Source organism: Heliconius melpomene, chromosome 7, assembly GCF_056956725.1.
Source record: "Heliconius melpomene rosina isolate 202511_hmr_F chromosome 7, ASM5695672v1, whole genome shotgun sequence".
Taxonomy (NCBI): Eukaryota; Metazoa; Arthropoda; class Insecta; order Lepidoptera; family Nymphalidae; genus Heliconius; species Heliconius melpomene.
The window spans coordinates 11,433,049-11,505,137 of record NC_140395.1 but is presented as its reverse complement, the minus strand read 5'-3'; the positions used below and the strand labels follow the sequence as shown (position 1 = coordinate 11,505,137).

Genomic DNA, 72,089 nt, shown 5'->3' with positions numbered 1-72,089 from the left:
AATTTTTTTTCAAGGGGAAACCGTGGCATTGTCGACTTATTGTTTTCTGGCTATGCTATTCATAAGTTTTGAGATTACATAGATCGATATACATGTAATATTACTTCTGACCTGGCGCACAAGCGTGTGCCTAAAAACGCGAAGATTGCAGGTTCGATTAACACTAGGAAGGATTAATTGTTTAAAAATATTTTCATTTTCTTCACTCTAGTAACAAGTCAAAACGGCGTTCAGCTCCGCCGCTCTACACGCAATGCCTTGAAAATTTCAGCGGATCAAATTTCATCCATATTCGTATAATAAGATATAACTCATGCTATACTACAAGTATGTAGTAGGTTCAAATACAATATTAAAAGAAAAACATATTGTTATGTAATGAAATAAAACTTATCGTTTCATTAGAATTATCTTAATGTCACATATCACACGCCTCCCAAACATTAGCGAGGCAGGCAGTGTATCTAATCATAAGTGACATTTAAAAAGATAACTTTATATATAAAAAAAATATGAGACCAGGCGTGGTATAGAGGCACAAAATGTGAATGTAAAGTTATAGGTTCGATTCCCACTCGAGAAAATGATAAATTTAATATTTTCATTTTCTTCGCTCTGGTGTCGAGGCAAAGCGCAGTGTCTCCAGAATTCGACAAAAAATGGGGGAACGGAGTGTTTACTAGGTTCACTCGGCCTACCCTGTTATGGGAGAGATATAGAAAAGCCTAAAGAATCTATATAAACATTTGAATATATAGTAGTTTGATTTATTAACAGCCCAATTGTAAAAAACATCCGCACGTGTTACATAGTCTATTTTTTATTCAAGTCCACGCAATAGTTACCGTGGGATAACTGAATTACTTCACCAGGTGTTGTCCCATATATACAACGAGAGCAGGCCGCAGTTTTTATATACATTCAAAATATATTTACAATTTGTATATGACTGGTTTGAGGACCAGGGAACCAGTCCAGGGACCAGACCGGGTCTTAACACAAGGCTCCTTCTGCCTACCCTGCTAGATGCAGAAAAGCCTGAAGCTTATTTTTATTTGATTTCTATTTGACACGTTTAAAACTATATATTAAGATACGATAATTAGTTTTGAATAAAAATGGACCAACTCGCATTAAGTAGGTCACCGTGTCACCAGAGCGTAAATATGTCGATTATGTCATTTAGTGCAAACTTCGATGACTACTAAACATCTATTGCTTACTCATATTTGATGAATGTGATATCAAAATTGAATAAAATTAAATTTTAATACATATTTTATATTATTAATATGTATTTAGATGATTAGGCTGTAGAGTTTGTTTCGTTAGACGCATGTACCTCCAAAACTACTGGTTTGAATTGGGCCAATATTTTTGTGTTGAGACTCCATTTTTCAAGGAAGGTTATTTTTCTTCTTCTTATTCCTGGCATTAATCTCAGCTATTTACCAGGGTCTGCCTTTCTACTCAACCTACTCCACTTTGCACGGTCTTTTGCGTCCTCGGTGTTTAGACCATATTAAGGTTTAAGGTTATTATATCACGTTAATCGTTTCAATCTGACCTACTGTACCTTCTGATAGAGTTTTCTCTACTTAGAATATATGATATGCCATACATAGCTCTTAATTATCTCATTTGACTAGATCTAGAACTAGATAATTAGAATAAAGCATAAGTATTGTTTAATTAATAAAATCGATGCAATTCTGTAATATAAATTATGAAATTTAAAGGATTAAAATTAAAGAAATACTTAAAGAATAATACAAACTAAGCTTCTTACAGAGATGTGACAAGATAAATGTTAGTTAGATGTCCATTTTCACAAGCTTTTATTTAATTTGACCCACTTCACAGCGTCCGGTTGAGCTGAAATATGGATTATAACTTTAGTTTTGATGAAAATGAATCATAAAATCAATATTATTTTCAATCTAACATGGCCGCCGCAACGAAATGGCGTATATGCATAACCTATGTAATACAGATAATAAGGAAAATATATCTAGAGACTGGAAATGGAGCCGGAAGATGGCTAAAGAGACTTCTGTTTTTTTAATTACTAAGGAAAATAGACAAGTCGTGCTTGGGCTCATTTGATTTGTATTAGTGAGTACTAATGAGAATGAGAAGATTAAGAAAAAACGAAAAAGTCAAAATTTACCTATTAATTCTAAAAACCTTTATAACATAATAGAAAACGCATAGCGCATTTAAAAAAAATAGAAAATGAAAAGGAAATAAACTTAAAAATTCCGCGCAAACTGGGGATAGGTTCCCTCTGTTACATGAGGCATACCGCGGAAAACTGAAAAAAAGTACACATACTACCAGAAGCAAATTGCAGACAAAAACTTTTATAATAAAAAAATCATGTTTTGTGAATACAGTGTGGCATGGAGCGCTCCTTGCTAAACTTCCATCCTATGGGCTTTCCGAGAATTTATGCAGGTGGATCGCCAGCTTTCTCACTGGGCGCAGCATCAAGGTCGCTGTCGACGGTTTTTGCTCCAATCAAATGCCCGTGAACGCAGGCGTTCCCCAAGGCTGCGTGCTGTCCCCCACGCTGTTTCTTCTGCATATCAATGATATGCTGGAGGATTCTAGCATTCATTGCTATGCAGATGATAGCATGGTGGACGCTGTTTACTCCGGCCGCGCAAGTCTTTCTCGGGAAAACGCTAAACAGTGCCGAAATAAACTTGTGTCTTCTGTTGAGGCATCCCTCGAGAATGTCTCTTCATGGGGTGAAAAGAATCTGGTCCAATTTAACCCCCTGAAGACACAAGTTTGCGCGTTAACCACAAAAAAAATTCACAAAAACCCTTTTATCGTATCGCCAGTCTTTCAGAACTCTCTTTCACTCCCCTTTCAGCCGCGATATGCTGATACTGGGATCAGCATATTTGGCCTTAATGTTTCGAGTGACTGCCAGTATCGCGATCATCTGGAAAGCAAGGCCAAGTTGGCCTCGAAGAAACTGGGGGTCATCAATAGAGCGAGACGGTACTTCACGCCAAAACACCGATTGACCCTATATAGGGCCCAGGTTCGGCCACACATGGAGTACTGTTTTCATCTCTGGGCTGGTGCACCCCAGTATCAGCTTGACCCATTTGATCGCATACAACGTGGAGCTGTTCGAATCATTAAGGACCCAGTAAACTGTGAAAGGCTTGACACTTTGGCTCTGCGTAGAGACGTCTCCTCGCTGTGCGTTCTCTATCGCATTTATCATGGTGAGTGTTCTGAAGAACTGTTTGACTTATTATCTGCCGCCGAATTTTCTAACCGCACAGCACGTCACAAACTTAAATATCATCCACACCATTTGGATACGTGGCACTCCACTACTGTGCGGTTTCGTAGAAATTTCCTTCCACGCGCCATCGAACTGTGGAACGGTCTACCCGCGGCAGTGTTTCCAGGTTGGTACCTTTAAAACTAGAAGTGCCGAAGATTGAGACCCCCCTTGAACCGCCGTCGTGACAAATTTGTCCCATTCTACTTATTACGTTGATTGTTGGTATAATACAAAAAAAAATATTATTAAAATAATTCGTAAAATATGTAGACCATGTTTAATAATCAATTCTTATTCTTTAACAAACATAAAAGTACCAAAAAATAAAACACAAAGAAAGAATCAAATATTTCTAATACGTTCTAAGGTCGTGACAACTAACTGAATAACTTTTACAAAATTATAAGTTATTGAAATTAGTTAATATTATTAGTAGGCCGAGTAATGCATTAATATATTCTTCATCAGTGATACATCACAGACGATTTATAACATTGCGTGGTAATGGCTCCAGAATTTGGCGGAAAATCCTAGCAGAGTGCATAGCACTAGGTTCCCAGGTTCCCTCTACCTACCCTACAATTGCCCACATTTGGTATCAAGTATTTTTCTGAAATTCAAGCCTAGCTTAGTCATCCTTTCATGTGATACCTCACTTGGACTAGCGGAAAAATTTAGTATTGACACCAATTTTACCCCACTTTTCAGGCTATTATTTTGTAAGATTTATACATAAATGTATAGTTTTCAGATTTTTTCCTGTACTAGTACTATATGTAGATGCTAGCTGAAAAATTTCATAGTTCTAAGTTAACTGAAAGTACCTTATTAATTTGATTCCTTTTATAGTGTCGAAATACATGTTTTTTACTACATAAATGGTCATATCTTTTTTTAAGGGCGCTTTTTCAGGAAATCAAGGGACTGTAGATCGTCATATAGTTGATATTCATATACTCATATGAATATCAACTCGATTTCTCCAAGCATTCCTGAGATAAAGGCACAGACAGACGGATGGACAAAAAAATGATCTTATAAGGGTTTTTTTTTCCTTAAAAGCTACAGAACCCTAAAAAATTAGGCATTGACTGCTAAACCAATTTTTTTCCGCCCTCGCATCGCCCTTTCACTTCTATCTCGTCCCCGAGGCATGAAAATATGTCAAATATACCCTCTAATATACCCTCTAATAATAAAAAAAATATGGCGGGACAAAAATGACCCAGCGGCAGTTCTAGGTAAATCTCATTTTTTTTCAAAAAGTATGACTGCTATAAAATTATTTATATTTTTAATTTAATAAAGGTGTAAAATTGGTAATAGTAAAAAAAAATCATCTACATAAATTAACAAATAAAAAAGTTATATGGGTCATTCTAGCCAAAATACGAAATTCATGTCCTTTTTGATTTTTTCTAAGAAGTTGCGAAATTTTAGCAATTATTATTATTTTGTTATTAAGTATGCGATAGTGGGTACATAATACCTATAAGACTTTTTAGTAAACTAGATATCTAATATTTTTTTTGCCTATGTTAACATCAGAAAATCAGTCCCTCACTATGTCCCAAACTCCAGATTCAAATACTCTATGATCGCTAAATTTATACATTTCGCTAAATTTTATGTCAGACTTTTACTGATCGCTTAATATAAAGTGGTTTTCTTAAAATATTCATAATTACAAAAAAATAAATAAAGGTAATTGAAACTTATGCTTTTGTTTTACTTTGTCCCAAAAAAAATAATAATTCCCTCACACTTGTGTTCGCAGCCAATTTTTGAACGTGTTATTTGTATTACCTGAACGCACCCATTTATTTTTGACAGTTGGCAATACTGCCAACAATTCATTGTGGCAAGTTCATTTTGTGCGTGCAAGCATTTTCTATAAAAAAACGGTTTCGTTCATAATTTACAAAGTTACATTTTTGGCCGTCATTACATCACATCTTATAAAAATAAGGTAATCACCTTTAACTAATTAACTAATAATAACGTTGACATTGCTTTTAGGAACTTATAATGTGACCGCAAAATTCAATACGAAAGAAAGGTTATGTTGTGTGTTTTTGGCGGTTATGTTTGATTTCGTCATTCCCTCACCATCATTACCTCATATTTATTTGTAGTGAGGGGATGATGATAGAGATGAGGGAATGATTATTTTAACCGTGTCCTTTGTAGGCTTTTTGTGTTCTAGCTTCATTAACACTAACTGATCTCTTTTTTCCCATTTTAGGGCTTTATTAACATAATAATGGCAAAAAAAAAATTTACTGACGCACAATTAAAATTGAGAAAGAAAGAGTATGATCGGAAACGTAGAGAAAAACTGAAGAGTGATCCTATCAATTTAGAAAGACTTCGCGAAAAAGAAAGACTGAAATATGCTAAGAAAAAAGAAAAAGGACAGGTTAAACCTGTATCTGAAATGAGTTCAAGGGAAAAAAGACTTAAGGGAAAGATTTGGAAAAAAATAGTCAAACCTATAGGGATAAAAAAGGTGTGCTGTGTAAGAGTTTGGCAACAGTATTATATATAACGCCACCTCCAAGCCCAGGACCTTCTTTCGAAAACATTCATCAAAATAGGGAGGAGCAACAAAGATCGCTGGTAACCACTCAAAGGAAAATGCAACTAAGACGACGAAGAGCAACGCTTTATTCTAAAATATCCAAATTACAAAAAGCACTTAACGACGAAAAAAGGAAGGGTGAGAAGTTTCGCAAGAGGTATCAAAGATTAGCTAAAAAGTTTCAGACTTCTCCTGAAGCTAAAATTTCAGAACTATTGCAAAATGTAAAAGTGCCTATAACCGTGAAGAAGAAACTTGTTTTTTTCGGAAGTTATTACTAGACAGCTTACGGACCATTACGAAGATCAAAATAAACATAGTGATAAGAGGAATTTTTTAGAAGTAATGAATAGGAGCAGTAAAATTCAAACCCAGAGTGAATCGGATAGTAAGCGGTGTTCAAAAGATATCCCTGATGAGAATGCTAAAGGAACATGTCCAGATTATAATATAGGAGACTATGTTATTATTAAATGGGACGATGACAGTTACCCTGGACAAATTACTTCAGTTTTCGAAGAAGGGACTTTAGTAAAATTCATGACTAGAGGCTCTATAGCTTGGAAATGGCCGACATTAACAGATGAACAGCTGTATAATTGGAATGATGTATTACAGAAGATTCAGCCTCCAACATTAATAAAAAGAGAATGCTACTTCATAAGAGAAATGGACAAGGCTGATTAGCTGAGTTCATTAATGAAAGATTCCTGATATTTCTCATGTTGTTGAAACGGATATAGTTTATAATGAATAGAAGGTTTTCATTGTTTTGGCAAGTTGCCCTTTTTATTTAATATCAAGAATGATACTTTTTCGTTCACTTTATTAGCTTGTAAGTAATTTTAAATAGATATCTAGTGTGATTCGCAATATTTGAAAAGCTGTGATTTCAAGAGAAAAGTCAATAATTTAAGTACAAAAATTGGTATTATTATATTTGTAAGAAGAATTAATAAGTAAATGTTACTTTATCTTTGTTATTTAAAGTATAATACGAAATTTCTAATGTAATTAAACATGTCTTTTATTGCTGAATTGTCAAAAATATATTAACACTCATTTCCTCACCTAACACATCATTCCCTCATTTTCATTTTTTTTAATTCCCCTTTTTATCCCACGAAAACTCACTTATTTTGGGGACCACTATATCATTGATAATTAGTTACACCAGTACTATAAAATTCTTATAAAAGAATGGTTAAATATTGAAAAAAATTTTCATAAATTTTTGAAACCCTAATTTCGTATTTTCGCTAGAATGACCCATATACAATTAACCTTGCGTTTGGGTCAAAAATGGGACGGCGGCGCTTCTAGTGTTAAAAAGCGCGTCTTTCTCCACCTCAAAGGCCGGCAACCGGCACCTGTAGCTTCTCTGGTGATGCACGGGATCGTGGGCGGCGGTGATCACCATCAGGTGACCCTAACGCTCGTTTGCCTTGTCCTTTTACCATAAAAAAAAAAAAAAAACAATATTTAAACATCAAAGTAAAAGTTCTGTGTTAATAGTGTGCGGACAAACATTTACGTTCACAGTTCATGCTAGGGAGACAGATTTCATAGTTATGCAGTCGACCTCGCTTGGCAGTACTTATATCTGTTTAGAATAAACATGATAATTTACCATCTTTACCTTACACCAGCTGGATTCCGAACTCTAAAAGGAGAAGGCGAGACGAGCTGGACCATTACAAGCCTGACTGGTGCTTAATAATAAAATAGACCGGAGTGGAAGAAGTGGAGGGAGACCTTTGCCCAACAATGGGACAGTACAGGCTAGGGAAAAAAAATATAATTTACACTTGATAGAATATCAGTTAATATACTAATTCTTATACTTATACTTTACTTTGTATATAAATAGAAATATTTTACTTATATAGAAAAGAATATACCTGACATAGAAATATCTTAATTTGTTATTTTTTGTAGTAATATTTAAATTTGGTGAATGAATACTACACATAGATAATACAGCATTCTTGCTTATAATAATTGGTCTACAAAAAATGTAGGAAAAGATAAGATATGAAAGATAAGTAATCTTTCATATCTTATCTTTTCCTACATTTTTTGTGGATAAATCATTATATATGACAAAGCAGTATTGTCTAGCATATAAAAAACTCTTCCGTTACTGAGTCACTGACGGTTATCGCATAGTGGTAACAACGCGGTGTAGAATGCTGAAATTTGTCATATAGGTTCCTAGGACAGTTCTTCTACGGGTTCTAAGATATAATTTTGGGATAAATAGTAGTCTATATAATGCTCCATAACTTTTTCTATCTTTAAGCAAAATCCCATAAAAATCGGTTCAGCTGTTCTGGAAATCAGGCCGAACAAAGAAACAACATTACATAAAACTGTTTGCGTGTGTTTTCATATAGTGCAATATGCACTTGAAAACACAAATTTGGAAATCACAGAAACCCCAATTTTATTTAGTTGATATACAACTTGAAAGTTCATATGACTAATATATTATTGCAAGATATACCTAATCTTATCTTATCTACCTAATATTATAACTGCGAAAGTTTGCGAAGATTGATGGATATTTGTTTTACTTACACGCAAAAAAATACTAAACTAAACGGATTTTGATGAAACTTTACAGTAATATAGCTTATACATACACAATAAGATACTTTTACAAGTAATAAATCATAAGATTTTATCTAAAATAACGTCCTAATTTATAATCAAATTGGGTAGGCTTAGCGCGTCACAATGCACCATGACTCACATGTCAAGAGTACTGATGTACACTGCAATATATCCGTGACACCCCCCAGCCCCCCCACGCTTGCAACGGTTAGATAACCGCGTATAATAAACGTCTAAACCCGCTGATATGAGAAATTGCATGAGCTACCAGCGTGGACCGGCCCCAGGATATATGGAGGTGAACAAACTGATTAAACTTGAAAAATACTTGGGAAAACAACATCTACCTGATGATGTAGATGTAGAGTCCAATGACAGTCTGGGTTTGGAAATTTCAATCACCTGTTCAAAGTGCGTTATTAATATAATGATAAATAGCTTTAATTGTTATTTTATCGGTTATTAAATATTTACTTGAAATTGAATTAATTATATTTGTTTTTGTTCTTGTTTCACTTTATCTGTAGTTGCTGTAGATTTATCTATATATAAATATATTTATAATGGTAATTAGTCTGTCTGTATATTTTTTTGGTTTTATCAATGCTTTTATTCAAAGATATAATAAATGTAATATACTTGTTCTATAAAAACATTTAATAATAAATACAAATAAAGTAATACCACTATATTTTGTACAAAGAGAGAAGTGTTTCAATAAACTTTCAATAGAAAACTTAATATTTATATCTGTACACTAGAGCCGCTCGGTTATTGAGAGGAAAACATTGCAATACTAGAGCCTGTAATACATACGAATGTATCGAGTGCACACGGTATGCTTACAGTATAGAACTATTTCAATTTATTGGCAGAAAAAGTTTTTTTTTCTGTAAACTTTTATTCAATATTTTCCTTTGTATTTCCAATATTGTACATTTTTGAAATTCCCCAAAGAGTTATTATTACACAGTCGACACATGTCTAACAGAGCTTAGAGCTTATATTTTTTTTTATTTTGACAACAATTTTGTTAGTTGATTTATATTTAACTTGGCTGTAATTTAAAAGATTGAATTGGTTAACGTACAGAACGTAAAGAAACATATAATTCATTTAAAGTCCAAATAAAAATCTAGCTTGACAGTGCCTCAAGAATTCGGCGCAAATGAGGCGCAATGGAGATCCATTTCTGTGCTTGTGTGTGTCGTCTGTGTCCTCTTGATATTAGGTTACCAGGTTCTTTATGTCTACTCTGCTATGTGCGAGATACACCATGAAGCTAAAAATATATAGGCAAGTGTATTCACTAGTTATTACTAGAACTTACTTTTATTTACAAACTGTATTAAACTCCAAACGATTTAGATTACGATATGCATATAGTAATACTACTATTTGTATGACGTAGTTTAAATCTTTTATAGATATTATGTATTATAGATACTAAAAATAATCAACCAACTTTCCCTACATAGACTTAAATAATATTAAATTAATATTCGTATAGTTCAATCGGGCGAAGGCTCGTTTTACACTAAATAAATCATAATTTAAATGTTTTCGGATTTTATTTGATTTTGCTCGCAAAATTGGTTGTATCTAATAGAAAAATGTTATATTTTTCATATCTGTTTAAGTAGGTAGTGGGTACATGCACATGGCAAACAGTTTTTCCCCTCTTACATCATGATCCCTCAGGAATTCCGGAATAAATAGTAGCCTATAAGTCTCCCCTCTGTCTTTCAGTGGAATACCCATGAAAATAGGTCAGCTCTTAGAGAGAGTAGCCTAAAAAACAAAAAGACAGATAGACAAAAAAAATTTTTTAAATTGCTTGTTTGTAATTTAGTATCCCGTAAATAACTATATGCATTTGAAAAAAGACAATTATTTTGAAATCATAGACATACATGTTAATTTTATTTATATTATAAACTTTAAAAATAAAAATATTTTTTAAAAAAATCCACATTCATTTACATTAGGATTTAAAATATTAATGTAAATATTTACAGCAAGAGCATATTATTGTTTTTAATTATTTTACTTAACTACATTTATCATAATACACATAAAAATTATTTGTAAACAAGTAATTAATTTATTTGTCACACTTAATTATTGTTTCCTGAGTGCAAACACCTCGAGCTTGTTAAGAAACTAATTATAGCAACGAATGGTTCTTATTATAATTATTGTTGTTCTTGAAATATATAATATTGCTAACAGTCCCGACGCGGCTTCGCCCGCTTGAACTATACGAATATTAATTGAATATTATGTACGGAAAATTTATTAATTTTTCGTGGCGTGGGGGCACAGGCGTTCGAATATAACTCGCATTTATAGTCTTCCGTTCTCCACTTTCGAGAGCGAGGGATTGAAAATATTAACTATTTAATCTCCCCCTGAATGGACATCGAACTCACAATCAACACGATTATGACCATAACCACAGCCACAATCTATATGAGAATCTTCATAAGAAGGTGTCAAATAAAAATAAATTATTTGCCTTACTTACCTATACTACGTGACTTACTTGTAGGAAGTTATTTTGCAAAGCAATATTTCAATGCTGCATTATATTACTATACTCTTGCTAAATTTATAACATTTTGCATTTATACAAACCAGCAATTCCGTTACAAACCTATCTCAGTATGAAATATAATACCTTTATTACACAACATTAATGATCTTTGAAATATTTTGGTCGATATGTGAAAGCCAATTTGAAATTTATTATTGTTATAACTTCAACAGTTTATTACTAGTTAAATGTGTAATATAATATATATAAATAGGTGGTGGTGACGCAGTGGTTCAAGGGTCTGATTATAGCCCAATGGTTGCGGGTTCGATCTCGACTCGGGAGAACGAATTACTCTGACACCAAGGCCCGTTGTTGAGTTCCGCCACTCAACACGCAGTGCCTCGAAACCTCCGGCGGATGGTTGGAAACGGGTTGGAAGGTTTTCTCTACCTACTTTGCTATATTAAATACAAAAAAAGAATAAAAGATGAATTTCAGGTCCAGGTGCTCTTTAGAATGTCTTAAATTCGAACTATCATATGAATATTACAAGTTTTATAGAAAAAGATAAATTTATTTTAAGTATGGATGACTTACAATATGAATAACTTGGAATACTTAAAGAAATAAACAAAATATCTAATACTAAGAAAAACTTAAATTGTAACCGGAACTTTCAATAAGTATCGATGTTGTAAATGTCGATAATTTTAAATAGTTCGATTATAAACATCCGAAAGAACATTCTCCAATAACAAGACAGTAAAATAATAATATCAAAGAAGACGAGAGATACTCACGATCTACCAAAGGTCATGTGCCAAAAACACTATATTATCAATAGTAATTATAAACATGTGTAAATCAAATTATGATAATATGTTGTTTGGCCTTTCCCCACTTGTTCGTGTATTGATTACATTGATAAAATTGTTGAGGATAATATTCAAATTTGAAACTTGTATATACTTATTTAGTTAAAAATTATAAGCTTAAAAATTCCATTATCTGTATAGCTAAATACTTAAATTATATATCGTTAATTATTATTCGTAGAGCTAGATTTTATAAAAATCATCGCTCTCATCCCAGAGACATGGCCTTGTCTTATCATTTACATAATTTGAGGTCAATAATTTTACTGATAAGACGATAGTAGAAGCAAGGAACAAACGGCCCCGTAGTCTACAAATGAATCTCTAAAAACAACTCATTATCTTAATTCTATTAATAACAAATCGTTTATGGAGACGGCGTAAGGCCGACTTCATACGATTCGATATGCTTTTATTTTTTTGTTTTTTTACGTTTTTTTAAAACATAATATATTTAATATATAAAAATTAATTACTACAATATCTATATATAATGATTAAAAGAAACTTATAACAATTTCTTTTAAAACAACTGATAATCTTTATGTATCAAAAATAATATTTTAGAATTTTTGAATTTGAACTTTTTCTACGTAAGTTACAATATAATTATTATATTGAAACTTACCAAAATTACAGCTACCGGTATACTTTATAGTATTAATTTATACAAGATATTAACTATATCATTGTCCATTTATATTGAAAAAACGACTATAATCTAGCTACTATAATAATGTTGTAACTCGCCTTATATCCTGAGGCCCCGACATGTTGTTTTGAACTTAATGTACACAGTTGTCATAATTGACATAGGTTATCGATTCTATTTATTCAGAGACATCGGTGGACTTACACTAGACGGAAACACCAGTTTCTCCGCAACTCGGTCGATACAAACAAACTGCTGGAATTAAATTATAAAAAAATGTGCTTTATTATGAATAAAAAAATTCACTGGATTGTGTACGTTTTGTTTTTATACGGAAGAGTTATAAGTGGTGAATCGTTAGCGTTGAACTCAGTGTTAAAGGATCTTTGTAGCAGAACACTATCGAATATAATTTTTGAAATTTGTACCGGCGGAATCCCTGTCAGTGATATGCCTTCGTCTAGTTTGTCTAAGATGAGAGCTAAAAGAGCCGCTTTGTTCTTTGCTAAAGAGAGGCAGAGAAGACAAGTGGCTGACGAGTGCTGTCTCCGACCTTGTACGGTCGCGCAATTAATCGAATATTGCCCAGAAAATTGGTGAAGTGATTCCTTTAGGCTTAATCAAGTATGCTAGAAGGAAGTTAAATTCCTGGAGTGGAATATGGACCTCAATTTTGATCTCATTCGTTTAATTTTATAAATATTATATGCAATTTAATTCTAAAGGACATTATATATCTCAAAATGAATTGTGGAAGATTTGAGTATTAAAATTAGATAGAAATTTAGTGGTACGAAAGTGTGATTAAAAAGCTGGTTTAGTTATAAAATGTTACATTTATAAGAAACGTGTGTAAATAATATTTGCAAATATTTATGAATTTTAATGTATTAAGACTGATACAATTATTATTATCACACAATATGTTTTACATTATAAGACTATTTTTCTTAGAAAACGATTTATGTAAATTTTGATAGCAGTATTTATTCATTCGTTAATATATTTAAAAATGTTACAAAACTAAGATTAAAAATAGTTGACTATGAATTCGGTGCATTGAAATTTTTAATATATAGATACTATACTTTACGACACATGTTTCATTTATATACCTTTTGTCTTAAAAAATAGAAAAAAGGGGATGTATAACATTTTAAGCGTAGGGTGCCGTAAATTTTCGAATCGGACCCTAATTTGATTTGCGTACGATCGACCGACCGTTAAGCGCTTAGCGAAGGCCGAATGAAATTTATATCCTCATGTATAATTCCCGAAAAGGGTACGAATGAATCTCTCTTAACAGCTTAATCAAGTTTTTGTTCGAACTTGGCAAATATAAAAATCGATAAGCCATGTTTATATATGGAGAAGTATTAATTATCAAAAACGTTTCATGAATCCCGATCGTCATCATCATCTCACGAGGTCAGTCGTAGCGCAAGGGCACAAACGTTGACTATTCGTTTCTTCGCTCTGGTGTCGAGGCAAAGCGAGGAGTAGAGTCCGCAAAACGAAAGTGGGGAATGCAAGTGGCTTAATGGTAATAGAAATGTCACAACAATAGGTTCCCAGTTTCCCTCGTAGTATATATATATGTATATATATATATATATATATATATGTCTATGTATTTTATTTTTATTTCTACTATTAAATAATCTCCTGCAATTTAATGCACCACCCACCATCTCTTTTATACAACTCCATCGACCGAAGGTTGCCTGGAAGAGATCGCTTTAAGCGATAAGGCCGCCTTATTGTACATGTTGTTTCTATTAATTTTGTATATAATTTTTGTAATTTTTTTATGTGCAATAAAGTATATTGTATTGTATTGTATTGTATTCCCTCGGAAGGCTTTCATTTTTAGCTTCACGCTGTATCCCGCACAAATCACTAGAGGAACCAAAAGTGATTTAGTAAAACTCAAGGGATCTTACTTATGACTTTTATTATAATCACTTTAGTTAAATCAAAATCAAATTACAATCCTCGCCCTTATAAATACAATTACTATAGCAAATGCTCATAAGAAAAAAAACTTGAAATTATATATAAATAATCAGCTTCACGCTGTATCCCGCACACAGCAATATAGAGAGGGAACCGAGTGTTAAGACACTCCGTTCACTACTTTCTGCCGAATGAATTCTGTAATATTAAAAGAGTTGATGGTGGAGCTACTGCTCTACAGAGTCGAATAATAATAAAATAAAAAGTTCAAATATCACAGCACGTACAAAATTACCATCCGCCATGCAACATCCATTTTTAATATCAACGCCTATAAAAATAAAATATAACGATACGATTCTGACTACATAGGAAACCGATAATCGATATGCAATCAAATTGTCGCGATGCATTGGAAGATGTTGTTGAATTGAAAATTTTCAATATGTTCCTGGAATAAATAAAGAAGTAACTTCCCGGTGTTTCTCTAATAGCAGGGTGGAGAAAGGGAACCCAGAGTTAAGACATTCCGTTTCCCATTTGCCGCTCAATAATCGAGACATTGCATGTTGAATTGTGGAACTTAACGCTGTGCTTTATTTGGTTCTCAGAGCTAAGAAATAAACAACAAATTCGAATCCTAGATGACTTCTGTATAAATTAGCCCTGTTTACACAAAATGTTGTATTACGAAAACTTTTGCTTTGAGCTTGCGTTGCATGGCCAACGGATTACTCTCCCGTGTGATGGGGAGGAAATTAAGCCTGAGCCTTCACGTCCTGATATATCCATCAGGTATATTCTATACGGTAATGATTTTTTCTTATTTCTACATCAATCTTTTAGTCAATTTGGATAGAATATTTCTAAACATCGACATTCTAAGTGCAAACATATATTTTTTTCAGAAGATGTTAAGAACTGCTATAAAATAATATAAATGCTTGGAAAAGTTACTGGTTATATTATTTAACCAAACCAGCGTGCTTACAAGCAAATTTAACATAGCACCATTACACGACGGTATACTTCAACAAATAATTTTCACAAAAAACATTTTTTTCCAAAAATTGCAGTTACATTTTATTGCAGTTAATTCCTCCAATTATGCTACAGTCCTCAGTGAAATGACCGTAAATCAACTCGAAATTCCTTTTTTACCCTCTCGAGCTAAATTAGACCTTATTCATCGTGAAGACTAATTGACGTCCACGTTCCGTTCCGTAGATGAGGTCCATTGTATATACATACATGTAGTTGTACATGTAATACTAAACTACTTCCAGATGCAGAGAAGTCGATTAATCGTTGCATAATTTCCGGAGGGAGAACAACCCCTTGCTTTATGTAGATTACTTTGGCTTAGTAGGCAGTAAAAAGTTTTTACGTTCTCATTCACTCGCTCATTTCGCTCGCTTTTTTTAGGTTTTCGTTGTAAATATACAATTTAGGGTTTTTATGTGTACTTATTTGGTATGCTTTCATATATGACAATAGTAAACACGTATGTTTATATCTTTAAATATATGATATATTTTTTTCTTTAATATATTTGCTTAATGCTAATTAAGCGTGTGACTGTAACGCGACAACTGTATGTAGAATCAAGTAGTGACTCATTTTTACCTGTAAATGTCTACAAATACATAATAAATAAATATGATTTCTTTAATAATACCAGTAATTAAAGATTATAATCAAAATCCAGCCAAAAATAAGCCAAAATTTCCTAAGCTTTCCAAATCACTGCCATTTATATCTCCAGGCCTCAAAGGACACGTGTTATACTGTGTGCTAATATAGGGTATAATTATTTTGCAGCAAGGCGAGCTGAGCGCTCAACCCGCTTGCCAGTGGAATAATTAGTTTCCTTTCAGCGACCGCATTCACCTCATATATATAATGTTTTCTAGTAGTAATGTCAGTCTGTACATATTAATTTAGGTTTAAGATCTATTCTGTATTGCTTCTTATTGTACTAGTAGCTATTAGAAATGAAAATACAGTTTAAAAATTCGTAACGCAGGGCACAAGTGTGTGACTGTAAATACGACTCGTTGTCGGTTCGATTCCCACTCGAAGAAATAAAATATCATATACCTAGTGTTAAGACACTCCGTTCCTCAGTTTCCACCGAATTCTGGAGGCTTTGCATGTTGAGTGCTGTCACATCCTTATCCCACTGCGCGACTATTCGCCTCAAAAAAAAGAATATCTTTTTTGTCATTATCTGTTTATAATGTACTAGCGGACGCGCGCAGCTTCGCTTACTTAATTAAGGGTGAATTCTAAAAAACGATAAAACGTGTTCAATAAAATATTTTTAAGATTTCAAATTTTATAAAAATCGGTGGCGATTTAAAGATTTTTCCATACAAACTTTCAACCCCTTATTTGCACCCTTAGGGGGTGAATTCTAGAGAACCATGAAATACATGTTCAATTAAATATTTTTAAGAGTCTAGATTTCAAATTTTATAAAAATTGGTGGCGATTTAAAGATTTCTCCATACAAACTTTCAACCCCTTATTTGCACCCTTATGGGAGAATTCTAGAAAACCATGAAATATGTGTTCAATTAAATACTTTTAAGAGTCTGAATTTAAAATTTTATAAAAATTGGTGCCGATTTAAAAAAAATTCTATACAAACTTTCAACCCCTTATTTGCACCCTTAGGGGGAGAATTCTATAAAACGATGAAACACGTGTTCAATTAAATACTTTTAAAAATATAAATTTCAAATTTTATAAAAATCGGTGCCGATTAATTTTTTTTTCTATACAAACTTTGAACCCCTATTTCACCCCTTTAGGGTTAAAATTTTTCAAAATCCCTTCTTAGTGGATGTCCAGAATACGAAAGGAAATATCTGTCCAAATTGCACGTTTCCACCATCAGCGGTTACGGCTGTGCGTCTTACCTCAGTCAGTGAGGACAAGTCCTTTTATATATATAGATTATTTATATTTCATACCTTTTTGTATTGTAAATCTAATCCCAATACGATGAATACGAAAATAGGAACAATGTAAAGCGTAATAAACGTATACGAAGTATACTTCAACCCTAATGTTACCTTTAACGCAATTTATCCGATACTGGGGTGGAATTTTTTCCACCCCTAGCGAACAGTGTAAATACAGATTTATTATCTTTTAAGGTTACCTACTTCCTTATAATATATGAGGTACAAAAATCATATTAGGTATCATATATTATTTTTTCATATTCTAAAAAACCTTTTTCTAAGGCTAACGAAGTGAGAAAGTGCCTTCCCGCTAATACTATACAAGAAATCAATTAAAATATTATATTATAAGTATTATTAGTAATTCCTTTCTATAAGCTGGAAAATTAGGATTAACATCGTTGTGGGTTTTATTTCCACTCGAGGAATGAAATATTTTTTTTTTTCATTTCCTTATTTTGATGAGTTCCGCCACTCACCACGCGATGTCTCAAGAATTCGGAGAATAATGAAAAACGGAAGTTTCTTAACACTACGTTCCCAGGTTCTCTCACATAATATTAAAACCACTTACTAAAGTTAAGTCCATGCTATTTAATAAAAATCAACATAAATATATAACCAGTAAAACAAACTCCCAACTATATATATATTCCTAAGAATTCTCCGTTTAACAAAACCGGCACGAAAAGAGCTTAACAAAAAAAACTATAGACGTAAACAATATTGTTTATCGACGATATTATAAAAGGGGATAGAATATTTTTCACATCCATCCCGTTATTTTGCATTTATATTCACTCGGTATCGCCCGGGGGCCAACATTATTGGCATCGACATAACGCGAGCGTCCCGCATGTCATTTTGTTGCCTGCAGGCGCAAGAAATTGCATGAATATAGCCTATAGCACTCGACCAGGTTGCTATGAACCTGTCTAACACTTTGTATGGACGTTTATGTATATAGGACTCATTATTAAATATATTTAATTGCAATTAAGCTAATTATATTAAATGAAATCAATTCAAATTAGCTTCACGCTTCACGCTGTATTCAGCAGGATATGCAGAGAGGACCTAGTCCGTTACGTTCCTCACTTTCCGCCGATTTTTTCCAGGCTTTTTTTAGTGCCAATATTAAGAAATAATAATTCATTTTCTCGTGTGGGGATCGAACCCACAACTGTCGCGTTACAGTTACGCTCATGTGTTTTTTGCTTCGATAAAGAAGCTATTTTTTTTTAAATATTATTGCTAACATTATGCTAGTTATGAAGGGTCAAGATAAAGTGGTTAGTGGATTATAATATAAGCATGCATACATGTTTCATACACCCCAGGGGCTGCAATCTGTGATACCTGATGTGGCCATGGCGGGGAATTCCATTATGGGGAATGCTGCACAGAGTCATTTTGATACACAAAAGAATTACCAGTTCTCTATTCATGGTATTAGGACATTTTAAAATTATATTATGAACAAAAGATTTCAACTTTATACTGCATTGAAGGGTAGCATAAAAATGGAGAACAGAAGATTCTTAATGGGAACGAAGTGTCTCAACACTAGGTTCCTAGCTTCCTCGCTCCCTGTTATATATGGGATACAGTGAGAATTTAAAAAAATATATATATAACATTTTTCAAATGGACATAATATTTTGTATTATCTCGTTTTTAGTATTAAAATTTAGTAGAGATGCACTGTAAGCATTCATCCCATTATTCCATATGCTCGCTTCACACGACCTTAATAGTCTACATTTGTTCCATATATTTTTCTAGTGGAAAAACACACTGGGACCTAAAAGTAGGTTAAAGAAGGGAAGCTCTCATTAAATTACCACGCAGAAGTTATTCCATATTTATTTTTTGTGCCATTCCCTTTGTTTAACTTTGTAACGCTCTTTCGTCGTACTAGTAACAGACACAAGCTTGGGCCTTCTAAAGAAAATGTCTCGTTTTATTATTATTTGTATATGTCTATTTAAAAAAAAATATGTAGATATGTCGTATTGTATCTATATAAATTTTGTTTTAAGTAAAGTGTCTAAAGAAAAATACATACTGAAAAGAAATGCATATGATAACAAAAAACACGGACCATAAATCTGTAGTGAAAGAAATAAAAATAATAATAAAAACCTAGAGTCAGGGTCCTCCATTCTATACCTTCTCATACATGTGCCACAAGGAAATGAACAGCGGCGTTAAACGCCGTGATTTATATTGCCATAGTCGAGAAATATATCAGAATTCATCTATCGCCTTTACTTCTTTTATTTAAAGTTTTTTTTTATTTTAACATCAATCATTATGTTATTTGTCCTTTATTTTACAAAAAAAGGATTTTTTCAAGCTACCCCAACATAGTGGCTACGAGAATTTAGTACCGACTAACAAGTGCAATGAACTTTGCTCTCAAAACATCGAACGATGTAATGACAGAACTTTTGCGATTTTCGTACTAATTTATGTGTACGGAGTCTCTCTCTAAGTCTTTTTTTCTCTACATTTTTGCGTTCATATTAATAGTCTTTTTTTCTCTACATATTAATAGCCCAAGATCGCAGGGCCCTCAGACCTATCATTTAGACTATATCATTTTAGAAAAGTTGAAATTTTGAAGACTATTAGTCTAATATGTAGTTAAGACATTATGCGTAGTTACTAACTTAAAAGTGGGGTCCTTTTAGAGGTAGATCCAAAAAGGTACATCTCTTCTTACTAAGTAATATGACATGAACACAAAAAATACACAATTATACAACGGAGAAAAAAACCACTACGAAATTAAAAGTAAACAACACAAAAATAAACCTTTCTCTGTGAAACACAATGGAAACAGAAATCCAAGTTTATCTAGTTGTTAAATTGAATAGTTTTTACTTACTAGTAGGTACGAGTTTGTTTACTCTGCGATTCGGTCACCCTCAGTTCCTCACAACAGGACTTGGTAAGCCAAACAAAAGTTAAGGAAAAAAGGAATAATTCTACACATTTAGGTCATTACATTACATCGACGACGGGATTAAGTGTGAAGTTCTTGCCCCTCTTCAGGATCCCACCCTCTCTTACAATGAAAGTGTTAACATCTTTAACTTTTCTCTTAACAAGTTACGTTTAGTTTGACTCTAAGGAGTGTAATTTAATGATTTTGTTTACGTTTTTGTTTACGTTCTTATAGATTTTTTTTGTGTCACGCTGTATCCCGCTCACAGCAGGATAGTGTAGTGTGTTAAAACATTACATTCCCCATTTTTCTCCGAATTCTGGACGCATTGCGTGTTGAGTGGCAGAACTCAACGACACCCTTTGTCTTGACACCAGAGCGAAGAAATGGAAATATAAATTTAAATAAATACTTCATGTCCTCGAGTGGGGATCGAACCCACCACCAGTCGTTTTACAGTCATAGTTTGTACCACGACTGGACTCTAATAAAAAATAAATAAAGAATTCATTATCATTATGTACTGACAATAAATGTAACTGTGAAAATATTTAATAGGTAAATAAAATAAACCTAAAATAGTCGCAGGTTCAAACCCCGCTACGTTCAATTTTTAAAAGTTTTCTAAAAAATATTTTCCTTACATAAATGTGGAATAACACTTTAAAAATGTAAATAAAATATATAATACTTATCGAACATTATATAAGCCGATTTAAATAAGAAAATAAATAAAAGAGAACCACAAATGGCTAGCCAATATTAAATGGATTGTGTCTCATCCCCGAGCTCGGCGGACGAGGTAATGAGGCAACTTCTATTTTTTCTACTTGAACTACTTTTACATCAATTTACTGCTCCATTTACAACGGTCAAATAAGAATATATATTTTTTTGTGTTTTCTTCCTTAAAAACATTGTCAGTATTATTATTATTATATTAATATTTGCCGTGATACATAAATGCTACAAATGAATAAAAAAATATTGTAATAATATAAAAAATACACGACTAAATTCACACTTTATCCCATGCACATAGCAGGATAGGCAGGGGGAACCTGAGAACCTAGTGTTAGGACACTAGGTTCCCATTAAGACACTTCTGTCTCCGCTTTGGACTAGAAAACAATAAATCCAATTTCCCCTCCTTAAAGAACAATCACACACAATCCAGCAAATGAGGATTTACAATGCTCTATGGAAGTTAATTTCTATTGATATGTGACACAAACACTTTTTAGCAAAGTAAAGTTACAGATTGTTAATAGGTAAGAGACACTGGTAAATAAATTTATTTATATCAAATACTTATGTAGCTAATTTAGTTTATTAAAAGTGTTTTTATTTTTTTAGCTTCACGCTGTAAACGCTCACAGCAGGATAGGCAGCGAGAACTTAGTGTTAAGACACTCCGTTCCCCAAAGCATTGCGTGTTGAGTGGCGGAACTCAACCCCGGGCTTTTGCCTTGGTACCAGAGCGAAGAAATGAAAAGATTAATAAATAATAACACATTTCCTCAAGTGGAGATCGAACCCACAACCGTCGCGTTATCGTTATACCCTTGTACCCTTGACCAGGACGGCCTCAAAGCCGCTATAGTCCATTGGCATGGGAGGTGAAATGCCACCAACTTCTTCAGCTGTGGAAAACGTTTTGCATTCGAACTGGAGACCTTGCATGTTAAATGGCGGAGATCATATGCTAGAACAGGAAATAAAATCATTTATTCCTTCGTTTCCCTTCTGGAATCAAACTAACATTCTTCGCGTTTACTGACGCAGTCCAACCCCACCACGATGGTCTCGTCACTTAAGGAGTAAGTATAAAATACCCAGATAATAAATATAAAAGAGAAATCCACAGACTCAACAACTAACGAAGAGCATCGTTTCAAAAAAAAACCTGTCAATATATTCCGTTCCATTTGAAAGGTTTTACGATATAACGAGTGAACTATCCCTGCGCTTTATTACGAGTAGGTACACAAGTGTTTACTTTATGCGTATAAACGGGTAGCTTCACGCACGCTATGCATTTCATTGAAATGCATGTGAGATTTTTCATAATAAATAAAGAATAAACCAGCTTCACTTCAGCTTCGTGAGCAGAGGGAACCTAGTGTTAAGACACTCCGTTCTACACTTTTCGCCGGATTTTCGAAGCATTGCGTATTGAATGGAGGAAGCCGAGCTTGAGCTATAATTATATGTATGAAAGCGCTTTAATAATATGTAATTATATATCTTTTTTTACTTTATGGAGATCACTCGTTAAAGAACCGACTCTGAGTATCTCAACAGTTGGTTGTAAAATGAATTTGTAGAACTGAAAACGTATATACAAAATGTACTGGTCTTATATGAAAACATCGAGCCGGAATTAATTTGAAAGGACGTATTTATCAAGATGATTTTTATAAATAGAAAAGCAGTAATAATAACATTCGTATATATCAAATTTCTTTTCAATTAATCTACCCCGCGGGTCGCCATTGTGTCAATTTGGAAACACCCCTGTAATTTCCTGAAAGTTGTAATGAAAAAGTTGTTTCTATTTCTTTGTGACATAGATACTTAGTTACTTTAGTTTTATAAAAAAAAATGGCTTATTTAATTTCTATTGACTGAAAAAACTATCTACAACATATTAATTTACAAGTATAGATAGATAAATAGATACATACATGGATAGATAAATGACTTCTAATAATTAAGTCATATAAAATACATTTGTTAACTCATCGAGTTAAAGCTTACTTCGCTGTATTCTTTTTAACCTTACATTTTAAATACATAATAATGGGATGGCGGAGATTTCCCACGAGAATGACGGCGTAGTACAATGTGGCGATCGATTTATGAATTGACCGAGTTAATATTTTAATGAAGTTATGATTGACAATTAAGAAATATAAAACCTATAACGTTGTATCCCGCATATAGCAGGGGAAGGAAAGAGAACCCAGTGTTGAGACACTCCGTTATTGCGTGTTGAGTGGCGAAACTTGACCCTGGGCTTTTGTATTGTTACCAAAGAGAAGAAATGAAAATATTGAATATTTCCATTAACTCGAGTGGGCATCGAACCCCAAATCTATTGCGCTCACATGTAGGTACTCTTACTTAAATGCAATGGAGCTACAAACTTAAACATGGCAATTTTTTCAGTTTCTGTTAACGAAGCAGGGTGGGCAGAGTAAAGCATAAATTAAGACATTCCCCATCCACTGCGAAATTTTCGAGACAGCATGTTGAGTGGTGGAACTCAGCGCCGCGCTTCGCCGCATCTTTGAATGTAAATAATTAATTGTTGTGAGAAAGATGGAATGGAAGAAAGTTATATTTCAAGATCTGTTTAAATACATTTTGTAGACAATGAAGATGGATTATCAGAATTCAGCATAAGCCTTTTCTTGAACGGGATCCCTGATTCAATAGGATTATCGGTATACGAATAAACTCGAAACATCTTTGAGACATTGTTAAATATTTCACCATTTCTCCATTGAATCAATTAAAGGAAGAAAGGGTTACTTATCTTTTGACATCAGTTGTGCTGAAACATCGAAATGATTTTATAACAATTATTAATTTAAACAAGTTTTATTTGTTTGGCAGTAACTTTTAGATTTTAAATTAAATTTAAATGTATTTTTGCAATAATAGAATTAGGTATATATTTAAATAATTCTATTCTCGATATTAAGACCGTTGTGGCTCAGCGGCACAAAGGTGTGACTGTAACGCGACGGTTGTAGGTTCGATCCCTAATTGAGGTAATGAATTATTACTTCTTAATATTTTAATTTCATCGCTCTGGCACCAAGGCAAGAGCCCGGCGTTGAGTTGCGCCACTCTACACGCAATGCCTCAGAAAATTCACCGGAAAGTAAACGTGACACTTTATTTATTTGTTTTGAATTATATAGTTAATTTTCATATTGCAAGTTTATGATATAGCACGGGAAAAAATTCTTTGTATTTGAATTTGTGTATTTGATTTTGTGAAATTTGAAAAATTGTATTTGATTTTAAGTCACTTCGTTCTCCAGTTTCCGTCTGAATTTGAAAGAGTGTTAAAAGGTGGACATCAACGCTGTGCCTTATCTTAGTATAATGAGAACATGAAAATAATTTAAACATCATCATTTCCCTAAGTCGAGATCGAACCCAAAACCATATCATTACAGTCAAGTTTCTAGTAAGAACACAAAAGTCTGAACATCTAATGTCAGAGTAGAAATATTTAACGAATATATATATTTTTTATTTATTTTTTCTAAGCATCCAAGTCACGGATCCATTTAAATAACAAAGGTATTGTAAAACAAATATCATCGATATCAAAGAGGTATAGATAGTGCGGGAGTACCTCCGGGTGAGCTTCACACCCTCCCCTCACCATTTACGCACCTACAAAAACGTTGAGTTTAGAATATTTTTTTTAAAAGAAAATAGGCAAAATAAGTTGGTTATTTTCTCATGGTTATCTACATTGTTATGCATTAAAAAATATTTTTTTATGATTTTATTTTTTGTATTTATCTGGGTACACGTGCACATCAAACACGGTTTTTACAACAACACAGTTTTTCCTATCTTGCGGGATTTCAAGATAAATAATATATGCTGCTCCATAACCTTATCTATCGGTCAATGAAAGTTCCATAAAAATCGACTCAGCTGGTCATCACAGACTGGCCAAAAAAATGTTTATTTATGTTTCAATACACTCTTTGTATGTAATATAAGATTCTTTTAAATGTATTATGTGAATCACTTGCCCGAGGCTTTATTTACACATTAAAGCTTTAATAAACGCAGTGAATTCTCTTTGCAAACATATTGTATTTTCCGGTAGAAACGTTACACATTTCAGTAAATATCGAATGAAATCTAGTGTAATAGTTAACTTACAAAACTGTATTAAATATTGACTATTTGCTTAATAAATATCTATATAACTTACAACAAAAAATATTAAAATTACAAAAAAAAATTATACCACATCCGAACTGCGCTCTTCCTAAATCCTAGAGGAAAAGTCATTGGGGAAATTTGTAGGGTGCGTCGCACCGGCGAGTTTTCAGTCTCAGTACCGTTTGCGCTTAGGACGTGAGAGGGCGCACCACGCTTGCCGACGTGACTTGTTGCTCGACGTGACACAACGTCAAACTACACATGTAAACGTGACGCGAGTGTGACATGCAGGTGACACGCCGTCATGCGTCATGCATTTTGTATCACAATCTCTTTACAAACATTCAAAAATTTTAATGATCGCTATATTTATAACCATAGTTCTACTAGCCGGACTATTATTTAGAAATAAATTTATATATACTGGAACAAACGACATCCAGGAGCCACAGTATATTGAATACGAGTCCATAATAAATGCGACTACGGCGGAACCGAGGAAAACGAGAAGAAAAGAATACCTGTACCGTCTTTTAACAAATACGACCCGTTCGCTCATACAAATGGAAATAAAAGCTAGGAGACTGGACGAAAATATGCGAAGGATTAAGGAGAAGACTTCAGATTTATTATGGAAGAAGAAGGACAAAGCTCTCTGGCATATATTGTTTAAGAATATAAGCAGGCATATAACAATACGACATCAGTTCCACCAGCATTCCAGTTTGCGGCGAATACTGCAGGACACTAAAACGCACGCTCATAACCATAGATTAGGCCAAAAGCGTTTACGCGTAAACCTTAATGGCATACGTGATTAGGATCAATGTGTGAATATATGCTGTGCTACAATTTATATGAATTAGAAATTGACAATACATTTTTACATACGAACTGTATTTAAAAGACTGAATCATTTTTTATAAGCTGTTTTGTTCTTTTACATGTACATTACTCTATTTGTGTTAGTGTTGCTTCTATAATATTAAAAAAACATTGATAAATAAATTGAATGTACATTTCAAATTGTCAAACACTTAAGCGACAATGTAATAATATTTTGTGATAAGCTAATGTAAATAAATATATATAATAGTCTTTTTCCGGATATACCATGACAGCCAGAGGGAACCTGGGAACCTATTGTTTTGTTAAGATACGTTCCCAAAAAAATTGTTATATTTAATTTTATCGCAGCAAATAAAAATCAATTCTACATTTTATAAGACAATATCAGCTTCTCGTTGTATCCCGCACACAGCAGGGTAGGCAGAGGGAACCTAGTGTTAAGACACTCCGTTCCCCACTTTCCGTTTTGTGCAAATGAAATGTAAATTTAAATAAATATTTCATTTCCTCAAGTGGGGATCGAACCCACAACCAGTCGCGTTTACAGTCACATAAAAAAAACAGGTCTTTAAATTTTATGATTTACTTATATAATTAATTTGTTTTAAGCATTATTTTTTTTACTTAATAAAATATATAGACAACAATAAAAAGTACCTAATTGGCAATAGTTCATTAATTTAATTTTAAATTTGATAAAATTATTAAATAGTATATATTTCTTTATATATAATCTGTGGAGTTATGGAAATAAACTTAATAATCTGTATTGCTTTTCCCACCATAAAACTCTTGACGCGAGTGTTATTGAGATGACTAGTTAACTGTCACTTGTCAATGTAGATTGTAAACAAGTCAGTCGAGTTGTTGCGTTGTTTTTATCGAATCAGTTAAATATGTCGTGTTGTAAGTATTTTATTTGTATAAATAACTTTAAGTACATTTTTTTATTATAACTATTATTAAGTTTTTTTATTCTGCAGTCTTATTTACATAAATATTGGAAAAGTGTAAAAAAGTAGGAACTACTTGTTGTTTTCTACAAAAGTATGTACCTATAATATACATAAATATATGTACTTATGGAGTAAAATACTGATAGTATTATTTTATTACTATAAAGTTTTTTTTTACATATCGTTCCTAGTTTTTTTCCTTTATTATTGTTGTTACTATTTTATATTTTTAGCTTCATGCTGCACCCCATATAGCAGGGTAGGCTAAGGAAACCTGGGAATATCTAATAATAATATATTCCGTTCCCATTAAGACACTACCGTTCCCTATTTATGCCGAATTCTCGAGAGATGCGTGCGTCTGCGTATTGGGTGGCGGATCTCAACGCCGCGCTTTAAATATTTCATTTCCTCGAGTGGGAATCGAATCCACAACCTGTTGCGTTTACAGCCGCACGTTCGTGCCCATACGCCACGAAGCCCTCAAAAAATGTTACTTTCACATCACGTATTTAGTAAATGTTCAATTTTCACAACACTGCCAAATTATGTATTCAGTTTGAATAGCTATACAAGTGGTGTCTATATAAGCTTTATCATTCGTAATATAGTATGATAGTAATAAATGAAATATTTATATAATATGTATTTTATTGGCTTATCAAGACACGCGCCAGCATGTCAAGCCAAGTTAAAAACCTGAAAGCGCGCTTTTGTGTATTTTACACGAACCATTTCAAGCTACTTTTGGTCTCTTCATGCATGAAATTTATCACTCTAAATTTGACTTGGCTATTTCTTACCAACCAGAACCTTTGGTTGGATCAGGCACCCATATCAACCCATACCCAATATCAACCTAATAGTCCAATGCAAGCTGGAAGTACTAACTTGCAAATATAAAAAATCCTATACGTAAAAAATTGTTGAGTGAAATATAGACCTTAAATTTTATCCTCAGTGAAAACAGAACTCGGCACCATATACGAGTATGTAGACCTACCATTCTTTTGATAGTGAGGTCGTGCACGAGGCATTATTTAACATTTAACTTGGCTCTCATTTCACATTTATGTTTTTGATAAAATACTATCTAAGCATACACTAAACATTGGCTTACTTTACATATCGCTTAAGTAAATTCAGGTACCTAGTTACTTATATACATATTTCATCTTTACTCACTTCAAGTCGACGCGCGATGACGGGGTAAACAGGGGGAGCCCTCGTGATATATGATTTCATTTTCCGCTTAACGTCTTTATTGAGACAATACTTTCACGTGGCGCTGACATAAAGTATTGTTTACGTGATATACAGTCTCGAATCTAATATATGTTTTATCCTTTTTAGCTTCACGCTATATCCTGCACATATATAGAGAAGGCAGAGGGTACTTATTGCCAAAATACTCCATTCTCCACTTTCCGTCGACCTTCGAGATATTGCGTTTTGAGCATCGGCCCTTAACACCGGGCTTTTGCTTTGGTACCAGAGCGAAGAAATGAAAATATTAATAAATAATAATTCATTCCCTCGAATGGGGATCGAACTAACACCATCGCGTTACAGTCGCACCCTTGTGCCCTTGGGCCACGAGTGCCTCAAATATATGATATCTGTAGAAACAATGTAATGTTAGCTACAAAGTGATATAACAGTTATTCTTCTTAAATACATACTTCTTAATCTTATCAGTTATGTAAGCATGATGTCATGTTTATTGTAGATACTCATAAGTGGTTATGGACTAATATTATACGAGTATTTAAACAAAAACCAATTAATTTCGAATTAACTTAGCAAATAAAGCACCTATTCCGTGTTAACGGAAATAGAAATATGTTTAACTTCATCCTAGTGGACTAATGACCATGTCCACTCCACTTCCATTACCTGTTTTAATAATTGTTTTTAGCTTCACTTTGTATTCCGCACATAGCAGGGTAGGCAGAGAGATTCTGGGCTCCTAGAGACCGGTTCCCATTTAAACACTTCCGTTCTAAACTTTCCACCGAATTCTGAATCGCGCTTAGAAGAAATAATCAAATTAGAAGATATAATCAAATTTATTTAAAAGTTCTAATACAATATAATTTATCAATGACGAAAACATATTTTTCTTAAATATTATTATTAAAATAATTAATAACAAATGTTTATCACTCAACAATATGAAAGCACTACGGTTTCGATAATGGTTATCTTTCACTTTATTATTGTAACTAGAGCGTGAAAAAAATATCATCGTTGTTTCAACTTTGATCTTAATACACAGTTTAAAAAGTAATATCGACATTGATATGTTGATACAATAATGTAATTCATTGGCTTATCTTAATAGATACGGTCTAAATGAATCTTTTACTTTTAAACCTTTTAAACATTATGGTACCTATGGTACCTATGGCACCTATGGCACCTATCGTAACCTATGGTATCTAAAAGTGTACAAAAGGTTTAAAAATAAATAATTTAGTTAAGATAAACAAGTGTTTTGCTCTGTATTTAGTTTATGTTTAGTTGATGCCATAGTGGTTTTTCGTTTCAACCCACTCGAGTAAAACTGTGAAAAAGAAAAGAAATAACGAAAAATTTTAAAAATATTTGCACATTATTCTACAGATATATTTATTTGTTCATGTACTAATATGTATTTTTTGTAATTAAATTTCAATAAGGTTTTTTAAACTTTTTGAAGTACATTTGTACTTTTGAAACCGTTTGTTTATGTTAAATACATCAATCATTTCCCCGAATGGAAATCGAACATATACCTACCACGCTTACATTCAGATTCTGTTCCACTACGCGACAATAGCCTCTATTATAACAAAACATATTAAAAATAGTTTAAAATTGTATATAAAATGAAGAAGATATTCTTAAAAAATTTCTCTAAATAATTCTGTAAACAATGATGCTTGACGGGATTACACAGAACAAAGAGTAATTTATATGCATACATTAGGTACCTGACGAGATTACTAAGTCGCGAGGGGTTAGTGTCCCTCGCTGTCGTACTAACACATCCCATATTATTTGAGTTCATCCTTTGTAGAAATAGAAACAATCTTATTTCATTGTAAATATATGTATATAGTATTTGAATGGAGAATATTTAAAATTTACTTTACAAATTTTTCATGTATATAAAACTTTTCTGTAATTATAATCTGACATATATCTTCTTTGGAAATAGTGTATGGAAGTATCTACTAAGGGGATTTATTGAAATCCTTTCGTAGACAGGAAATAACGGGATAAGGAGTGTCTTAACACTAGATTCTCTCTGCCTACCCTGCCGTGTGCGGGATATAGCGTGTACCTACTTATATTTTATATTAATTATTATAAATTAATAAAAATAGAGTCTGTATAACGCTAAAATTAATCCGAACCATTAAATATTATATAACCTTATTAACTAAACCCATAGCTAAAACAAGTTTCACATTAAAATTCCCACATCTCACATTTAGCTAACAATAATAATTTATTTTCCGCAGGTAAACATGGGCCCGGGTACGCATCCCCACTTGACGCATTCAGGAACGGCCCCAGGGAGGGGTTACTTTACGTGGTGTGCGTTCAACCAGACCAGAGCAAGCAAGACTACCTAGCTACGGTCGATGTTGATCCAAAGTCACCTACGTACAGCCAGGTTTTGATATTTCCATTGTATTGATTTTAGTGGGTGACATCTTTAAATGGAATTGAATCGTTGTGTTATTAGTCTTATTGTATTATTGAATTATAGATTTAATAATTTATTCGGTTCTTTTAAATATAAAAGGTACAAATACGATACGAAAGCCTATACCAGCTGCATTTTTCGTGTAATAATTCAATAGAAGTTGAGTTATATTATATAACGTATATAACTTATTACATTTAAAAACATAACACTATAAACTTTGGAAAATCCAAGACTTGAAATAAAATACTCCTGAAATATCTTTGATAAATCTTAAAAAATTTAAGTCGTTATTCAACTAGAACAGATATATTTGAGCTTTAGCCGAGAGACCGAGTATTCCCATTCAAACCTGTCCAAACGTCGATGGAGTAGACAAACATTTGTTCTGAACAATTGACTGGACCGTACTCTGAATGAAAACTGGATTTTCAACGTGAACTAAAGTCCATGCATACCCATCCGTAGTTGGACGTAAAAAGATAAAATGGACATGAAAAGAAATTTGCATATCCTTCTTTCATTATTAGAGATTTCATAGCTTTTGTTAGATAAAATTCGCTTTTAGCTTTCGCTCTACATTATATTAAACATAATATTTTATAATAAATATAATAAAGCGTACTATTAATACTTGTGCAGTACTATTTATTTTTCATTCGTTTTTTTAATTGAATGATTAAACAAATTCACTTTTATGTAATAAAATGCATAAACAGTATTTTCGTAATATAGTAGAACCGTAGAATACAAGACTAAAGATGTAATAAATAGTAAGGTTTAACAAGAAAATGAAAATACCGGCAGCTAATTTAGCTGGTATATTAGCGAATAAAATTGTACGAACTCCCGCTTAGTCAGGAGCGATGTCGCCGGCAATAACGCTCCGGTAATCCTAAAGGATTTTAGGGCAATACTAGGAAAGTAGTAGGAAAGTGTAGTCGTACAAAACTAAATTAACAAGAGAAATGCAATATATCAGCTTGTTCTTTCCTGCATTTTTATTTAGATTTCTATCATGTGTTTCAAAATGATTAAGACTTGTTTCATTTGTACTAAACATTGTAGGTAGATTAAGTATAAGATTCTTATTTCAATTAATGAATATTAGTTTTTTGAAATATGACTATGAAATTAATTTCACTTTTTTAAAATTTTATTTTACAAATTTTTAATATTATTGTACTATTCATGCACAAATCAAATCTTCCATTTTACGTTGTTATCGTTAGCTCAAATTGAGCAACTCTTTTTTTATCAGCTAGTGATCTTACATTTTGATAATGGCAGATGTTACTGATACAAAAAAATACTATCGCTATTGATATTTTTTGATATTTATACATTGTTTAACATTTTCTTCCCTTTGCACTAGTTAAATATGTTTTTTTTAGGTTCACGCTGTACCCCGCGCGTAGCAGGATAGTTAGGATGAACATGGAAGCCTACCTATTAAGACAGTCCGTTCCCATTAAGATACTTCCGTTACTTTATATTCCTCCATTTCCTCGGGAGGGAATCGAACCTACAAACTGTCGCGGTTATAGTCGCATGTTTGTGCCTTTGGGCTAATTCTGGCCTATATAATATGTTTGTAACGTACAAACATTAATGTAAATATACATTATAATGTAAAACATAATGTTGAAATTGTTCTAGAAATTACAATACTCAAAATATCGTTATTAAATAATATAACATAAAAGTATAGTAATAAGATGACACTGAAATATTATATTTTAATATTTCGGAATTTTTTTATGTATATAGGGACTATTTCAAAATACGAATATCTTAAAACTTATTATATAAACATTATAATAAAATAGTAAAATATTTCATAACTACCTATAACTTAATACTTATATATGTTTTAAGGTTATTCATAGAACCTACACAGACAGCGTGGGGGACGAGCTCCACCACAGCGGGTGGAATGTGTGTTCAAGTTGCCATGACAATCCTGAGCTCAAAAGAAACTTACTTATATTGCCCAGCTTACACTCCTGCAATGTTTTCGTTGTTGATGTTGGCACAAATCCTCGAAAACCAGAACTCTATAAGGTATAATATGTTTAAATTTATATTTAGGATTTTTAAATATATTTAAGTATTATATAATAGTATAGAATCTTCTGAGGAAACGTTGCAGTTGGATGATGTCTAACTTTAAGCTTTAAATATTTATGTTCAATATCTATAGAATTTCTTGTCAAAAACAAGGCAAGTTTAGATTTTTTTTTTTATATTTGATGAAAATGAATCCTTCCATGTAAATAGATATATAAATATTTAATAATAATTTTACGGAACTAATACTTTGAATAAGGTTATTGAAATGTTGAATGGCCATGAAAATATAAAGAAATCATTCTCAGCATAAGTTATAAACTCGGGGGCGTTAGTGTCGCGGACACAAGTTGGACTTGGATCTTGTTTGCGTGGAACTCGTAAAACTGAATTTTTATGTCAACGGTTCGGTTAAAGTTTTTTAATTTCCTCCCATTCTGGATCCGATAAAAAATTGGGTCGTTGCTTATAGTTTCTGTACTTATATTAGGTATATAAAATGTACACGAATTAAAAGAAGCAATTTTCCGTTTTTCTCACAGCAATATTGCAGGAAAAACTGACATTAAAACACTCCATTTCTAAATTTCCTCCTAATTATCGATATATTATATGTTAAGTGGTCGAATTTAAGATTGCCATCAGTAATAGAACTAGAATTAATAATTGAAATGTAATGATTCTATTCCGAGTGTGATTCCGAGTGGGGTTGGAACTTGCAACCACTGTGCTTACGACCAGAAGCTTTCTCACCAATGGACTCGATTCGAAGATATATAGTGGCACTAAAGATGTAAATCGAATATGATGATATATAGTGAAGGCAATTTATTTAAATATGTTTAAATTTTGCGGACATATACTGTATTTTCTAATTAGAATCTCAATTAAATTGGACAGGAGCTATTATCATTATTTCCAATGGTTGAACACTGTCGAATTATTGACAGCTATTTATAATACTATACAGTATACGCTAATTGAACCATTACATAGCATTACGTTACAGTTTCTATAATAGCCAATAGATCCAATATGTCAATTAATTATCTAGATATTACTAACTCCAATAATGTGAACTATTCAGTAAATGTTCGTAGCTCTCCTCGACGTCCAGTCAATCGCAGTCCAACTCGGCTATAATTGTGTCTCTTCTAATATGTGGTATTCGGTAGTATTGCCAACTATTTTACTGACATTATTAACATTGATATTTTGTTTTAAAAATTGTTTAAATTTTAAAATTGTGTAAGGTACATACATATATGTGGTTTAAGTATTATGTTAATATTTTTGTTACTTACATTATTAGATAGAAATATTTTAGAAAATTTTAACCATACTTGGACATACTTATAAAAATAATACCTATTTTTTTCTATGTAAGAAATTGTTGTTCATTTTATTTAATTTAGTCCGCTTGAAATAATTATGTCTAAGGTAAATAATAGTGTTTCTTTGTTAAACATAATAATAATAATTTGCTTTTATAAAAAAATAACGAAAATTGTGACAGCCATAGCAACTTAAAGTATACACATAAGCTTCTATATATATTATACTAGCGGCCCGCTCGCGGTTACACCCGCGTGAACTATGTTATTATTAATTTCTGTCTCCATGACTACGTCCTAGTGACGTCTATGCAAAATTTGAGACTCCTAGCATTTGTAGTAACGAAGTTTCATACAAACTTTCGACCCCAAAAACAATCTTTTAGGAGTCGAATATTGCAAATTCCCGTCTTAGCCAGCACCTACGTCCTATAAGTAACTCCTATGCAAAATTTTAAATTCCTAGCACATGTAGTTTATGAGATTTCGTGATGAGTGAGTGACCTTTCGATTTTATATATATAGATAAGATCACTTGTTTATGAATATCAAATAGTTTTCTTGTATGTTTTTATTTACCACTTCCGAGAAACAATTCTAAAAAAACATTTTTAAAATAATTTAAATTAACCACTTTTTGTGAACCCTTATCGAATGTTCATATTCCAAACCCGTCATTATCAGGTTATCGATGGTTCTGAGATGAGATCGTTCAACTGCACGTTCCCCCACACGACCCACTGCCTCGCCAGTGGTGAAATCATGATATCAACTATGGGTGACGAAAATGAAAACGGAAAAGGGGATTTTGTGCTCATCGATGGGGAAACTTTGAAAGTGACAGGTAAGTGGTTTACATAAGTGGAAGGGTAAGTGATTGCTGTGTATGTATTTAAACAATTAGTTATTTTATTAAATATTTTTGAAATACTCGAGGAAATGAAAATATTTAGTAATTTCATTTCTTCGCTCTAGTGTCGAGGCATAGCGCGGCGATAAATACCGCCACTCAACACCTAATGCATCCAGAATTAGTGTAGCGGAGTGTCTTAACACTAGATTAGGCTTCTTCCCAGCCACCCAGCTTCTGCCTACCCAGCTACATGCGGGATACAGCGTGAAGCTGGATAGCAGAAGAAAATATATTTAACAAATGTACAATGCATTATATAAACGGTATATACTAAATTAAGGTAAACATATTGCATGAATTTCTGTAGGTACGTGGACTAAGGGAAAGCCGGCAAATTTCGGTTATGACTTTTGGTACCAGCCCTACCACGATGTGATGATTGCGTCAGAATGGGGTGCACCAAAGTTCTATAAATCGTAAGTTTAATTACAAGTACGATACTTCCTTTAAGTTTTTTTATTTTTATTATCAATTTGTTAATAAACTTCCAATTTCAATTAATATTCAATACTTACATACGAAGATTTTTAACAAATATTTTAAATCTATATACAGTACCTACATAGTATGACTAAAATAATAACTCAATGTTTTCAATTTAAAGCGGCTTCCATGCAGCTGATATTCCAAATGCAGAGAGATATGGCACTTCTCTCAACGTTTACAAATGGTCCACACGTGAACTTCAACAAGTCATAGACTTAGGCAGCGAGGGTTGCGCACCCCTTGAGATCAGATTTCTCCATGATCCCAAATCCGGTATAGGATTTGTCGGGTGCGCTGTCGAGGCTAACGTATACAGGTAGGCACTTTAATATATTTACTGAGCAATCCTAATTTATTATACAGTATATTTTATATGTGGTTATAAACAGTTATTTTCTTTTAGATTTTATAAATCTGATAACGGGAAATGGGTAACGGATAAAGTTATTGATGTTCCAGCGAAAACTGTAATAAAGGATGGCGTTGAGAGTAAAATAAATGGTAATAATAATAATAAAAATGGTGATTCTTAAGTTTAAATATCAATAGAATAAACAGAACTATATACGAGTATAATAACTTATATATAAAAATATGAATCTGTCATTACCTTAAAACTGCTTCTTACATAAGATTATAAATGGGGGTATAGATAGTCCAAATTTGTTACACAGAATAGGTTTAGCAGTACCAAGGCACAATTCTAGAAGCCACAATAAAAATAAGCACACTTTTAAAGTGCGTTTCTGTAGGAGTAACATAGGCAAAGCAGCTCCATTAAATAGAAGTCTAATATTATATAACAGCATATTCAAAAAAGCAGCTTTAGATATATTTAAACAATCTATATCATCTTTCAAACTACAAACAAAAAAAAATATGTTTTCTCTTAAAAAATAATTATCAATTAACTTGAAATTATTAGTTATGTTTTTTAATAGGTAAAATCATTGTTAAATTTTTGTGTTCTGTTTCTTATATGGTACTTATAAGTTTTTTATTTTTATTATACTTTATATAAATTATTATATTTTATATATATATATATATATATATTTTGAAGTGTAAGTAATGTTAGTGTAGAATGATTTGTATTGTGTTTGTTTTCTGTTGTTTTTCTTTTTTATTTCATGCATGTCAAGTTAGCCTGTAAGTGGGGTATACAATTAATGTAGTACTCGCGTAAGATTGTTTTTGTTTTTAGTGTTTGTATTATTATTGTATACAACGTTGGCTTCCTATTAAATAAAATAAAAATAAAATAAAAAACTTAATTTTGCCATTATAAAAGTTTTAAACTATTTCAATAAATAACGATTTTTATTGAAGGAATCCATTTCACAGTATTTTTTTTGTTCTACAATGTACAAACTATGAAAATAATAATATTATATATTATTTTTTTGTATTCAGACTATTCCTTCTATATTACGTCTCAGAAATATTTTAGTAATTTCGTAAACTTGACACTTCTGAGATTAAATTCAGATTAACATGGCAAGTCCATTAACCTTTTCAGGTTTAATGTCTGACATTCTTTTGTCACTTGATGACAAATATTTATACTTTTCTTGTTGGCTTCACGGTGACGTCAGGCAGTATGACGTGTCTGATCCAAGTAATCCGAAGTTGACAGGCAAAGTTCAATTAGGAGGACAAATTGCGAGTTTTGGTCTTAAAGTAGTAGAAGATAAGGAAATGGAGGTAAAAATTCTGTATTTCCCGACATTTTCGCTGGCCTCTGTGAATGTAAAAAGTAGAGAATAAAGTGATTAAACACTTGTTTCCCGGTATTTATCCAAATCGTGAATGTGTGAACTTAAAAAAATATATATATATTTCCAGCTTCACAATTTTTTCAGCTTTGCTAAAACGGAAGCTAGTGCTGAAACACTCAACCAACCTTGACTCCAAGCTTTATCTACCTGAACAATGAATTGAAAATAATAATTATCATCATCAATCATCGAGTAATACATATAAAATCGAACCCGCAGACCTTTAATTTACAGCCACAAACAGCTACAACTACTCTATTTAATTAGAAAACGACTTTTCCCATTGTTCCTTTTGTCTAACACTTCGTAGTTGAAATTAACAACACATGACTAAACATAATTACTATTTCGCTGTATCATCCATTTGGAGTTCAGCTTCTGTTTTTTAAATTACTTTCAAGCTTCAAATGGTCTAAACCAGCATACTAATGCTTAACGTTCTTTTGTTCGTGTAATATTTCTACTCGTTATTTATGTATGTGAAGGAGGCTTCAACAAATTGAATTGTAGATACGTCATATATATGTATAGCGAATTTTTGATTTTTTTATTAGATTCATATGTAGTGCATTATCCAATGTTTTTAACGAGAAAGTTGAATAGCCATAACGGGAGTGGAGTGTGTTTAACACTGGGTTCCCTCTACTTCTTTCTCCTGTGTGCTGGATATAGCGTGAAGCCAAACAGTTGACAAATAAATTGTGATACAAGTGGAGAAAAGTGACTTAGTTTTTAGAGCTTCTACGTTTATGAGATTACTTATAATAATATAAAATATGTACTAATCATATCTAAATTTCCAAATTATATTTATTCCATAATTTCATTAGATACCACCTAAACCAGTAGTCGTAAAAGGCAAGCAATTACAAGGAGGCCCCCAAATGTTGCAACTGTCCCTAGACGGTAAACGTCTATACGTATCCTCGTCACTCTACTCTCCGTGGGACAAACAGTTCTATCCGCAAATGGCTCAAGAGGTAATTCATCTAAAGTAACTAATAAAACTAACTTTACTATACTCTAGGGACTCGATCGCGGCTTCGCCCGAATGTACTATGTAATTATTTGTTTTCTTATCTGAATATTATAAATTTATAGGTAATATCCATACATTCATAGCTAAACTTTCAGGCAATTCAATTTACATATCGATACCCTGGATTTGACACTTTTTTGAACTTGAAGAAGTCTTTTCTTCTTCAATTCATTAGAAATTTATTCCTCTCATTAATTAGAAATTTCATTTATTAGAAAAAAAAAATATATATACTAAATATATTGTTTACTAACGTAATGTATTTTTTATATATACATTGATACATTTAAGGACACAAAAATAAACATACATCCCCGAGTAGGAATCGAACTAACAACCAACACCTTTGCAATCATATGCAATCATATATATACATAATGATATAGAATTACTCTATTGTGTGTCATCTAGGGAGGCTGGATAGTAAAATTAGACGTGGACACAGTTAACGGAGGCATGAAATTGGATCCAGAATTTCTTGTGGACTTCGGCAAGGAGCCGAACGGGCCAGTACTGGCGCACGAAATGAGGTGATTATGGCTTTTTATTGTCTACGTACATTGATAAGATATTAAATACCAATTTGTAGATAATGTAATCTGTAATTGGTTATTTTCTTTTGTTATGTTCTGTTTGTATACTGTTGATATATTTGTACGTTTTATTTCTTATTAAAATTAAAAAAATTAAGCAGCTTCACGCTGTATCCTGCATATGGCAGAGTAGGCAGAGGGATTCTTGTGTTAAGACACTCCGTTATCCACTTTCCCCCGAATTCTGGAGGTATTGCGTGCTGGGTGGCAGAATCCCCACTCGAGAAAGTTAAATATTTATTTAAATTTATATTTCCATTTATTTGCTCTGGTGAGGAGGCAGAGTGCGGAGTTGTATATGCTATGTGGGGAAATCAGCGTGAAGCTAAAAAATGAATTAACTTTAAATGATCTTCTATTTTACTTTAACAGATATCCAGGGGGTGATTGTACATCAGACATATGGTTAGCTGACAAGTAAAATATTATGAGAGTTACATATATAGTAAAATATATTTATAAATATACAAATCTTTTATATGGTTAAAGAAAAAAATATTATATTGTTTTAAAATCATAATCAACTTACATTTTTATCGCTATATATGTTTAACTTAATAAATACGTTTACACATAAACAAGTAGTTTTTATTTACTTTAGATTACTGTATTATTTATTACTTCATTATATTATTTCACATTTCATTAATATATAATTTTACAAACTTTCACAAAATGCATACATTATTGAGTACTACAAAAGAAAACGTTTGTTTTCCTTTGTAGTTTAGTTCCTAAACCAAATATTGGTATCAATTATTCAGTTCACCCGTTTGTAGCAAAGGGTTAAACAACCCCTCTCCTGCAGGTAGTAAGCATTTTCCTGCAGTCCTCACTAAGAAATTTCGTTGAGTTATTAAAATTCAGGTAGGTACAGTTAATATAGCGTTGGTCCCTAGAGTACATATTTTATTTTAAAGATTAATATTTATACGATGTTGCAGGCGGCGACTGGTAACTTATATTTATTAGTTATTAGCCGTCGCCTGCAAAATCGTTTGCCCTTTGACCTTTCCATATTTAATATACCACTTTAATTTTCATTCTTTGAAGATAGGCCTTTCCCAATTCTCGCCACCACACTCGATCTTCAGCTCTTCGTACCCATCTGCTTCCTGCCAACCTCTTTAGGTTAACTTTATGATATATTTTTTTAAATTCACGCTGTATCCCGCATAGTAATCAAGTAATTTAAAAACAAAGAGCGTAACTCGAAATTAATGATAAAGCAAAATAGCAATTGTGTGGAGTCATGTGCCATTAATTTAAACTGTTCATTTAAAATTAAATAAGTAATATTCAGGTTTTCATAGTGGTGTATGGAAAAATATAATATATATATACTTAATAAAATTGTGACTGATCGCTGTCCTTATATAAGACATGTGAGATAAATCTATCATTGGGGACATTTATCAATGTAATAGAACCCGAAACTATGTCTTTAAATTTTTGTCTGTCGGCTTGTGTGTTAGTCTGTGCGTTTGTTTACTCTAATTTCAGAATTAGCTTAACCGATCTAAGTGCTACATTTTTTTTGTTGAATTGGCTGAAAATATTTTTTTTACCTTAAAAGTGATTATGTTATTAGAGCACAAAAGTAAAGCAGATTAGTAAATTAATAATTGTGTAGATTTAGCGGGCGAAACCGCGAGCGGGTCGCTAATATTATAATAAGATCTTAGATTTTTTGCTCATTTTAAATTCAAAACAACTAAAATCTACAGTTCTAGTGATAATTAATCAAATATTCATTTAGCGGTCTACAGTTTTGTTTATCGTTCACAGATATTACGTAAGTATGGAAGTCACGTGCCGGGAATGTAGTTAAATGACCACCATTATCCCTTTTAGTCTGGTACTTGCTTGTTAATGAGCTTTCCGTGTCGTCGCTCGATCGATACCTTAAAGATATTTTTTTTAGATTCACGCTATACATAGTAGGGTATGCAGAGGGAACCTCGGAACCTATCTGGACTAGGATCCAACGAAAAGTGGAAAACGGAAGTGTCTTAACAGGAACGGAGTGTCTTAACACTAGGTTCCCTCAGCCTACCCTACTATTTGCGGGTAGGCAGAGGGAACACGTACAGCTAAAGATTAATTTTTCATTATTAGAAAAATTTACTTGTAAATCTAAATTTAGATATAAATCTCATAAGGGGAAATGTTTCTGGTAAAATTTACTTAATAATTTTCAGTGAGCGGAAATTAGACATCAGATAAATTTTAAAGGTCACCATATTGCAGTAGGACAACGTTTGGCTCTAACAAGTTATGGGTTCAATCTTGTCTTGGGGGATCGAATTATTTTCGTTTCCGTGCTTTGATAATACAATATGCTGCGCTAAGCTCCGTCACTCGACTTTGTTGAATGACTAAAACTCGTGCTTCTGCCTAAATTGAGCTGAGAATGGAGTATCGACAAGTTCCTGTGCAAGCTCTACTGTACGGGAGATAAATTGTCAAAATATAAGAAAATATTATAAAATCTTCCAAATTCTCTTAAAATAGACGAAAATATTATTATTTCAATGATTTATTTTATATAACGGCCTACAGGTGAAGGTTAGGAATGACGTTGAAGATGCGTAAAAATCTAAGCACGTACTTTTACACCTCGTAAAATATATTGCTAAATATTAAGGCTTAGCGATGATGACATTCATTACACTGTTCCATGTCTGGTTAATAGCAAGACTGTTTGTAGGCCACTGTAGCGTAATAATGTAAAAGGTTGGTATATACGTAATAGTCACATACTCGAATACAATTATTATTTGGATTTTATAAAAAAATGTTTATTATTCGTTTTAATGAAAATTATCTAAAGGGGATAAGTTATGAGATAAATATTTTTATAGTTTATCAATAATTTACCAAAATCTCTTTAAAAAAATACCTTCTATTCGTAGAATGTACACAATATGCTGTGTAATATTATGTGCAATAGATTCACAGATTTATATCAATTTTACAAACCGAAATATAATAATTACTGAATACTGAGAATTGTGTAAATCAGTGACGCATTTACCGCTAATATAGGGATCCATCCCTACTATAACGGCTTATTTGCAATCAGCAGTATCTCGCTTATAGCAGACAAGGTAAAGGGAGCCCAGTGGTAAAACACTCCTACACACCGCTCAACTTCCAAGATCGTCAAATCTCATTGCTATGCTTTTTATTTATACCAGAGCGAGAAAAGAACTCAGTAAAAAAATAATTATTATCTTTATTTATAGCGACATACTAAATATAAACATAAACGTATTCTGTCCCTGAGACATTGTCACTTTTATTTGACACAACAACACACTCCCTCTTAATCGTATTCGTATTCCCGGCTTCTAATGAGTTTCGTAATTTGATTTGACTGAAGTATATGTAACTTAGGAGCAAACAAATAATAGGTAGACGTGACAAAAGCCTTTTGCGTGTCAGTCATTATGAACCATGAAACCAAAATTCCATTATGAAACCAAATACTTCAGATTCCATAGAATCGAACTTTACTTACTTATATTATAAAGCTGAAAAGTATGTTTGGGTTAAACGCGATGATCTCAGAAATTGCTAGTTTAATGATAATAGGAAAAGTTACTTATTAATAAAATCTTATATTGATTATAAAGTATATTTTATTCTTAGTTACAATTCTTGAATTGAAGAGAGAAGAGTCTCCGAAATACAGTTAGCGCTGTTGAATGAAGTGATAAAGAAGGAGTCTGGCAGCTGCTGTATGCGTGAGAGAAAGGGCAGCCAGACAGTCTGGCGCCGTAACGCGTTACGTAACAAAGGGGTTTACCTTTCCATAATATGATATCACTTGAAAATTACCTTGACGTTATTAAATCTTTGAATTATATTTAATTTAAATTTTAATAAATAAAATTTACTAGTATTTACTGGAATCAAAAGAACATAATGATCATACGAATTTTGCTCTTGTAAAAGGGGAAAAAATACTTGATTTAAATCACAGCCAATTTTAAACAGCTCAGAAATATGAAATTGACTAAATGAGGCATGCATTTTTAATATGATTAACCCTTTAAAGGTTATTTATCATGAATATTTTTGCTCTCTCGATGATTTAAATATGTATTGAGTTTTTAACTTATTTTCTGAAACGTGTTAGTAGGTATATTTTCACTTAAATATTAAATATTTTAAAGATTCAATTTAATATCGAAACGCAGTTGGCAAATGTTTTAGAAATATATGCATGGCAGTAGATTCTTTTTTCCCTTAGTAAAGCATTTTTAGTATAGAATAAATTTGCTTCAATCGTCAGCCCATATACGCGTATATCTTTTAAACTATGAGGAAGGTTTTTATGAATATTTAATATTTTTATTATTTATAATTTCAAAGATGGTAATGTGATGTTTAAAATCATAATATATTTGTGCTCTACACTTCAAGAACTTATAAATAAGAAAGAAATAAGAATACTGTGTAAATAACACATACTACTACTTCTACATCTATATATATAAAATCGAAAGGTAAAAAGGTAAAAATCACTCATCACGAAATCTCAGAAACTACATGTGCTAGGAATCTCAAATTTTGTATAGAAGTTACTCATAGGACGTAGGTGCTCGCAAAGACGGGAACGTTGTTTTTGAGGTCGAAAGTTTGTATGAAACTTCGTTACTACAAATGGTAGGAGTCTCAAATTTTGCATAACGTCACTAGGACGTAGTCATGGAGACAGAAATTAATAATAACTAGTAAATAAGAAATTAAAATTGAGTTCACGCGGGTGAAACCGCGATCGGGCCGCTAGTACAATATAAAATTAAATATAAATATTACTTTGAATGTCGGAATACACTTTCTACATATAACGTTAGCAAATATATCATAATATATACAAAATCTGCTGCGATTAGGCACGTATTATATACCAAACCCCTCTAATCTCATTTTATGTACGCTCCGACTTTTATAAACGTGTGCGACCCTGAAAAATTACGAGATACGATAACAAAAGGAAAAAATATATGGGAAGTATGTGTCGTTTATAAATGCTGGGAATATATATGGAAAGTATGTGTCGTTTATGAATGTTACAGGGTCGACAGAGGGAACCTAGTATTAAGACATTTCGTTCCAAATTTTCTGCCGAATTCTATAGGCATTGCGTGTTGAATGGCGGAACTCTCACTTTGCCTCAAGCAGAGTGAAGAAATGAAAATATAAATTTAAATAAATATTTCCTATTCTCGAGTGGGGATCGAACCTACTGTCTGTCACGTTTACAGACGAATATACAATTATTTAAAAAGAATTAAGCCATTTTATTGTTTTATATTTTGTTTGGTTTTAACTTAACGGCTTACCTCTCAGCGGAATAATCAGAAATGCATTTAAATTAGTTGATGGACTTAATAATAAACATCTACTTCCTACTTTGTTTTTACAGATATGTTGGTTAAAAGTTCCTCAAGGGTAACTGTAAAAAAAGGAAAAAATCTAAGATCTAGGCTACATTCTAACCCAGCATTCACAAACAGCCAAAATATTGCTAGTATCGCTTAATAATTAACTAATTTATACCTCTATATCATATAATCCATATCTTTATTTGTACTAACATTCACTTCGTAGTGGAAACCAAAATGGTAGTATCTCAAGCCTATCGCAATTCAAACAAGAGTTCAATATGAGCTGAACCATTTGAATTTCAACAGCTATGCAAATTGGACCCGACTTCAAATCTGACTCAGATATTATTTGCCTGACTAACCGACAACCTTTTAGGAATCAGGATAAAAGAAATCGAGAACTACAAAGAGAATAGAAACTGCTAAATTTCAATCTTAATTTTTTTTATTTATAAAACATTTATTTAAGATCTAATTTGCTAGTTGAAAATATTGTCGGCAAAATATATTAGAGAAAAAAATAAAAAAGTCATGTTTTCCGTTCCAAAAACTTAATGTGACAGATGAAGCCTCTCATAGTAATGGGATGATTTTGTTGACGGAATATTACATTTGGGTAAGAACTCACACTTTGAGGAGATGCTGTCAGAAATTGGTTGCTAAGGAATGATAATCTCATATTATTTATCGTTTTATTTTTTCATTTTTTTTTATATTTTACCGTTTTTAGATAAAATATTATATTTGAAATTTAATTTATAATGGATAACAGATTAATCAATATATAATATCGGAGATATTTATGTGCGGTAAATAAGTTATTTTTAGGGTTCCATACCTCAAAAGAAAAAAAAGTCTGTCCATCTGTCAAGACATCTCAAGATTGAGATGTATGTCAATTAATATTAAGTAATCAGTTCAGCGTTTCAGCGTGTATGCATTGTTTTAGCTGCGTTTGCTATAAATTCGCTGCGTAATTAAAACCTACTTCACAAAAACATACAGTTATTAAATTTGGCATGATTTTAGAAATTAGAAGTTCTCACGAACTTACAATACACTTAATAGAAAAAATCCGAAAAATTACAATTTATAATACAGAAAAAACCACGACAAAATTATAATTTTAGTTCCTTTCATACAAAGTTAGTATGTATCCCCGACAACTTAAATTTGTCTTTTTTTTTAATTACACATTTGACCCGTGGACTTACAATCCCGAAATTGATACGCAACCCTCAGTGGGCGTATCCAACTCTCACTTCACCGGTTTACTGTTACAAAATATTTTATTATTAATTACTATTAATAAAATCTTAGACAAATAACGATATGATTTTGATTATACGATTTAAATGAAAACTGTAATTTATTAACAGCCATTTGCAAAGAAGCACAGCTTTTAAAATTAACTAAATTTTCTGTATATTTATACTACCTACCAAACAACTTGTTTAGTTATTTAAATTTAATAGAGTATTCGAATAGTCTCGAACGTTCGGAACAATTAATTTCGTTTGGAGTTCATTAAAGCCAGACAGAATAGAACTGTGGCGAGTTTGGCCCTATTAACAACTTTTAAATTTTAATTATTATCCCGCATTTACGAGCTGAAACCATTTTTTGAGTTTTGAATAAAATATATTTCACTCTATCTATTTATACTATCAGTTTCACGCTGTATCCCGCACACAGCAGGGTAGGCAGAGGGAATCCTTAAGATACTCCGTTTCCCACTTTCTGCCGAATTCTGGAGTCATTGCGTGGCAGAACCAAACCCCGCACTGTTTGTCTCTATGTCTGTGCGTTTGTGCACGCTAATCTCAGTAACGTCTTAATTGATTTAGATGCAGTTTTCATAATAATGACATTAGAGAAAATTAAACGTAAAATTACAAAAAAACTACTTAAATTTAAAGACCATTTAATATAAAACAAACAATTAACTATTACTGAAACGTAAATATACGTAAAACTTAATTGATGTTTTCATACTAGAATCGTTTCACAGAAATGGGCGGAAATGTTGACCAGAGATTGCTTTCCAGATAATAAAAGAGGGTTAAAAGGGTCGAAAAGATATTTAAAAGACATTAAGGGGATGTCATTACCATTAGCTCTATTAGTAAGAAAAACTTACATATTCATTTCATTTGTTATGGTGCTTTTGGTATTTAAGCGAGGATTACTTTTAATTAAGTGAACTAATGACAAGTCAGTCAGTCAGTCAGTTCGATCCCCACTAGGGGGAATGGATAATTATTTGTTAATATTTTCATTTCTTCGCTCTGGAACCAAGGCAAAAGTCCAACAATAAGTTCCGCCACTCAATACGCAATGCTTTAAAAAAATCGTTAACTAGGAAACGGAGTGTGTTAACACTATATTCGCCCCGCCTACCCTGCTTTTTGCGGGATACAGCGTGAAGCTAAGTAACAGTATAAATGGCGGTGACATAATATAGTCTGACGTGTACTTGTGACTCTTCCTCTTACGTCGGTTTTAGTTCTCCTTTAACCTCCTCCGCACACATGGCAATGAAACTCCTATTAAATTTGCCTCTTTTATTAATGCTTATTGTTTGTTAATGTTTGTGTTTAGTCCTTTACGTAAATTTCTTTGAAAATAAGTATATTAAATGAAATGTTAGAATTAGTCATTCAAAAAAATATTTATTTCTAAGTGTTATTTCAACCCTAAATACATTTATAAATTATTCAATACACTCACTCAAAACAAATCAAAGGGCTCATCCCCTATCTGAAATCCAGTAGCTTTAGGGTATTCACACTCTATTATATAGGTACAGATAAGAGAGTTGTCAAATATTCAATATTTGTTTTATATTTGCGCTGATTTATCCCCGATATCCCTAAATATCTATTTCTTTCTTCCTCCTGGCATTAATCCCGGCTATTGCCAGGGTCTGCCCTCCTACTCAACCTACTCCACTTTGCACGGTCTTTTGCGTCCTCGGTGGTTAGACCATTGGCTCTCATGTCCTGCATCACGACATCCAGCCAGCGCTTCCTTGGGCGTCCAGGAGGTCTCACTCCAGGAACTGATATAGCAAGGCACTTGCATCCGACATAGTTCTTAGGCCGGCGCGTAACGTGGCCAAACCATCTCAGACGACGCTCTTGGAGCTTATCCGCTACGTCACGGACCCCAAGACTACCTCGAATGAATGTGTTGCGTATGCGGTCAGACCGCGTTACGCCGCACATCCACCTCAGCATCTTCATTTCCGTGACGTGAAGCTCCTGAGTGTGCCGAGATAGTGCCGGCCAACATTCGCTGCCGTATAAAAGAACCGGTCGGATGATGCTCTTGTATATCAGCCCCTTGAGCTTGGGCGGTATTCTGCGGTCGCAGACCACACCAGTGACCTCCCGCCATTTGGACCAGGCAGCGCTTATCCGCCCTTGGACATCGTGATCGATGCCTCCAGACTCGTGCATAACGGATCCAAGGTACCTGAACTTCTCCGACTTAACGGCTGGCTCAGGACCTATAAGGATGGTGCTCGAGTCCCGGCTCCCGCAGGCCATGTACTCTGTCTTCGACACATTTAGTTTAAGACCGCCGTTCTCAAGCGTACCCTTCCAGAGGTTCACTTTACGCTCCAGCGTCAGTCGGTTCTCGGCAATGAGTGCTATGTCGTCGGCATACATCATCAGCCATGGAGGCTGGTCCTGGATGTGAGCCGAGACAGTATCGAGCACTACATTGAATAAGAACGGACTAAGAGCCGAGCCCTGGTGAACCCCCACTGTAATCGGGAAGGGTCTAGTGTCGCCAACAGCAGTCCTAACCATAGAAGCGGAATCGTGGTACATGTCTCTGATAATCTCAATATAGGTCTCAGGGATCCCTTTGGATCGCAATGCCCACCAGATACACTGACGAGGCACACAGTCAAAGGCCTTCTGCAGATCTAAAAAGGCCACATGCAGAGCTCTCCTTTTTTCCCTGTATGCCTCCATCAAAGTTCTGAGGGCGAAAATGGCGTCCATGGTGCCCGATCCTGGCTGAAATCCATATTGAGACTCAGAGATAGTACACTCTCGGCGGAGCCTGAGGTCGATCATGCGCTCGAAGAGCTTCATGGTATGACTCATAAGCTTAATGCCCCTATAACTACCACAATCTTGAACACTGCCCCTTCCTTTGTAAATAGGGGTAATGAAGCTAAGCCGCCACTGATGCGGCATCTTACCAGTGTTCAAGATATGGTTAAAAAGGTCAGTAAGCATGAACACACCAAGAGAGCCCAACGATTTCCACGCTTCGATCGGAATGTCGTCAGGTCCCACCGCTTTTCCGTTCTTCATGCGTCGAAGGCAATTACGTGTTTCGTCAAGGGTTATCGGGGCAATAAGTCCGAGGTTAGGCGGTGGGTCGTGATGAAGACTGCATGGGTGCTGAGTATTCAGCAACTCCTGGAAGTAGCTTCTCCACCTCTCCTTCACAGAGGCATGACTACAGAGCAGCGTGCCCTGGGAATCTTTGACGCAAAGACATTTTGCGATATCTTGCGTCACTTTATCCCGGGAACGTGCCAGTTTGTAAATGAGCTTCTGCCCCTCCACAGTTTCAAGTTTATCATACAATGGTGACAAACTTTCACTGCGGGCTCTGGCTACAGCTCTTTTACAGGCACGTTTAGCTACTGTGTACTCCAGTCTGTCTTCAGGAGAGATGGATTCCTGCCACTTCTTAAAGGCAGCCTTCTTTTCACGAGTCACCTCCTGCACCTCGTCATTCCACCACCATGTCTCTTTGTCGATGACACGTCCTCCCCTAGAAAGGCCAAGAACTCGCCTGCCCGCCGCAATGATTGCCGACTGAGCCCGATCCCAAGCATCCTGAGCAGTCTCGGTGTTAGTCGAAATATCGTGACTTTTCACCTCTGCCAGGAAGTCGGTCTGCATCGGTCCATTCAGCAACCACCACTTGATCCGAGGCCTACGTTTCTCGGCTACTTTCTTCTTCGGAGTGACGTTAAAGTCCATGACAAGAAGACGATGTTGGGCCGTTAGGCTTTCGCCTGGAATGACCTTACAGTTAGTTACCCTGCCCATATGACACCGTCTGGTCAATAAGTAGTCTATTTGAGTTGAGTGGGATCCGCTCTTATACGTGATAAGGTGCTGAGAATTCTTTTGGAAGAACGTATTCACGACGGCCAGATCAGACGCAATACAGGTTCTCAGAATGTTTTCTCCCTCTGCATTGCGAAGACCGTGCCCAAAACCCCCGTGAACACGTTCATACGGCTCAGCAGCCTTACCGACGTGCCCGTTCAAATCCCCTCCAACTAAGACCACTTCGGTACACGGCACAGCAAATAGCACCCCTTCATACTGCTCCCAGAATGTCTCCTTTTCGGCCGCGCTACATCCCGCCTGGGGAGCATAGGCACTGATTAAGTTTGTGATAACGCCCTCAATCAGTACCCTCACTCGCATCAAACGGTCGGAGCGACGGTCAACTTCAAGGAGCCCATTCTGAAGCTCTTCAGAAAGCACTACCGCTACACCGTTTCTACCCGAAGGTGACCCAGTGTATATAAGCCGGTAACCCTGTCCGTTGTTACGGGACTTGTTGCCCTTCCAGCGAGTTTCCTGGAGGAAAGCACACTGGACCCGACGTCTCATGAGTACATCTGCGAGTTCCCTGCATCGTCCGGTTAGAGAGCCAATATTCCACGTTGCAAAGCGGAGTTTTCTTCTGGGTACTTGCGTCTTTAACCGTGCCCGTACTTGACACGGTAGCCCTTGCCCACTTGTCGCAGGTGTAGGGCGATGTGCCTGCGCGTCGTTATGCGGCGACGCCCTAGCCGTACCCAGTCTGTTGTTAGTTCGTTCCATGTTGTGGCTGTGTGTGGTTTTCCTGGAGCGACTGCCGTCTGACCTCCAAAAACCCCTTTGTGGGGAAAAACCGAGGGAAGAGGAAAATAGAGGGGGGTAGGATAGGTAAAGGAGGGAGCTGGAGAAAGGAGGAGGAGAGGGGGGGGGGGAAGGACACCATTCTTACGGACTGGATGAGGATATAAGAGTGGCGGCTCGAGGATCCGGGGTCGCGTACCCGTATGCCCATAAACCAATATCGGACAGGTATTAGTCTGGACAACCTCTGGATGTAAAGTCTAAATATCTATTTCTTTATTTAGTCTATTAGTAATTATAGTCAAATATATTAGATTTTTGTTTAAAAAAAAATATAAAATCGTTTTTGAAACAAAAATGTGTTAGACAATGAAGTTACTTTTATAAACGATTCAGAAATGCACCAAAAATTTCGTAGTTTTGCTTATAGTTCGCTTTCAAACATGAGCTTGTACCGCAGTCCCCACATTTACAATGCTATTCAATTCAAGTTGAAAATGTTTCACATATTTAGTATATTAGTTATATTTTATTTTAATATTCCTTAACTTGCTCGGATTGCTTAGTCAATTTCTATGAATTAATATCTAAATATTGCATTTAATTAGATATGGAGTGTGAAATCAACGTACTGACCGATTATTGTTCAATTCTTACAAACAATTAACTTAATTAAGAATAACATAGCAATAAAAAAGGCACAGACAATCGAAGTCTGTGGCGTAAAGCAATTTAAAAAACCTGCATTACGCTGCTATAAGTAGGTATATAATTAGCTTTTTTTTTACAAATTATCAAAATAAAAAACAATAACCTATATCACTCAGTATATAGCGTGAAAATCTCTCCTAAATAGCAAATTTCCAAAATAATATGAACATATTAAATTCCACAGTACCTTAGGATTGCGATAGATGTAAGTTACGCCATTACTGAGGAAATAACTCTTAGAAATGTTTACATATAGCCCATAAAACGTTTCAACCGCGTGTTTGGCATAACGCGCCCCGTCCCTCAATATGTTCCCGACGTCTTACGACTTGCGTAATTTGATTCCACTGAAATATTAACCCGGGGATAATTCGCGAGATATATCCTGAGTAAATGTGATGTTAGTACATACTTGGTATAAACCTTTATCTATTTGAAATCTACAGACATTCTAATTGTACTGTTAATTGTTATTTTCTTCAGTTTGTTTTTATGGTTTTGTGCAAAATAGTCATTTCAAGGAAATTCCTACGAAACCCTGCACAGTAGTGGTGTGCCTATATGATATTTGTAACGTACTATGGGGTTGGGAAATTCCACGGCAGGTAACAGGTGAAACAGTTCCCGGAACACTCCCCATGAGAATTGTGGTAGAGAACACACAGCGAGAAGACGTCAAAAGTCCATGTAAAGCTGCGGACAGCTTGTATTAAATAAACAATCTTTCGTAAGACGATAGCATCTTCTAGAAGGAAATATCATAGTCACAAATTGATACATTTCCTTTGTAGGAATATCGTAGTAATGATCAATTAATGGTAGTATTTGCGTTGTCGAGTGCTCTTGCATATTTCTATCTCCATAGTTTCCTTTTGAATCAAGTATCGGAGTTAACAATCTACAAATATCGACAATTTATACTTGAATTAATATCGTTATAGTTACATTAAAGCCGTTTTTTAATTATCTCGTTCTCGAAAATTGGACAGAAAATGGGAAATGGAGTGTCTTAACACTATATGTATTGTCCTCTGTATACTTTGATATGTGCGGGATACAGTGTGAAATAAAACGCTAAAATGTAAAATCAAATATTTATTCATTCATTACAAACACTAGAATTTCCGTAAAATGTTTTTTTTAATAATATATACTAATGATCCGCCTGTGGTTTTGCTCGCCTGAACTACGTGATTGTTTAGTTAATTGCTGTGTTTTTATATATAGGTACAAGCAATATCTGTAACGCATTTATAGCGTACATAAAGAGTCAAGTATATAATCTACAATAAAATAAATAGAACTTTTAGACAAATATTCATAATAGTTCACTGAAATAATTTTACAATAGAATTACTAAGGTACTTCTTTTTTATCTATGCTCGAAGAATTTTTATTTAAAAAACTCTATTAGTTTTCTACCCTCATATCCTGCAATTTGATTTCACATATCTATATTGAATTTGACTGAAATACACCAGTCAACTCTCTCAATCTCAATGACGTGATAGCTTTGAAACAATAATAGAGGAAGATTTTGTGTTCATTGAACCAAATACTGAATGTGACAGGTGACTAGGAACCCACTTTGATATAGGGGTGACTATTTGATTGACTTTTCAACTCGCTTAATGCAGTTGAGTGCCGCAAATGGGGAACGCTTTCAAAACTAAAATAAAAATACGCTTTTTTGCTAAAGTAAATGGCAATTTCCTTTATTTGATAATAGCATCGTAGGGGTCGTAAAAATTCTTATTTATTGGATGATGATGGTTGGACTATTTTGTATGATTTGTGTTCGTAGAATTCATAAATATACTGTAGAGGACGGAGTGTTTTCTAACTCTACGTTTTCTATTGGAAAAACGTAAATCTAAAAATATTGTCTTAAAATTAACGACTAGGTTTCCGCTCGCGTTTTTGTCTACGTGATGGTCTATTTTTCAAAGTAAAAATTTCTCACCTAAGAAAGACCTATTAAAAATCAATAAAAATGTAAATAATCTATTTCTATCTTCGAAAATAGTAATATTTCATAGAAACTTTCTATCCCTATTACACTCCGTTAGGGGTGCGCTTTACTAAATTCCTTTGTGCTGAAAAGAAACTATTTTAAAAATTTCAAGATTCTAGCTTTAGAGGTTTGGGCTATGCTTTGATATTCAGTATGTTAGATACCTTACAGTTTATATACTCATAATATGTATATAGAACATAGAATCTGAGAGATGACAAAAAGTAAAAAGATAATGAACGCGATAAGAAACGCTAACGCAAGTTTTTTTTTAGCTTCGTAGTTGTCATCCCCATAGTCCACAAATAAAATTCGGTTCCCATTTAGACACTTACGTCGACCACTTTCCACTTTTCCTTTCTAAAATTTGTAAGTAAAGTTATTACCCCTAAAACTAAACATACAGATAACGAATATTTATTGTTTAGCTGAAAATATGTATATTTATTCATACATATTTTGTTTTTCTTTTACTAATAAAGTTTTAATTGGATAACTTTATATGTTTTCTTAAAAGAAAAAGAAGAATATTTTAAAAATATGATCGGGCACCCGAATAAATTGTCAATACTTAATAAGAAAATAACAAAAAATATCACGAAGAATAATATTTACAAATATTTCATATAAAAGGACATCGAAATAACCAAAATCCATAAAATGCTTTAATTCGACTCTAGAGGCTAAGGGAGGACCGCGTAGAAAACCAGTAATAACTATTTGCAGTATGGAAGTTCATATCTCTGGGAGCAATTCAAGCTTTTCATATAAAAATATATATAAATATTTTATTTGTAAGAAAAATATAATATTTGTCTACATAATCAAAAAAGGAACATTGGTCAAGATAGACAGATCTCTAGAAAGCACAGGTAGAAAAAAAATGTCAAGAAGTAAATCTTACTTTTTTACGGGCTTGGTAAATTAGGTCTTATAAACGCCTGCCAGCAAGTTTCGAGAATACATATTTATATTTTAGGTAAAACATTTAGTAATATAACTTGCCATAGTAAACTTCGATATCTTGATACAAACGACACCTTTATAGCTTTAAACCATCGAACGCTTGAACAATCACCATTGTGCCGCCATGAAAAGAAAATGCCCCTCGATTGCATTTACCCCTGTCCTCAAGACGCTTTTATAGCCGATACTTTTTAGAAAGAAAAGGTCGTTCTGTAAACACGATAACAGTTTTACCATTTCTTTCTTTACTATTATTTAGAGTAAATTTTATCAATTTTGCTTGTTATTTGTATTTTCAAAATGCTTTTTAGGGTTCCGTACCACACAAGAAAAAACGGAATTTTTATAGGATCACCTTATTGTCCGTCATGGGTTAAGAAAATTTATCTCGAGATGACATGGAAGTATTCATCTGAAATTAATATCAAATTTTTAGGCTAACGTTCCCTTGAATCACAGAAAACATGAAGCTTCTAAGTCATCACAGTCAAAGTATGTAAAATGCTGAAATTGGTACGTAACCCTCGGTATGTGAGTTCAAGTTACATTTGAAAGGTTTTTTAAGTAAATGGTCTAATTAAGTTCACAATAAAAAAGAAACAAATTAGATTTTATCAATTCTACTAACCCCTATGCACTATTTGGAAGGGTTTTCCAACATTATTTCATTATTTTTTCAATAACACAATGGTAGGTATATAAGCCACAAAAGGATCTAGCTAAATTTACAACTTAAAATGGAATTATACTGACAGCATTATCGAGGCTTGCCGCAGTTAGTGAACATTGTGGGAACAAATTCCAATATCCAATTATGGCATAATTGATACACTGATTTGTGTTAAGCAATAGATGAGTATGATTAATAAAAAATTAAAATTAAATTAATAAATTGATTAGTTTTAATTAATACACCAAGAAATGGAATACACTACATACTTATTTTTTTACTTAAACACGAAAAACACCCACGAAGCACAAAATAATGTTAAATCAGACTCTCTTAAGACACTCCGTTCTCCACTTTCTGCTCAATTCTCGAGGTATTGTGTGTTGACTAGTGGAACTCAACGTCGCGTTTTGCCTTGTAACCAGAGCTAGTGACATAAATAATGGGGGGCGTGTAAACCGTGCCCACTCTAGCATAGTGTGGTACCCATCTCAGAATTCCCACTTTCAAAAAATTGTTTACAATAAGATTATTCCAAAGCTATAGTCAAAGCCCCCTAGAATATATCTCTCGATACGGATATGTACGTACATGAAGGGTATATACATTCAAACAGAGATACATTGTAAAACTATATTTTAAAGTCGTGGAAGTAATGGGTGCAAGTCCGACCATTACAAGGGAAATAACTCTTGTTAATGCTCACATAGTCCATAAGGCGTTTAACGTTCAAGAATGTCAGCCTTTATGAGATTCTCATGTAATTTGATTTCTGTAGAGTGAAATTTCACGTTTTCGTTTCGCTGCTTAAATAAACTGATTTTTATTCTATGATTTTTACAGATATTATAGGTTAAGAAGTACTTGGAAAACGATTAATGTCTATAAAAAAATCGGCAAGCAGTATTCCACATATAGCAGAGCAAGCCTTGCTACCAGATGGTGAAATAAAAATTATTCATGTTCAATTCGAACCTGCAACCATCGCGCTTAATTAATGAGTGTGTTTGTCTAAAAATTTTAATTAAAGCATATATCTATCATATAGTATATATAATCCTCACAAATCTTTAACATAAAATTTAAATTAACTATTCTATAAAACGCTACAAACACCGCAAAGCTGTGACACTACCACATCCAAACGATATTATACCGGTAACAGTTAAGTTTAATTTCCATTTTCAATTTCAACGCCTACACACTTAGTTAAGTGTTCGAGCCATTACCTGCTCAGTATAGAAATTTTAGTCAAATGAGGGTACCATTTGCAAACTTGTATCTACGTTATCTATTGACTTTGGCAATAGGAAACACATTAAGCCTCCCTAAAGACTAACGGGACCCTCGATTTATAGCAAGTAAAGAAACTTCTACTCAGATAAATAGCACTGTTGTTCTACAAAAGATTTTTTGCAATATAAATTACTCGTACACCGTCCGGAAATTTACGAGGAAACCGGTAATGTTTGGCGTAAGTGCCGGTAAATAAAAATAGTGCTTGGAACTGTTGATATATTCTTCTGTAAACAATGGAAAAACATTGTTTTCTTATTAATATTTTATATTAATATGTATGTTGTAAAAGGATTCAATTATGATTTATTTATAACAGCCCAATGTTTGTTAATTATATTTGTATAATAATTTTTGTACTGCAAAAAAATATATGCGGATGGGTCCGAAGAGCTGAGGATCGATAGTGGTCAAAAGATGGCTGTTGATGATGATGATGATGATGATGATGAAAAAAATATAAGAAATTTATTTACGAAAGCCAGTTGTGGCGCAGGGGCAGGTTCGATGATGAAAATTGTATGCATTACTACTATGTTCCAATTTACCCTAGAAGTTATGTTTTTGTATTAGAAATACAAATAAAATGGTAATATTTTTAGCAAACATTTCTTTTGTTGATTTGCCACTAAGAAAACAAAACAGAAAAATATTCCGAACGTAAAAGAAAATATTATTATTTATCTAAGAATAAAGATAAATCAAACAGTAAAGGCCTGTTTACATACTCATGAATTAGAAATTATGCCTAACCAAAGTTACATACCTAAAGCGGATTTTATTAGAAAACTTTCTTACGAAAATCGATATTATCTTTTTGTTATGAATGATGTAATAGTAAATCAAAATAAAAACAGCTTCATGCTATATCCCGTATATATATAGGTAGGCAGAGGGAACCTAGGGTTAAGACACTACGTGCCCCTTTGTTCGCTGACTTTTACGGGATATTGAGTGTTAAGTGGCGGAGTTCAACGCCGGGCTTTTGCCACTGCGTCACGACGGCCTCTATAAGCTATTAATTCTTTCAAAAATACCTTAACGTCTCAGTCACTTTATAAAAAAAATTATAATATTATTCAACACGATATGGTAGTGTCTATTTTTATTTAACTAATTTGAAGTATTTCTAGTCATGATGTTTTTTAAAATGTACTCATTCTCACCCTCTAATAACAAAATGGATTTTGTATAATATCAATATCCCATCAACATAGAATATCTTAAATTCTGACGGAGTAGAATAAACGAAATCTTTTGCTTTTCTCGGTTTTCTCTGTTTACGCTGCTAGGAGAGATAAAGCTAAAAACTAAAAAAGTTAAAATGTTAAACAAATTGTCATTTGTTACAAAGTCTAACAAAAGTAACGGAATGTTAACAAAAATGTATTATCTTCCAGTACTATTATCCAAGCGTTTTAATTAACGCCTCGTGACTCTTTGCAATTAAAAAACCGCTGCGTCACTCCCTTCATTTCATTTTGTAAGAATAAAGAATATCTTTTCCGTTAGAGATTTTTGGTGGAAAATGGGGTACCGAGTGTCTTGTCACTGATTTCCCTCTGCCTACCCTGCTGTATGTGGTATACCAACTGATTTTTTTAGTTCTATTTCTCATAGAACTGATATTTATTTGCTTATCTCTGATGTTGTTTATTATACAAAGGATTCCAAGCTTCTATGGCTAGAAATGTGTTTTACTATTTTTAATTATGTTTTATTAAGAAATTCGTTAATATATTAGCCTTTACGTAAAGATTTTGGTACGTTACTAATACTTACAAAGATTAAACGACATTTAAAAATTATTCGGTAGGCTAAATAATTATAAACCATAAATAAAACTCTTATATTATTATTAATTTGTATACATAATTCTTGAAAAAGCACAGGTCATTATATCAAAATTACCTTTTCTCTTCGACTTTGCTGTCAACTAACTAAACGTGACCAATGGAAAAAGCAGCTTAAACTGGCTCAAATTTAGGCATCATGGCTCCCAAATCCGTATCGTTATTCTTTATTAGGCAATGAAATAAAATGTTGACCAGAGATTGCTTTCAGTATAATGAAAGAGGATTAAAAGGAACGGAGATATGCTTGAAAGCGATAAAGTTAACTGTTCTCGTTAAAGTGATTTCCATTACATTCAATTGATTAATTAAGCATTCTTTTTTATAGATAACCTGAAGGCCCTCATGGTGCAGGGGTGCAAGAGTGTGACTATAACGCGACGGTTGTGGGTTCCAACCAAAGGGTTCATTAATTTTTATATATATTTCGGAATTATTAAATATCTTTTTCTTGCCTTTTGCAACATTATCCTAAAATAATAAAAGGTGATATGGGAACTAACCTATCACTCCTTACTAGGTTGTTGCAAAATTATCTATAGCGATTTAAATATTTTAAGTATGTATTTTTAAAAAACTAAATTACCATAATTTTATACTAAAGAAAACTGGCAACAATTGAAAAATCTTAAAAAATAAAAAACATTATTTTGTAAAGCACATAATTATAAGAAAATTTTGTTTTATGTTTCAGTTTCAGGTTTTTCTTCAACTTCAGCTTCCAGGTTGTCGCATATTGCGAGGTATACAGAGACTACCTTAATTGAGAAAACCCCGAATGAGAATCGAACCCACTATTAACAACTCCATTGTGCCTGTTTACCACAATGCTTTGTTTATTTAATTCACATATTCTTAGTTAAGTGGGCGTTTGATGTAGGTACTTCATCGGTTTTTATTGTTATTCAAAAACTTCTTGTGAGCATATAAATGAGACAGGCACATACCCTCGTCAAGTTAAGACAAATACGTTCCTGTTCTTAAAATCCGTTTGCCAGTTCTCATTAAATATTAATTTGGGAACTTTTTTTTTATTTGTGTCCTATTAAATATGGTAATACTAAAAGCTGATGTAATGTTTTTTTTGTATCAGCTTCACGCTGCATCCCGCACACAGTACGGTAGGCAGAGGGAACCTAATGTTAAGGCCCACTTTCCGCCGAATTAAATAAATATTTTATTTTCGCGCGTGGAGATCGAACCGACAATCGTCGCGTTACAGTCACACCCTCGTCCCGCTGCGCTACGAGGGCCTTAATCGTGTGATGGCAGAAATAGGTAAAATATAATAGTTGTGTTGTTCAATTCTCATTTATGGAAATTATAAAATTTCGATTTTCTTTTTTCCAACAAAGGGTGGCGCTGACTTCCTGTGTTATGCGAGATAAAGCCTGAAGCGAAATATTATTCAATATTGAATAGAACTGTGGCTTTTGTATGAACGGTTAGATATCTAAGTAGAAGAACTCTCCTAGTAAGTAATCGAACCCATAACAGCCTTACAGTCAACAAAAAGGGTTATTTTAAAGTTAAAAATAAAGTTTTTATGTGTTTAAAAAAGAGAATTTAAATATTAAGAAAGTAAAAGGAGATACTTTTGTCAGTGGTAGCTACCACTAGGTACCATTTTCCCTAATCTTTGTTATGAATAGAATGAAGTTCAATATGCAAATCATTGGCCACATTCATTTTTCAACACTGACTATAGACTCCAACAATCGCTATTGTGTTGCTTTCTAAGGAAAAATAGCCCTCTTTTACTTTTCCTTTGCTGGCTTAGATCGATTTAATTTTTCACTGTTTAGCAGTTCTGTAGAACTCTTTGTATATATATTTTTTGGTTTTCCTTAATATTCGTTAAGTTTTATTTAGTATTTAAAGGTATCGATCGATAAGCGTGGATTGTAAATGTTTTAAATTTTATTTTTTAACTTCACAGTGTGTGCATTTTTTTATTATCACACACAGCAGGGTAGGCATGTGGAATTTAGTGTTAAGACACTCCGTTGCCCATTTTCCGCCAAATTCCGCGAAAAAAAGTTTCTAAGCGAGTTAGTTTAAACAATATTATTTTTGTAATATTCAAAAAATTCAAACTGTATCACAAATTTTCTAACTAAACAAACAGTAATTAAGTAGTTTCCAAAGTGTTCTCAACCGTATTTACCTATGTTTATTCTGGAATTTACCATTTATTAAACGACAGATCTTTTATAAAATATTTCAAAGGAAAACTGCTGTTATAACATTCTTCATTTCAAATTCCTCGTGTTGCCTAATATGATTATACCTACTTGCTATAAAAGATGATGAGAGAATACGCAAGACGAACAACATGAGAGCCACATTAAAACTTACGTTCAATTTAATGGCGTTTACAGAGGACTCGACACGCTTAGAATTAATAAGGTTTCCTTTTATATGTATATTTGTATGAAATTTCCAACGCAATGTCAATATAATCTACTAGCTAATTATAAAATTTATTTGATTACTGTAAATGAAATTTTTAATTAATATAGGTAGAGGAAATCTAGTATAAAATCTAGTACTTCCTTCCCTACGCACCACCAAATCTTCAAGACATTGCTAACATTCAAGACATTGCTATGTCTAGGAAATAAAAATTGTTCGTTCCCTTAGGCGGAATCAAACCCACAACCGCCACGTTTATAGTCAAATGATATCCCCACCACTGCACCATGACGGTCTCGACGGTAATTCTGTTTATATTAGAGAAAGCAAAAGCTACAAAAAGCGTTGCCTTATATGATTTTTAATTGTAAGACGAACTTAATTTTACTATTTACTTATTTGTTATAACTAACTGATTTTTTTTATATTTATACAATAATTAATAATTAAAATCTAAATAATACAATAATATCCTGCAAATAAACACTTAGCTATACCATCTTACTCCATAAATAATGCGGCATTTCTCGTCTCTGCATCAATAATTCACATCAGCAACATCCCCATCTTGTATAGCGTCAGTTGATTTTGCATATCTAATCTCCGTAATCCATAGTGATCTTAATCAAGGCTTAAAGCTCCTTTATAAATACTATGATTGGTTGGTTGTACGTCATTTTTATTATTTATATATATTATTTAGTATATTATTATCTATACTATCCTATCCTATATCTTATAAAACAAAGTCGCTTTTCGTGTCTGTCTGAACTTTCTAACTCTTCTTCTTCTAAACCACCCAACGGATTTAGATGCGGTTTTCACCATTAGGTCGAGTATTTCTCAGGGAAGGTTTATATATAGTTTATTATTTGTACATTCTTATGTAAATTAACATAAATACGATAAATGTGTATAAAGTGCTACCCGTTGAGACACTTTCGCGCATGCGCTGCTTTAATGGTAAGTACTACATGAAAATAATGTACTGGAGTATTGTGCCTCTTAATAAGATCTACAAAAAAGTCCGCGAGAGCATATTCGTATCTTTTAAGAATAACGTGTAGTGATCATATTTCTGTCTAAAAATAATAATTTCAATATATTTTTTATTGTGAGCGATATTTTTCCATAATGGTATTAATCCTTATTCTTTAAAATACTTTATTAAATTTCTACGTTAAACGAAGATAAAATTTGCTTTTTACACTATTTCGAAATTGCGAATAGTTTTACAGAAAAACGCATTTAATTGTTGACACATCCCGCCGTTGACACATCAGCTGTATGTTACTCAAGTTTCACTTATCCCTTACTCTCAGCATATAAATAAGTATATTAGTTACGTTGGCCATTTAATGTAGACCAAAACTGTCTTTTACTGTTTTTCATTTTAATAAGTACTTTAGAAGTTGTTACAATATCAAAAAATCCTTGCTGCGAAACGGCTCGCCACTCGCCATGCGTCCGCCGCGCCCGCCTGGCTTACAAGCATCGGTGATTCGGGCGGCCCGGGTTCGATTCTCGGCCGATGCATTCTATTTAATTTTCCTCACAGGCAGCCACGTAGTGCTTGCTTTTCATCAGGGACAGAATACCCTCTTCAGCATTAACCACAAGCTCGAAAAAAAAAACCCGCCTGTCTCTATAGCAACGAAGATTTAGATGCGTTTGCACGTATTGGATAATTGGAGTTGAATGTATTATTTCAGCGCGATATATTTGGTTCCATATTTTTTGTAGTAGTTATTAGTAGGTAGGTTTTTGTTTACAATTTCTTCCGTTTAAAAATAGTCATTTAACTATCTAAAAATAGTCATTTAAATATATTTTAATAAGTACTTGAAAAGATTATTAGCACAGATTTAAAATTACGGTACCTACTAAAAAATCCTTGCTGTGTAAAACAATTGGAAAATCCTTATTGAAACTACAAAAAATGCGGGTTGCATTAGGGTTTAATTAATTTTCACATGATCTTAAGTGCTTTGCAAACATACATTATATGAATAATCCAGTAGTAAAAGCGGGCGAAGCCGCAAGGGGGTCGCTAGTAATATAATAAAGCGGAAGAGTTTGTTTGTTTGTTTAACGCTAAGATCTCTGGATCTACTGGTCCGATTTACATTGTTTTTGTTTTGTATGAAAGCTGCATTCTTCAGAAGTGCTATAGGCTATATAACATTACATTACACATATAAACTAATATATTTTAAAGTACTTTCTAATTTGACAAGCAATTTATTCTGCCATGTTAATAACAACCGTCGCGTCGCTACGCAACCGTTACCGCGACATTTTGATATTCATCCTTATGAAAATAAATATAATAGTCACTTTAGCATTTTATCTAGATTGAAATTATAGTTTACTGTATAACATTCAAATAAATAATTAAGGAAATATCACTGATTCGAAATGACCTAGCCTTCGGGCGGTATAGTATGAGTATGACCGACGCGAAAATATTCTTATAGTTCAAGCAGGCGTAGCCGCGTCCGGGTCCACTAGTCATTTATATAAACTAAGATATATTCTAAATTGAATTGTCCTTATTTCGTATTAATAAAGTCAATAACTATTAACAGATTATTCTTATCATTAACAGTTTTGTAATAAGTTTCAGCTGCATTTATATTTATTTATTAAAAATTTAAAAAAACGTAAGCCGTAAGTTGTATACACCACAAGAAGCTGGTTAGGCAGAGGAAACCTTATGTTAAGACACTCCGCTCCTCACTTTCCACCAAACCACTTTGCCTCGACACTAGAGCGGAAAAATGAAAACATTAAATATTTAATTTCCACGAGTGGGCATCGAACCCACAAACTGTTGCGCTATTATTGGCCCCTGTCTATATTTTTATGTAATAATATCTACATAAAACAATATACTTTAAAGAAAACCACTTTAAAGATTCCTTAATATTTTTTTCAGCACACAAAGGCAGTTTCTCGGTATTTTATCGTTTTAAAATATAATACAAAAGAACTCAATTTAAATTTTAAACATCAAAAGAATAATAAACAAGGCATTTTGTATAAAATAATCTTAACAGAACTACCCTCCTAGCTATCTCAGTTTCAATTTGCACATCGCCCGCGTGCCTATTTAATATTCAACCCTTTCTAGTTCCGGTGTACGATTTAGCTGAATTAATTTTACATTTGCATAGTGTGTGTGGAATATACAAAATAGCAGAAGTGCTTTGGGCGTTCATTGATATTGCTATTGATATTTTGCAATATTGAATATTGGAAATTTTAGGTTTATTAAAAATTTTTAAGGTATTGTTTCATTTTTTTTCACTGAAACGTGAAATTTCAATTTTGACGTGAAATTATAGAGATTTAAATTATTTATTAAACTTTTTAATTCATTATTTTCAAGATTTACGACCGTTAGTACTTATAAATATTACGTTAATAGATATTATTAGATGTTAGATGTATATAAGTGTAGTGTTAGTGACCTAGTGTTAAGACACTCCGTTCCCCATTTTCCGCCCAATTCTAGAAGCATTGCGTAAAAATGATATAATTATAATAATAATCTAATTCAAAACTGTGTCAAAATAGTTTTATATATGTATATTATTATTATTATTTTTTATGGAAAAAGGACAAGGCAAACAAACGTTCGGGTCACCTGATGATAATCTCCACCTGAACTGCTCTCAACCATCACCTAAAGACCGCCGCCCACGACCAAGTGCAGCACCAGAGGAGCTCCAGGTGCGTTGCCGGCCTTTGAGGTGGAAAATATTATTGGAACGAAACTATAATAAAACAATAAATTTTGCTTATATACAATATGTTTTAGATCTAAGAAAGTTAGTTACTTTTTATACTTGTTTTCCGCCTTTGTCCACCGACTTACTATAAAACATTAAGTCCTTACCGACGACATTTACGAGATTCTCGATTTATGGCTGACAAACTTTACCCTTAATACATAAATACTGATTTTGCTTGTACAAGCGTTCTTCTTTACATTTTTATGTTTATAGTTTAAGTTCTATACTATGAATATTTAGTTTATATTTCTTTTTTCAGCTACACGCTATAGCCGCATATGGGATGGTAGGCAGAGGGAACGTAGAGTTAAGATAATGCGTTTCCTATCTTCCGCCGGATTTTCAATTCATTGTGTGTTGAGTGGCGGAACTCAACGCCGCGCCTTTGCCTTGGTATCAGAGCGAACACGCTTGTGCCACAACGGCCTCATTTTATAAATAAACTAGCTTTTTTACCTGTAACGCCGTTCCCATGGTCAAATGGAGTTAGATAAAGAGTCTGTCTCGTATAATCTTAGTGTCTGGTATATTCTACTGTCTGGTATATTCATAGTGCATGAGATAATTCTGATCGTAGATACATTGGGTTACAAAACATTAATACAATGTAGAGTGGACTTTAATGGAACAGCCTTCCTCAATACAAAAAGAGTTCACCTTCAAACAAACAAACTCTTCAACTTTATAATATTACTATAGAATATATATTTACATAGATATTCTTATAATATTAATCGATACAAAAATATTTTAATCATCTCAAAACGCTTAAATTCGCTTAATCTAATTAATTAAAATTTGATGTAAAATTAATAAATGGATAAACTTGTTGTGTTAATTAATAAGCTATATTTAATTTTAAATACTCCTTTTATTAATAGATTAATGAAAACATGGCAGGTTTATTAGCTTCTTAACAGTTGTATCTTCTTTTTAGTGTTCCGGACATAGCAGGGTAGGCGAAGGGAGCTAGGTAGATAGTGTTAAAGCACTCCGTTCGCCATTAACACACTTGCCTCCCCCATCTTCCGCCGAGCTGAGTTATTATTGAGAGTTGTTATCCAACAAAAAGGAAAACTCTCTTAAACACAACTGTATAAGCTAAATCAACAGTATTAAATCGGATTTTTCTAAGAAATGTTAAACCTAAAGAAAAAAGCGAATTCCATTTTACTGTCGTCGAATATATTTTCTGAAAAAAAAATCGTGAACGAATCTCCAATACTACATAGCTATCGTTTCATTATATTGACTTTTCTCTAAATAAAGGGTAGGAATTTTAATCTCGAATTTTCGAGGGCACTTCTCTTATTTACTTTGTAACGAACTCGGCTGGTAATCATTTTTCAAGAATTCTTAAGCGTACCGAATAACATTGAAGGTTAAGTTTGGCTTGTGATTAAAAAATAAATTTGCATACTTTATAGCCAGCTTTGAAGTAAGTATGTATAATAAGTGAAATTTTATATTTATGGAATTATTAATAGAAGCTAGTCTTGACGTATTATTATATATTTTTTACGATTCTAAGTTAGTTTAAAGATATCCATGTATGAATTATATTTGATGATTTGTATTGATTTGTGGAACTCAATGCTTGTTGCTTCTGTCGAAGGACCGATGGCCGTTGGAACAGACGAGTCCTTGAGTGGAGACCGCGGATCAGCAAGCGTAGCGCAGGGCGTCCTCTAGCTCGATGGACCGACGACCTGAAGAAGGTTGCTGGCTTCGACTGGATGCGGAAGGCGGAGGATCGGGAGCTTTGGCGCACCCTGGGAGAGGCCAGTGTGGACCCGAAAAGGCTGATTTGATTGATTTGATTGAATGCTTGTTACCAGATCGAGGAAACGAAATATTTCACTCTCCCGCGCCACTACGGCCTCACATTGCAATATTATTACTCTATTTACACCAAAAACTACGAAAAGCCAAACTTGAATGGACAAACAGAATGAAGATTTATGAATACCATAATAAAAGTTGCCCCCTACATATACCACACTTTGCAACATTAATTCAGCACTACGTAAAGCGACCGCAAGCCGGACTGAGTTGGGGACGTTGTAAGAGGGCCAGAACAAAGTTATTTCACAATTATGTGAACCTCCCTTAGCAGTTAATATTTAAATATTTCGTAGTTCCTTTTGTAACGAGGCAATCCGTAATGTTAATTATTAACTTGCTGTATATTTGTGGGTATTGTAATAGAATTTTAGGAGGTTGTTTGTTGTTTTTGGCACCTTTGTAGTGTATAGCAAGGAGAAAAGCGAGGTGAGCTAGTGTCACGACATTCCACTTCCATTGTGTAATGAGTAGGACCTCAATGCTATATCTATTAGAACGCAAAAAAACAGAAGTAATTAATTTAAACTACCTTTTTGCGAGTGGGGATTGAACTGGCAGTTACCAATTATTTCATTACCTCGAATGGGGATGAAAGTCACTATTCGTCGCGTTTACAATCACATTTTCATATTAATAATTCAAAAAATAAAAAAATATTTACTAAGTAAATAATTTCTCATATAAAATACCAAAAACATTTCCTCCATTCACAAAGGCGTGTTGTGTCAGCTTATCAAAATCAGTAACTGAGCGTAAAAAGTCAACTGACTGTTAAACGTCAGTTGGACGTTTGATTCCCTTTCCGGCGGCGCCTGTCTTAATAACGGTTATTTCGTCTAAATTATTAGGAAATATATAAAATTATATTCTTATTTCATAAGGTAAAGTATACAGTATACATTTTAGATTCGTGAGCCATTTTATAAAGCCATTGTTGTGAAGCGATGATTGTGTGGTCGAGTAAGTGCGGCGTTAAGTTCCGCCATTCAGATTCTCTTGCACTATGGTGTTACGTCATAGTACCTAAATGTCTAAATTAAAATTATAAACGTTAAGCTTTTATAGAAATCGTGTAGCCGAGCCGTATAGGCGGAGGGGCACAAGCGTGCGACGGTTATGGGTTTGCCCCGCGAAATGAAAAATTTCATATTTTTACTTCCTCGTTCTAGTAACAAAACAAAGCGTGGTGTTGTGTTCCGTCACTTAAAACACGATGCATTAAGAATTCAGCAGAAACTTGAGAGCGAAAGTGTCCTAAAACTAGGTTCCCAGGTTCCTTCTGCTTACCCTTTTATGTGCGGGTTACAGCATGAAACTAAGAAAAAAAGATATCCCTAAATATATATAATTGAAATTTACTCGATCGTAAAATATATTTTATTATTTTAGGAAGGTACAGAAACAAATAGTTTATCGTATCCTTATACGCGTTTATAGCAACATCCATTTAGGTTCCTCGACGTAAACTTCCCCGGTGAATTCCGTTGTAGCCTCCACCTTCGTTTAGGCTGGACATTATTTGAAATTCATGAGCAGCTGAGTAAACAAGGTAGACACTGCGGCTAAGTAAATTTAGAAATCTACAAATGTAGGGTCCCCTTATCTTTTCTTTGTCGATATTTACATAAAGAAAATCCGTTTCTTACTATATATTGTAATTCTTCTTAGCAATACTAAAGTTGTATAAACTTGCGGGTTTCGTTTCGAAACTTTGTTTACAATTCATTTTAAATATTTTATCTGATTAAGACTTTGTTTAAAATAACTTCTTTGTATTCATTAGTCAGTTAAGTGCATTCGCATCCATTTGTTTTAATTAAAATATAACAGTAATTGTGTATTAAATAAATTAGAGTAGTTATATATAACTTGTTGTAATGAAAAACGTCGGTTTCCTCTTCCTGCCTGCTCTCTGCGGGATGCAGCGTGAAGGTGTTTTTTTTTAAACGTAATGGTTATGGGTTCGATCCCCAATTGAGGAATGTGTGGCACGTTTGTGCCCCTGCGCCATGACTGACCTAAAAACATATAAAAGTATGAAATTTTCAACACGTACAATACAAATGGTTCCATCAAAACGACGAACATACGAGTACGTATAAAGACTGCCGCGATATTGCCCATTTTCCCTTATCATTTTCGGGCGAAAAACTTCTTTGTAGGAAGCGATGGTAACCTATTCCACAACGCCGGCAATAACCCTTCAACAATGCCTTTACGCTTTCAAAGAAAAGACTGGCTTTAACCCTTCACGTTTCTAAATAGAGAAGCCATTTACATGCGGGATAAGAAGGTTCCTCTCCCATTTTTGTGATACTTTGATTTTAAGTTATTTGCTAAGATATATTATTTCAAAATCTGAAATTTACTTGGATAAACTTAAACCTTATATATATATTTATAAACAAAATATTTAATGTTTTTTTAAATAATGTTTTATAACTAGAGTTCATTATGTCATAAATCACATGTCACTTTACCAAAAGATACTGAATGTTTCTATAAGAAAATATAGACTAAACATAATCTTTAGAAAAATTCATTTCATAAGACCTAGATAAATCCTAAACAAGCTATAAAGCGCCTTAATAAGTATTACGCTAGAAATCTTTTGAGATCAGTGATATTTACTTTACGGTACGATCGTAAAGGTAAACCTTAGGTAAATTAAACATAAAGAAAATGCCCGCAACTTCTTTGACGTAATAATGTAATCTGACGTTATTTTGCCAATCTTTTGTAAAATATCTAATGTATTCTAAAGTAATTGTATATTTATCTAGATTTCAGACTGAAGCGACAGTCAAGTTAAGTCAAAATTTGTATTAACTGTTATTTAATACAAAGAAATTTTTATTATTTCAAAATTAATAAGAAAATCTTTTTTCTTATTTAACTCATTTCATTCCTTAAATTTGGATATCTCCGCACAGGGAATCCTAGTGAGATATCCAAGGTGCAAATGTCAGGACATTCAAGCGATTTTCTTGGTCAAAAATAAAAAAAAATTGTCTTAATGTAATTTGTATTGGTTTTGTAAATAAAATAATAATAAATAAATAAAATTCCTTGAAATGAAAGTACCCATTCCATGGAACCACAAACACTACCATATGTTATTGGGATTTATGTAATATGATTGCTTCTTCTATTTTCACAATGTCTCAACACTGAATTGTGTTTAAGTCGAGCTTTCGACTCAATTTTAGAGATTTACTGCTCTGCGCCAAGTGAAGTGTTAAAGAGGGTATCAAATACTCTAGTTTTCTTTTGTTTCTTCCATTTATTATTTTATTTATATAAAACTAGCCAGTCGTGGCGCAGGGGCTCAAAATGTGACTGTAAACCGATTGGTTGTGGGTTCGATCCCCATTCGAGGGAATTAAATATTTATTTAAAATATATATTTCGCTCTGGTGTCGAGGCAAAGGGGGGCGTTGAGCTCCACCACTCAACACGCAATGCTTCCAGAATTCTGCAGAAATTGGGAACGGAGTGTCTTAACACTAAGTTGAAAAAATACCCTATTTATAATATTATAGATCAACGAATAAAAAAAAAATATTATAAAATTATATATTAATACTAAGAAAAAATCTACATGGATTTACTAATACTGTATTGAAAATATCTCGAACAGATAAGCGAAGTACAAGACAAGAGTGCTTCAAAAACTTCCTACAACAAACGCTATATAATTGATCATTACTCCCAAGTTCCAACATTCGAGGATCTATGAGGAATATCCATAGTTTTGTGCCAAGTATAACAAGTTCTGATGTTCTCATAATTGAGTTATCGAATTCCTGCTCTCGAACCGTTCGTTCTAAGATGGCTTAAAGGAATTATTGATTGTAATTTGTGGTGTATACCAATTTTTTATCAGCTTCATACTGTATCCCGTTCAATGCAGGGTTGGTAGAGGGAACCTAATATTGAGACACTCCGTTCTCCATTTTCCGCCGAATGTTGGCGGAAGTCAATGTCGCGGTTTACCTCGACACCAGAGCGAAGAAATCAAAATATAAATTTTCCATTATCTCGTACCCTTTCCTTAACTTCGAGTGGGGTTCGAACCCACTACCAGTCAACCACTTGTGCTCAATCAAATTGATAATATTTTTTCTTGATTGATTGCCCTTGATTTAATACCCTATACTTCACTTTCCACATAAATTGTTGAGAGATTGATAAATTGTTGGAAGGCGGAAGTGTATTATTGGAAACGGAGTGTCTTAACACTAGATTCCCTCTGCCTACTGTGCTATATGTGCGATACGTTGTAAAGTTTTGCGATACTTGTATAAAATAGCTAAATAGCGTAAAGAATATACAAGAATTTTTCAAATGCAAAACTTGTGTTTACAATTCATTTCGCGTTCGTTGGAACGAAAATATAGCGACACTGTCGACTCTCGGTGGAAATTCAAATACACGTCATAACTGCCAAATCGTAAGTGGGGGAGCTGGCTCGACGTGTCAAGTTCCGGGTTCACCTATTACTTTACTAGACTATACTCCTAGCAAAGTGAACTTATGTTTTCAAATAATGTACTAAGTTTATTTATTTTTATATTTGAAATAACAATTAATGTATTGATGGTTTAAACTAAAAACTCATTAAAAGTTCTTAAATCTCATAACTAAACAGTCAGTAAACTGAACTGTATATATATATATTTTTTCCCTAGCCTACACCATCCCATTGTTGGGCAAAGGCCTCTCTCCATTTCTTCCATTCCGGTCTATTTAGGGCTATTGAGCACCAGTCAGGCCTATAATGGTCCAGCTCGTCCCGCCATCTCCGTTTTGGTCTAACGATTCTCCTTTTAGAGCTTGGAATGCCTGAACTGTATAATTTATTAATATTTCCATTTCTTCGCACTGATACGTGATGAGGCGCGGTGTTGAATTCTGCCATTCATGCAATGCCTCCGAAAATTGGGGAACGGAAATGTCTTTTCTTTTCCCCAGGTTTTTTTATTTTTTTTATTGAAGATAGGTAAGCATTTGTCCGCTATCTCACCTGGTGGTAAGTGACGATGCGAACGATGGTGGAGCATGCTTACCCAGATAATGCCTATTCACTCTTTCCTTGAAGACGGCCAAGTTGTATTGTTGGTTTTTTCTGCCTACCCTGCTATGTGCGAGATATATCCTTCCAATCTGTTTTAGTGCCGTCATTAATCCTTTGAACTCCATATAATTGAATGTTTATGTATATTTTTCGAACAATTAACAAAATTATTAATAATTTAAAATTCGTTATCTTCGGTATAGTATATACTTACACAAATATGCAGTCGACTACTCGTAGCTTCAATAAATTATATTAAAAAAATCAAAACTAAATTTTAACTTAGGTATATCAATAATAATGACATATAATTAGCAATCAGTAAACGCAAAATTAATGAGGGACTAATTGAATAATCACTTTTAGACCATAGAGTCGTCAGGCACAAACCAATTAACGGAACCAATTTGTCCCAAGTCTCCCAATGAATTAAACCCCTTGATATCTGACCGCCGCTTATATCGAGTTGAGAATTGAAATCAAATTAGATAGTTTCAAATAGGTAGTATTTATTTAGGTCATGTTAAATGTAGTATTTTTTATAGTTATTTATAAGAAAATGCATTATTTTGTTTGTGTATTTAAAGTAAGGTTGGCAGAGGGAACCTGGTGCTAAGACGTTCCATTCCTCACTTTCGAGATATTGTGTATTGGGAGGTGGAACAATTTTTCATTCCCCCGAGTGGGATTCGAATGCACAGCCTAGGACTTACAGTAAGATACACTGCGCCACGCCGTCCTGAATGGCCTTTATTTATTTATACTTTATAACTAACCACCAGAAACCGCTGTCCTTCTAAGAATGTTTTCTTGGTTATTAGTTTCATATCTTGTAGTATTTTCCTTCTGTTAGTATTTAATATGTAGTAAATATATGTTAAAGCAATTTTGGTTTGTAAATGAATATGTGCCCTAAAACTATCGAAAGAAATAAATATTTAACTATATATGCCGCTAACGGCTACAAGTATTAATATGAATATTCAAGAAAACAATAAAAATATTCTGTATAAAAGGAGAACAAAAACAATAAACTATTAACAAAAGAATATAATATATTCAT

The 72,089-nt window shown here is 33.4% G+C and overlaps 3 protein-coding genes across 3 annotated transcripts in view; 2 read left to right on the top strand and 1 right to left on the bottom strand.

The window, feature by feature from the left end:
• Window positions 1–4,724: 4,724 nt before the first annotated feature.
• On the top strand, window positions 4,725–7,167 carry LOC146537861 (uncharacterized). Its single transcript, XM_085188419.1, has 2 exons — window positions 4,725–5,279; window positions 5,556–7,167. The coding sequence occupies exon 2, from the start codon at window positions 6,237–6,239 to the stop codon at window positions 6,576–6,578; it is 342 nt and encodes a 113-aa protein (XP_085044545.1). The 5' UTR covers window positions 4,725–5,279; window positions 5,556–6,236; the 3' UTR covers window positions 6,579–7,167.
• Window positions 7,168–25,563: 18,396 nt separating this feature from the next.
• Window positions 25,564–39,673, top strand: LOC146537860 (methanethiol oxidase). Its single transcript, XM_085187997.1, has 11 exons — window positions 25,564–27,132; window positions 30,692–30,846; window positions 32,758–32,943; window positions 34,968–35,127; window positions 35,504–35,612; window positions 35,801–35,998; window positions 36,086–36,183; window positions 37,202–37,386; window positions 38,291–38,440; window positions 38,911–39,029; window positions 39,465–39,673. Exons 1-11 carry the CDS (start codon window positions 27,123–27,125, stop codon window positions 39,511–39,513), a joined length of 1,419 nt encoding a protein of 472 aa, XP_085044123.1. The 5' UTR covers window positions 25,564–27,122; the 3' UTR covers window positions 39,514–39,673.
• A 32,388-nt stretch (window positions 39,674–72,061) lies between these two features.
• Window positions 72,062–72,089, bottom strand: part of LOC146537859 (uncharacterized) — an 8,420-nt gene continuing 8,392 nt past the window's right edge. Inside the window, exon 5 of the mRNA XM_085188148.1 lies at window positions 72,062–72,089. This exon is cut by the window's right edge and continues 433 nt beyond it. The gene's annotated coding sequence lies outside the window, so the exon portion shown is untranslated.

Bases quoted from the DNA above. Each gene is read 5' to 3' on its own strand.
- LOC146537861 (XM_085188419.1), top strand. From the start codon at position 6,237: ATGAATAGGAGCAGTAAAATTCAAACCCAGAGTGAATCGGATAGTAAG.
- LOC146537860 (XM_085187997.1), top strand. The intron at 30,847-32,757 runs GTTTTGATATTT...ATATGTTTTAAG, and splicing joins AGTCACCTACGTACAGCCAG to GTTATTCATAGAACCTACAC. The intron at 37,387-38,290 runs GTAAAAATTCTG...TAATTTCATTAG, and splicing joins TAGAAGATAAGGAAATGGAG to ATACCACCTAAACCAGTAGT.